General features: G+C 34.7%; 3 protein-coding genes, 2 long non-coding RNA genes and 1 pseudogene across 12 annotated transcripts; 4 read left to right on the top strand and 2 right to left on the bottom strand.

Moving 5' to 3' along the window:
- Nucleotides 1-21,971: 21,971 nt before the first annotated feature.
- On the bottom strand, nucleotides 21,972-26,373 carry LOC117164962 (uncharacterized). 5 transcript variants are annotated; one of them, XR_013061142.1, is made up of 6 exons: nucleotides 25,432-26,373; nucleotides 24,208-24,389; nucleotides 23,554-23,658; nucleotides 22,782-23,077; nucleotides 22,495-22,699; nucleotides 21,972-22,399 (listed from the first exon to the last, which is right to left on the bottom strand). It is a non-coding gene; the product is annotated as an uncharacterized LOC117164962 (long non-coding RNA). The 5 variants fall into 5 exon arrangements; XR_013061143.1 differs by having other exon boundaries at nucleotides 21,972-22,377; XR_013061144.1 differs by having other exon boundaries at nucleotides 25,900-26,372.
- Nucleotides 23,014-24,678, top strand: LOC143304481 (glutathione S-transferase-like). The gene is made up of 2 exons (XM_076626969.1): nucleotides 23,014-23,190; nucleotides 24,218-24,678. Exons 1-2 carry the CDS (start codon nucleotides 23,014-23,016, stop codon nucleotides 24,383-24,385), a joined length of 345 nt encoding a protein of 114 aa, XP_076483084.1. The 3' UTR covers nucleotides 24,386-24,678.
- Nucleotides 26,374-26,544: 171 nt separating the features above from the next.
- On the top strand, nucleotides 26,545-29,653 carry LOC143304493 (glutathione S-transferase-like). Its single transcript, XM_076626973.1, has 4 exons — nucleotides 26,545-26,699; nucleotides 27,667-27,802; nucleotides 28,114-28,281; nucleotides 28,539-29,653. Exons 3-4 carry the CDS (start codon nucleotides 28,137-28,139, stop codon nucleotides 28,844-28,846), a joined length of 453 nt encoding a protein of 150 aa, XP_076483088.1. The 5' UTR covers nucleotides 26,545-26,699; nucleotides 27,667-27,802; nucleotides 28,114-28,136; the 3' UTR covers nucleotides 28,847-29,653.
- Nucleotides 29,654-45,858: 16,205 nt separating this feature from the next.
- Nucleotides 45,859-54,086, bottom strand: LOC117162959 (omega-amidase NIT2-A-like). The gene is made up of 5 exons (XM_076626976.1): nucleotides 53,949-54,086; nucleotides 49,092-49,276; nucleotides 48,522-48,690; nucleotides 48,036-48,269; nucleotides 45,859-46,282 (listed from the first exon to the last, which is right to left on the bottom strand). The coding sequence occupies exons 2-4, from the start codon at nucleotides 49,173-49,175 to the stop codon at nucleotides 48,136-48,138; spliced, it is 387 nt and encodes a 128-aa protein (XP_076483091.1). The 5' UTR covers nucleotides 49,176-49,276; nucleotides 53,949-54,086; the 3' UTR covers nucleotides 45,859-46,282; nucleotides 48,036-48,135.
- On the top strand, nucleotides 52,467-53,280 carry LOC143304486 (venom protease pseudogene; annotated as a pseudogene). The gene is made up of 3 exons (XR_013061152.1): nucleotides 52,467-52,644; nucleotides 52,716-52,870; nucleotides 53,199-53,280. The product of XR_013061152.1 is annotated as a venom protease pseudogene (transcript).
- Nucleotides 54,087-54,123: 37 nt separating the features above from the next.
- LOC143304500 (uncharacterized) lies at nucleotides 54,124-55,899 on the top strand. 3 transcript variants are annotated; one of them, XR_013061166.1, is made up of 3 exons: nucleotides 54,124-54,695; nucleotides 54,908-55,003; nucleotides 55,080-55,767. It is a non-coding gene; the product is annotated as an uncharacterized LOC143304500 (long non-coding RNA). The 3 variants fall into 3 exon arrangements; XR_013061167.1 differs by lacking the exon at nucleotides 54,124-54,695 and adding an exon at nucleotides 55,786-55,899 and having other exon boundaries at nucleotides 54,706-55,003; nucleotides 55,080-55,702; XR_013061165.1 differs by lacking the exon at nucleotides 54,124-54,695 and having other exon boundaries at nucleotides 54,702-55,003.
- Nucleotides 55,900-62,234: the final 6,335 nt, after the last annotated feature.

Raw genomic sequence — 62,234 nt, 5'->3', positions numbered from 1 at the left:
GTACCGATGAAGCAATGTACTCACGACAGGAATTCGAACGAAATCCTTTCTGATCCTAGCCGCTACCGAAGAATAATGGCCGTGCAGAGGATTGCCACTTCACTCATCGCCGACTAACCTTGCATTAAAGCTCTGTCACCTCGCTCTGGCAACGATAACAAAACTTGCGGACGTAGTTCAGCATTTTAGAGGCCCTGCATTCGATCAGGGTACGTGGAGAGCGTGCCAGCGTGTAATTCTTCGCCACTTAGAGTGGGTCATTAACGCTGCCCTCCACGATCTTTCGAAGCTCGCGTAATTCTCGTGCACGCGCTTCTTATCCTCTTTATTCTTTTTCGTTACGTTCACCTTCTTTGCTTCTTTTCTTTTTTCGATCGAAAAATGCAAGATAAAGTTATGATCTTCGTTATTCGCTGACTCGAGTCGATTATTAGATTGTGTGGATTTTTAAACGTTCGCGGGCAGTTGAAAAGGCTTTCGATGAGAACATTCAACGAATGTCGAAAGCATTGTGATTTTTAAAACGCACGATCCTCTACGAGGAGATCTAATTTTCTATAGTAAACTTGTTCCATATTGTCGTTGCTACTATCTACCATATACTTATTACGCGTGGTTGATAGATGGTTATGCAACGTACATTCTATGCATTTTTGAGAAACTAGAGAAGCTTTGAATAAAAATCACTACTGCATCATAAAAATATTCTATTTTTCGATGGATTCGGTGCTACATAAAAAGATGTCGTTCTTCATAGCGATCTTTTGCATAATTTATTCTTGTTAATCTCAACATTTCTTTAATTAATACTCTCCTAATACCTACCCAATGTAAAAATATTAATTTTCATTGAGACATTAATGTGCATAGATAGAACATTAGTGTGGAGTTTTATCCATCTATAGGAAATTTAGAAACGAGAAAATCCGTAAGACGCTCCTAATATACAAAAATGTATTCTTTATAATGTTCCAGAATATTTGGTAAATAAACAAATTTCTGCGTACAATCTATTTCGTTGATCATTCATTAAAGTATAAACTTTGCCTTTTGACATATTTTTTCTTTTTTTCTCTCATCTAAATAATGTCTTTGATACACGAAAGTGTAAATTTACATAAATATCCTTGATCAAATTTGATTCTCACGCGAATAGTATAACGATGTGTTGTCACGATAAGCATTTTTGTATTCGAGTAAAGTCTGATCGAAAAAGAGGACTGAAGAGGGTTATACGATGGAAGAGAGGCTTGCAGAGAAGCTGGGAAACAGTTTACAAGTCGGGCTAGGAAATGGAAGATTGAGTAGTTTAGTTGTATGTTGGAAAAGAGGTTATATGAGAGGGACTGGGAAATAGAATCGAAAAATTATGCGTTCAAGCTTATTGAAAAGAACTTTTTTTAAGAGTGTTCGTAATATATTCATCGTACATGTTTTAAGGAATTTATTTGATACATCTGAGATATATGTAGCTTTTGCTTGTGTAATTCTGCTCATTTCTTATAGATGCCTTTTCTTTGTCGCAATATAATGTTATTCTTAACATGCAATGACATTTCCAATGGTGTTCCCTATCCTCGCATAATACGTATCGGTAATTCTGTCATAATACTTCATCTATGCACATATGCAGTCGACTACGTCCGCGATATGTGTAATACGTTTGTATCAGCTTTAAGATTAAACAATACTGCTATTGAGTTGGAAATTCATCCGATTGTTCGCATCGTACAGTGTGTAGTGTAATAGTGGATATTAAACAATAAATATTTGCTACGATATGTATAACTAATTGCTTCAGTTCGCAGTCAGAATTAGCTCAAACTCGCGCTATATCTAAAAAAATGTTCTTAAGTTACACAGACGGTTGTCTGTCATCTCGGAAGATGCAGTCATTGAAATCAGCGTTTGAATGTCATATTTTCTGGATGATATAATTTTCATCGGTAAAATTAGAACATATGAATTATCACAAACCAGGAATTAAGCCAAGTTTACGCAACGTGTTTATGCACCAGTTATAGTTTACATAAGAAATTCCAAATTATTTACATAATACGTCATACTAATACGTCAAAAAAATCATTTACTAAAATCCATGTCTCATCGAAATATGAAAAATACGAAAAAGAAAGCAGGAAACTATGGAGAACGATAGAATTCGATCGAGGAATCGGTCTCGTTCGGATAAAGAGGCTCTAGAACGCACGCAGGCCTAATGGCCCCGATACTGGAAGAGGCCTCCATTGTGCGAAACCCACGAAGATGGAGATAACGTAATGAAACTAACTGGCTTGCTCTGACCAATTAACCAACCCAACTACGGCATAATATTTAACGTACACTCGCCGCCTTCCCCTATTCACGTGGCCACGTTTACGCGATGGATATAGCGTTACATGAAAACGCGTTGCGAGGGAATCTCGCGTGATGATGAATTCGCTCACGCGGATCATCCCAGCGTGAGTTACAAGTACCTTCACGCGATTGACGGATCAAATATTCATGGCAATTCGATTGGAATTATATTTGTGGGCCATAAAAATATTCACCTTCGCGATTTTATCGATCTATTCAAGACAGATTGGAAATCGATGTGTCGGAGATGAAAGAACACCGGAGCCTTTGGAACTTTGGATAACCCCGCAACATTGTAACCTAGAGTCTACTAAAACAGTAATTAAACAATTGTAGTTATTTAATCCGATTGTAATTGTTCGAGATAGGTGATAGTGAGCTCTGGCTCGAGGCGACAGTCTGTCGCCCAACGTAGCCGCGGCCAACGGGATGACAAAAGGACGTACTCACAAAGTCTAAGTCTGGTTAAAACGTGAAATAACCACTGATCGCGAAGATGTTACTCTTTAGTCGATGAGATCGCGAGCGAGAATGACTTTCCCGTCCCGATGATACCACGGAGGAAAACTATATTGGGGCGTGTCTAAGGACACGAGATCGGATTCGTCGAGAAAAGCCTCCGTTCAGAAAGTAGGGGAAATTGTCGTTGCCGCTAATTGGTCAATCTCTATACCGGTGGTTAGAAAAAGATGCTGGCTGTTTTCGAGGGGAAGTTGCTAGTGGGAGACGCCGCTCCTTGAAAAATTGGTCTCCCCTATTTTCCCGTAGTGGGGACAAAGCTTGTTTGTCTGTTTGATGGACTTTAGTTGACTAAATCTTAAGATTTATAACGAGCCCTCGAGCCAGCTGAACATGTACTGTGGAGACGCATCGACATCTGGCAATTATCTTACTCCAGGAATAGGGTCTGCGCGTGGCGAGCCACGGGACAAAAACCGTTGGAATATTTACTGTCACGTGTCGCCACGAATATTTCTTTTAAGCTATAGGATTTTAAGCTTTTGAGCTATAGGATTACTCCATACCTTTGTTAAACAAAGCGTTCATCCCTTGGCCGCGGCTACGTTGGGCGACAGACTGTCGCCTCGAGCCAGAGCTCACTATCACCAATCTCGAACAATTACAATCGGATTAAATAACTACAATTGTTTAATTACTGCTATTTTAATTACTCTAGGTTACAATGTTGCGGGGTTATCCAAAGTTCCAAAGGCTCCGGTGTTCTTTCATCTCCGACAGATGAAATATTTTTATTCTCTGATTTATAATTTTGGAAGTGTAAGGATTTCGTCGAGTGAACGAAGAATATTCGTAACGGAGTACCACGTCTTTAAATCAGGAATTTTTGATAAATAAGTAACGTAAGGTTTTCTGAAGCAGATTACTGCAAAAAAATGAAATTCATCATAAATATTTATAATATTAGATAAATATTAAAAATGCCTTTTTATGCAAATGCGAGAGGTATATTACCATGAGACTGCGTTCGCATGATAACGATGATAATGGTCGCAGAAACTGTTTTTTGCCTAACGGTATTTTAACATAGACATCGTGTTTTTTGATGGTTACAAAAAAAAATTAAATTTTATAGATTATGTATAATCAATTAATTCAGTGATCAGAATTTTAAAGAAACTTTTTAATAGAATAAATGAGAACTCGAAAGGGCAAATACGTGGAATTGTAACGATGTGTTAAGGTGTAGGAAGATTTAAGATTAAGCTGTTACCGTTAATTTGTGTTTCCGCCTGTTTGCACGCGTCTGACCATAGACAGGCACGCTCTACTGCGGCTGCCAGGCATCCGCTGCACGTGAGCAATCGTATTTGAATATAACATCTGTTTGATTTGTTTTTACCAACTTTGTGTACCACTAATTACCAGTGGCGAAATTCAGAAATTATTCCTATTTCCTCGAAACAAAAAACATAGAATCTCGTCTTTTTAGATATATGATTTTACTTAGATATGTCTTACAGTTCGAACACCTAACCGATTTTCTGTACATTTAGTATTTATAATAATAGACTTTAGACTAGCTTCACGTACGAATATACAGGGTGGTTGGTAACTGGTGGTACAAGCGGAAAGGGGGTGATTCTACGCGAAAAAAGAAAATATAGAATAGAAATCTTTCGTTCGAGGCTTTGTTTTCGAGAAAATCAACTTTGAATCTTATCTCGTTATAACGGATCTCACTGTAGATCGTTGTCTCGATGGAAAAATTAAGAAAAAAATTTTTATTCTATATTTTCGACTTCTTTCACCCCCTTTCCGCTTGTACCATCAGTTACCATCCACATCCATTCCATATACATCCTGTCCATAAAATTATGAAATACCTACATTTTTCAATTATGTTCAAAATTCTACAGACCTCCCCCTTCCCCGAAATCTCATTTTGCGCTTTCGTCAATCATAAAAGTTTATTTGCGAAAACAAGCAGCCCAAGAAGAACAATTTGCGTCAGTCTAAAATTACCATCACGCATCAAGGAACGTACCTGACGTCAACAAACCTGAAGTCCCTCCCATATTTAACTCTACTAATCCAACCACGGGAGTTCCGCGTTCAAAATACCAATCGTTCGTTTATTTGCATGAGAAAGGATTTGTCGGTGGCTGGGGAGGAAACGAGCCGAAGCGCGGATAGGTGAATGTCGGAAGAGAAGGGGAAAACCTTCCGAGTCCTGAAACAATTTTCGTTTCGAACAGCTCGTCCTGCTGGTGGGGAGGGTTGCATAAATATTCGAGGCTGCGCATCGTGCTCGACATAGCTGGAAACTGCTGGCAAGCGAACAAGTGGTGGAGAAGGAGCACCAGGACCTTAGTTTCGCCACAGCTCAGTACCAGTTGCGTTCAATACGAGTGTTCATTCAACCTGCTCGAAAGGGTGGAATTCCAACGTGAAGACATTGAGTTCGGTGACATCGGTGAGTTTAAATCCACTATATCTTCTATGAAATCATCGTGACGCTAAATGTAGTTACAAGAAATCATTCTAATTTATTTCTGTGTGTAATTTCTTTTCTTCATTTCGCGTGGTTTCTTACTTGGTCAAAAAGGCGAGGAACTTTTATGCGAGGATACTGTTGATAAATTTGCATCGTCCATCCTTTATTGAATTTATACTCAAGACCATCGACGTTGAGTTTCGCTCGATCATTGTCTATCGAATAATTATAAAATTTATTCTGATTTTTGTGCGTCTTCGGTCCTTTCCTTAGCTTTGTCCGATTCTTTTTTATTTGATCTGATTGATTGTAGCAATTTAAATACGAGGAGACTGCTGGTCAGTTCGAATCGATTATTTTCTGTGCAGTAATCGTAGCAAAATGAATATATTCTAATTTATACGTGTCCTTTGTCCCACTTTGTGCCCGCTCTTTTTCCCCTACTTTCTACTGTTTCGAGGCATGAATGAATCCTCTGAACTTGTTGCTCTGGCAGTGAATGAAAAGTGAAGTTTAGGATTGGAAAGTGAAATGAAAGTTTCAATTCCTCGCTTGTGTTTCACTTGTGGAAAGAATCTTCATCAGAAGTTTGACATTTTTGATAGACGCAAGTGTTTGTGCTTACATTTTGATTTTAGAAAGAATTTTGAATTGTATATGTCGATTACGTATATTGGTCATTTAAAAAAATCATAAACACTGTTCAAACTTCTAAGGTACAATAAGAAAAATACAATGTTCATCATTTTATCTTTCCCATGCATTACTGTACTATTACTTAGTGCTGGAAGTTATAAATACCTCTTGTCGTAACTTATCAAAATGTTCTGCTCAATGATATAGTCCCATTCATCCCCTGTCATTCCCACCCACCATTTACATCTCATAACATAATAATAAAACAGTACTTGACATGATTAATAACATATTAAAAGCATCACCTAGAAGAGATGAATTATTTCATAATATAAACTTTCATGTTTATTAATCCCTTAATGTTTTTGTATTCTAATACTTTTGTATATCGCTTATGCTGTAGGTTGAATATGCAAATTAATATTTTTATAGATATAATTTAAATAATACTCGATAATAGCACTGGATAATATTACATCGAGTACTATTCCTCAAATATTTTACACGTTTTTCCATATTACATAATGGAACATAATTTTTGTCTAAATTACGATGCTTCTAATTAAATTTAAATATAAACGAAAGATTGCTTTCCTTCAAAGTTATTGAAATTCGTAAGAAAAGCGAAAGACAAAACAGAATCGATGTATCGATTAATTCCTTAAAAATTTCTACTCGATAACTGGCCCTTAACATTTCACGAACTATACGCGTTTTAATATTCATGGTTACAAGAAAGTAAGAAGAAAGAAGCCGAAATAGATCGACGCGTGTTAGCGGCATATTTTTTATTCATGTACCCACTTCAAAGTCGTCTATACGTACCTCACCGACCTAATACGAACAGCTCTCTTTTCGGTCTCCTCCCTTTTATTTCTCTCGCATTTTTCTTCTTCCATTTCCTCCTCCCCCCCCTCACTCTCTCTCTCTCTCTCTCTCTCTCTCTCGTTCGTTCCTTTGGCCTGGATATTTTTCACGTGGTTCGAGCAACGATGAATTTCCGTGCCGCGAAATTGATGACACGAGGGATAATGAAAATTTATCGAGTATAATAGCCGACGTTCTGATCAAAGACCAAGCCAATCCGTGCCTAAAAAAAAAAATTTTTGGATACCGTCAATGAAGCTGTATTATATTTACATATAAACTATATTATATATGGGACGCGGGTGTTCTATATTAAACATAGCTAAATATAGGTAAATGCAATTAAATAGAGTTAAATATACCGTAATGAAATATATTTAGTTTATGAAACTTTTCCTAAATTAAATGGGAAAATTATTCGCATAGTTGGAAATTCGTATAGTATCTATAATAAAAATTCTTAAAAAAATTGGCTGACAGAATATCCTACCAAGTATTATTTTCAGCGAAGCAACAGGTTTTGTCAAACGTATAACCTTTATAAATTTCTGACGTAAAGTATGTCAAATCTATCTTCTCCAAAAAGAAGAACGTCGTAGGATAAAATTGTACATTTTAAAATGTACATTGTAAAATTATACATTTTCGATTTATTTCTTCACGTAGAAAATTTTACCTTATCCTTTATAGTACGATTAATGAGACACACTAAATATTTGAATGCTACGAAACTCGTAAGAACCAGTTGTACTATACTTTAACCAGTTACACATACTAAACGGTATCAAGTAACTTATCGATCAGTATCGCTTTCCTTTAATATGAAAGAACGAAATAAACGTAGAACAGAATTTTTACGAACAGAGAAAGTATTAGGTTGTCCGGAAAGTGTCTTTCTTTCGCAAGCGTGTCTTTTACAACGATGCACCTTCGTACAAACGTAAAACCAAGTCTGTGAAATTTATCTCAACAGAACAAATTGGATCGTACGTAATTCGACAAAATAATATAAAACAAAAAAACGTTGTGCGTCTATTATTTCCTCATAAAACGAAAGAAACTTTTTGGACAAGCTAATAGTTTTCGAAAGATTTACGACTTGTCTATGGAAGACGAGGGATTGAAAGAACGCCGAAGAATGAGGTTCAATGGATGAACCAGCAGGAAGTTCTCGAAGCAGCCGCGAATCGCGAGTACCCCCTCGAAAAGAGATGAAAGTGAATCGAAACTGTAAGACTGTTACGACTTTTCCTCTCCGATATTCGTCAATTGAATCACGGTCAACTCAGCTTGAAAGAGAAGTTCGATTAAAAATCTTCTATTGTTAAATTCCTTAGTCACTCAGGCAGATCCATGCGATTAACTCTTAATTAGTATTCTTGGTACAGCAATAGTTACTCAATTTTAGAGTTTCAATAATATACGTTGATTTGTACTTCGTACTTTACGTAGTAAGTATCATTGATATTATTTACGGCGTAACACTAAATAATAATTTAAATTTCAATATTGAAATTCTGTAATCATATATTAAAATATTGAAATTGTATACTGAAAGTATTTCATTCTGTTAGTTTAATTTGCTCAGGAGCCACGCTGATCACCTTCATAAATTCAAGCACAGAGAAAAATAACAGAAAATAATTACAAACGCTTTTGAAAATTTACCTTGGAGCCTGTGACTTTTTACAATTCCTTGCGATAGATAATTGCAAATTTGGAAAAATAGATCGTTCGTTTTTTAGCATGCTGAATATTAATTATATACTTAAATAATTAAATCGAGGAATTTTATATTAATTTTATATTTTTCACAAGGCTGATCAGTTTCTCGTGTGAAAATCTCAATGAAAAGAATTCATATGCTATTATTAAATTAATCCTCGTCTTAAATCCTCGTTACTGATCTAATTTATACAAAATAAGGTTACACACTTGCAACAATAAAGAAGCTATAGAGCGGCGAAGATATCCTCAAAGAAGGAGAGAAGAATCAATTATACGAGCCATTATTCGCCACTTACCTAATCTTAAATCTAACTGCAATTGTCCTTTGTTAATTTTATGATTTCCATTACGCGAATCGAGTTGAGTGTAAAAATTCTGTTTTACGACTAAACCATATTTACGACTAAACGAATCCTTACAAAACATATATATAAACATAAACATATATATAAACATTATAATGCAGAGATTGGAACACAATTCAATTTCGTGGACAGCATGTGTTCGTGATCAATCGACGCGTCAGATAATTTATTATTGAATAAACTGGCCGGTGGCGTCTGCGTTTCATGATTGGCAAGTCGATAACGATACAACCGATAGGTAACCGAAATAAATGTTCTACATCTGCGAAGTAAACGTTCTTCTACTAAGCTTTCGACGAGTGAATATTTCTCTTCTTTCTTTCCATCGATAAATCGCGTATCTCTTAGTAACATTCAACTAAATTTTACAAATTTCACCATAGGCAGAGTAATTCTATAGCCGAAAGATAGAAAAAAAGAAAAAAATGGAACAGCGAAAGAACCAAGTCAATTTCCCTCTTTCATCCAGTTTCAGAGCGAAATACGACATATATGCTATTTTCATGCTTCAATTTACGATCAAAGGATATTCAGAGTCGCAACTTTTTATCGAATCGAAACTCCCAAGCTGCATGTTTCACGCAGAGGAAATGGGAGAAAGAGTTACATAAACACTGATAAGTGAGCCAGTGAGAAGTTAAATTGATCGATTCCATTTTTAAACAAGTTTTTTCGTTCTAAGATCCGATCGACTAAATCGCTACACTCACTGCTGATATTTATTTAAATTTATGTTTTTATAGAGCGCGACGAAGGAGAAGAACCTAGACAGAAATTTATTTTACTTACTGAACTATTAATAGCTGCTAGACTTTGCATATTTGTACACTTTCGCGCGTATTTTTACATCTTTCAATTTACCGTAAAACCTTATTCACATTGAACTCTTCAGAAACCAAACGATTAATCTCAATAGAGTTAACCTTCTTTACAAACAAGGTATTTCTATATTGCAACTATTTTGAAACATATACACGTATGAAATATAAACATATTTTTCGTCCTAATTCCGGACACTCTTTTCACATGGATTTCGTCAAAATTATGCGGCCTTGCGATTAAAAGAAATTTTCTCGAGAAGTGTCGCGATTAGGCAACTTATTGGTATTAACAGATTATTAACAGAAAGACAAAATAAACTCCGTTACACAAATCGGATGATCAAGTTTTCGGAGGAGAAAGAGAAAGAGACAGAGAGGAGGAGAGAGAGAGAGAAACAAGATTTATTGAAGGGAGGATGAGGGAACGGAAACACTTTGAGGAAACACTTTGAGCTCTATGCTTCGACCTGTCCAGCCGCCAATCGAATTAGCATTGATTTTGCGTCCATATCGTGGAACCATGCCGTATTTATTGTTTACCAGGTTTCCTGTGTCCTATGAATTTCAGTTTTTCCGCAAGATGCCGCAAGATGCAGCTCGTTTTCCTTAGACTCCGATGTGAAATCGCGCGAAAAAGTAAGAATAAAGGCGTTTCCATTGGATCGCGATTGCACTTTATCGTATTAATTAACTCGACATTACAGCGTAGTCCTAGAAAATCGTATTAATCGAGGTAATCCGATGCAATTGATTCACGGCCAGCGTACTGCTGCGCATCACGCGAGTCGTTGTCTCAATTATTGAATTGCTCGTTGCGAAGTATTGTAGCGGAACCTCGGAAACGAAATTAACGATGTAATTGGGGACAGGATGCATTGTAACGATGGAAAATATTTTAGTTATAACAGCTAATTCGAAGGTTGAAGAATATCGATCGAACTGTTTGCTGGTGTTCGCCCAAGGATTCGAACATGTAGGGGTATAGTGGTTGAACAATTAGATCTGGTCATATCTGTTAATTTTTCTGTCGTTATTGCATAATTCATTGTATTCTTTGGTTTACTATATACACGTATCCCGTTTGATAAATTATATTTCTAATTTTCGTTAATGATATTAATACTTTGCATTCGAAGGTTTCATTTATTCATATTACCAGATACTCCAAGTAATTTCAGTAGAAAGAACGTGTTTTCGTATAATTGGTTAAATATATGCGTAGAATGAAGAGTCATAGCCGCATCACTCATCACCTACTCACTCACTCACTATCATCGCGCAGTGCGATACGATTTTGCTTGGTAGTGTAATATATCTTCGGCCAATACGTCGGTTTATTTTTCTGATTGTATCTTACCTGTTCGTTGCAAGAATACGTGAGATAATTATGATTTGACAGGTTAAGGACAAATTTTTAATTTATTGATTTATTAAATTTTTAATTTATTTGATATTATTAGCGGAGCCCTCGATTGCGAAGGGTTATAGTAGCGTCGAATAAAATTGAAATTGTTAATAGATCATTTTCTGATATTATATTTCAATGGATCTTCGTGGAAATTGGAATAATGTCTGATTCTATTATTTATCTTAGAAAACTTGAAAAACTAATTAATTATTCGTATCGAATTAGTAATATTCGTTTGTTTGTAAAATGTACTTGTCAAGATAGTATTATATAAAAATGCTGAATCTCGACAGGTTAATTTCTCATGTGAGTTTTCACGAAGCTTGAAAAAATAGAATTTGTAATTAGTGTTATTTGCAACAGACATTTATTTTCCCTGAAACCTATGTAGGTCACAAATATTCCTAGTAGCAATGCGTGTGAACTACATTCGCTTCTCTATGTACGTACATATGTACTCTCAAAATTTCATTAAAATCGTTCTTACGTTATTTTAAAATCCATTCTAAAATCGATTCTATGGTGACAACCAACGGTGTAACTTTATAATTCGACGAAATTTTCCAATGCATTTCAAACAGACAAATTTTTACAATCCCAATATAGAGAAGGTATAAAAATAAAATAGTTATTTTTCTTGCTCGGTTCTAGATGAGAACAATAAAAGTTGCGTGGACAGTGATTAAATTGCTTTAAGGAAAAACCTCCTATTTTTTGTTTTATATATTGACTTTTTGTTGCAATATTTTCCAAGAGCTTCGACTGGCATCGAGTCGTGTAAAATCGTAGAAAAAGGCGCTAGTATTCTTTATAGTTGCATAGCTTCCATCATCGCCTGGGTAATAGGCCTCGCTTCGTCTTTGACGCGACAATCTCGTTACCAAGACTTCGATCCTCGAGTTGCTTAATGCGATATCGACGTCAGAACGATGCCTCGACGAGCAATTCATCAAAAAAGTTTTTTAAATTTTATTCGTGTAATCTCGAAAGTGACTCGATATTGACCGAGAATAATACGATGTTTCATTTATTTGTCGAAGCTTGGGTGAAAATTTTCCGCCGACAGATTTTTGATTGCAACCAACGACATTTGAAATTACTGACACGAGAAATAGAAATTTATTGTCATAACTAGCAACGTTGTAAATTGTTCGTATTTGCTTTGATACGAAGATGAATTGGAAATTATTAAAATTTAACAATTTAATAGCATTTACAATTATTCTTATTATCTCATTTAATTATATCATAATTGACAATACAGAAATGTCACTGTTTCTGTATACCTAAATATATTATGTAGTATCGTTTGTTTTTTTACAATAACTGTGCGATTCCATCGTATTGATGCCTTTTCTACTGTAATTCTACTCCTAACTAATTACATTGAATCAACGTCAGTCATTCGCATAATAACAATTCTATTCCCCGATATTCCCAACCCGAAAGCAAATATCCTCTTCCAAATTGTTGCGTATGTATAACCATCCGATTTCTATAGTGATATATTAGCCGTACTGTATTATGTGGATTCTTCGTTGTACGAACGTAAGTAGTCAAGTGAAATTTGTGATGTTCCTTGATCTATGTACGTTACGATCAGTTTGCAACAGGCAACGGCAGTTTTCCCGAGTCGTTGCACGTTCAGCAAGAAATTAATCAGCAGTGAAGAAAAATATAAAGTTCCCCTGTATTTCTAACTTTGTACTCTGTAATGTCACGGTTTCTAATCTTTCATCCATAGTTTACACTTTAAGAAAAATTAATCAATTACATTAATTACGTTGCTTAAAATCATCGAATTTATCTAGTCGGTTAAGCGTGTAAAATCGACGAACGGAAGATTATTCAATGAGAAAACTCGACATTACCAAAATGAACGTTTGCCCATGTTGAAGTAGCATTTAAAGGATGAACGCGATACTCAGCGTCGAGTCGAAAACCTTTCGAGTTCGAGTTTCTATTCGCCTCCATATGAACCCATTGAATAATCGATACGAGTTGCTCGTTACACGGTAATTCCTTGCTTGCAAATTTGAAAGCCACCCACATAGGCCCTGTTAATCGGTCAGACTAGCGCAGAGACGCGTTTCATTTGCTATAATTCGATCTTCGGACGGTTTAGTTATCGTCGCATTTTGACGCTGCTTACCAGCAGATTAATCTCTAGCAAACAATTGATAGGCGTCACAAACAGACCAGTTGCTTCGTAGTTAGCGAGTCTCTGGACGTTCAAAATATGAGAATCCAGCTGATCCACCATTACAATTAATCGGATTAATTCTCACTCCCTCTCGCCAAGGGATATGTGTAATTGATTTTCTGAATCAGGGATGGCTATTCCGATAATATACAGTAAATATAAAATATAGCGAAAATACATAGTAAATCGAATTTTTCCTTTTCATTTCTTAACTTTATCTGTTCTCAAGATACATAGCTTTTGCAGTTTTCCGTAATGGGACAGAAAGCGGAACGTCTTTAGGCTACCATCTTTTTCTTTTTACAATTTAAATTCGTTTCTTCAATGTCCGTTAGAACATTTTCCAACCAATATTTTCTAAAATTTCACACGTATCCTTCCTTCGCTATAAGACGCGAGATACACGTGTACTTCAGCATCGACGTGTCTTCAACTCATCGACGCCTCTTTCTCGGCGTTTTCCATAGTCCGTTTTCCATTCTGTCCGCGTTTCAACCCCCGACCACATTTTCTGTGCAACGTGTACACACATCCAAATATGGGTTGACTGCGACACGGGAAAACTCAGCGTTAGAAACGAACGAAGAAACGCCTAACCATCGTGAAAGCGATGTGAACGCGGAAATCGGACGAGGCGAAGTTAATTTCGACTATCAGCCAGTTTTGGGCAATGAATCTCGACGATTTCCGCGAGCATATTGGACTTATCTGCTCCAGCACGCCTTACAATCACGATAACACCTTCTGTTGCACGCACGTGAACACGCAACCCCCTCGTTACCCTCGAAACGAGCGGTCAGAGATCCGTGAACAAGATTGAAATTCGTTACGGTTACGGAAGCCGTTTACGAGCCTATGGATTACGAGGGTCGTTTCGAAGAATGCAGTGAGCGACCCCATGGAGCGTAATTCTTAGCCCATTAACGGGCAACGTTGCGTTAGCGAATTTCATCTGTCACCTTTTCCCCAATGAATTTGCGTTATCGAATTCTATTTGTTAACATTATCACCACGACAAGCAATTCCAAGGATGAGCTTCGCGTTTACCTCGCCTCTACTTTTTCTATTTGGATTCTACAATTTCATGAGTTTCAAAGGATGTGGATAAAACGGCATTATGAGAAACTGTTGGTTGATTCTTCATGGGTTAACGTAGTTTTGAAGAAATTCTTCCAGGAACCGGGAAGAATATTAAACATTGAAATCGGATACAGTAACAATTCTGAGAACTTTGAAAATGACACGGTACCACAATGTCGCTATAGAGACCAATATAATGTTACTCTAGAGGCTTTCACTGCTCGAATTGTCACAATTATTTTTTATACTTCCGATCCTTGATCATGCCAAAGCGTTATTTTTAAAAAATAAAATATATAATAGAAGTGTGTATAGAACTGTTGAAAGGGTCCGTGTAACAGACTTTCGTCGATGATCTATACAACTAAAATTCTTAATATTAAATTCAATTCGTAGAATATTCAAATCTATCTATAGTTTGATCGAATCTTCGATTATAAATCGACGTAAAATTTTTGGATACTACAAGCGTAGCCATCGTTCAGTATCTCGTAAACGTCTGATGAAGAAGTACATGTTACAAGGCTTATACGTCAAATCTATAGAACACCTGAATATAACTGACTTCCCAATATTTCAATATTCCAGGTCCCATAGCTATATCGGATGTCGATTAATACGAAACATGAGAAGTCAATCAATCGATATGTTCAATGGCACGTAATCTTGATAAAAGCTGTACAAACTTGCAGTCCCTTCCTTGTTTATAACGGGAAATTGAATACTTTGTAATTAAATTGTAGAAACAGAAGCAATAAAATGTTGCGTGGCCTGTCGCAATAACGTAACGAATCGATATAATGGTTGCCACAGATTAACTAATTAATATCAATCCCGCGATCCTCCATCGCAGCTGTCTTTATTTCCGCGTAGTTTGTGTCGAATTCGTCGCGTTTCATCGTGAGAAATCTTCAGCCGTTCCAAAAGTTTCGTAAAGATTAATCCTTCATAATTGAAGAGCGGAAGTAGATAAAGTTGCCAGTATCGAAACTAAAGTTTTCTGGGAAACGACTGTTTATGAGAAATTGTTTGTTTATGGGAATGTTATTTATTAGAAAAATATAACGATACTTATTTATTACGCATATTATAATACTTTATATAATTTTACGATATCTCTATTCTATCGTTTCAAAGATCTGTTAATTAACGATAAAAAAAATATCTTCTTTATATCTTAAGAGAAGATATGTAAGTCCATTATGTAGTTTGCTTAAGAAGGTCAGTAGAGATTTTCTTATCTGATGGGATAATTGAGGCAGATTTATCTACGCACATGTTCAAGCACGATGGAGGGAGTTTGCTGGCACATGGTGCACACAGTCTAATTTAGGGAACTAATCGTATAACATACATCATACACAACCTATATCACGTATGAAACGTTAAAAACTGTACGAATTATTATGATTACACTTCCCTTCATATTTAGTGATATTAACCTTCATACAAACAACCTCTTCAAGGAAAAACAAAATTCTTTTTCGAAAATGGCACTTCCAATTCTTCTTATTCTCACTATTTAATTGCTAGCCGTATCAAGTAACAACGAAAAAAATAATAATATCTAAACGTTGAGCAGGTCCGTATTTTGGGGGATACAATTAAAAAAGTAAATCGTCGGTGGAATATTGTTTCACCTATCAAGAATTTTGGAAGATATAATTAGAAAGGTACAACCTGGGTAGAAAATTGTACTCCTTATCGAGCATTTTTGAAAATATAATTGAGAAAGTGGAATCTGGATAGAAAATTGTTTTACCTACGAAGCATCATAAAAAGTAAGTTTAATAAAACTATACCTTGGATATTTCATATATTTCTTCATATTATACGCATTCGTTAAAATTTTACACTCCCAAACATCCTGCTATACTTGCACAAAAAAGCGCAGTCTAGTAATATCCCCCTCACTGCTCCTCGCATTTTCTTTCTAATCATCTCTCGTTCGCTTTTCCTGATATTATTCTCAGCGTAAGTTCAGAGTGGCGGTTTTTAAACTCAGGAACGCGCGGCTGTTCGTTAAATGAAATATCAAACGTAAGAATTGCCGCAGTCTTAACGCGAGATAATTCATTTCGTAGCACAGAGCGCACGTCGTTGAATATTAATTCATATCTCATATAAGTTGCGAATAAAAAAAGCAGATAAAAGAGGACAAAAATCCGATAATTACCGCGAATCTTTACGCAATTTCAAGAAATACAAAAGAAATTTGTTTGTAAGCATGCTACTAAGTATTATTAGAAGTACTGTACTTTCGATATTTTACATATTCTTGCATATCTTCTACATTTTTCTGTATTTTTGTATCCTTAAACTTTCCGTAAACGCGTAAACGTCTGCGCTCTGACAATGACAAGGAAGATTCTACCGATAAAAATAAAGCATCGAATTTCACCGAACTCTCAGAAATGTAATTCTCAGATCACATAAATTAAAAAGAAAGAACGAAAGAAAATACAAATATATATATATACATACGTAGCCACAAATCAATTTGGATCACGACAGATAAAATAGGTAGCAATAATGTCTCCACGAACATTATCATAATTTATTGGAATTTACATAAAGGCCAAAGAATGCTACTGTTTCAATGACACGGCGTTTTGTAGAGTTAGATAAATATGAATTGTGTGTTTGAACAAGTGTTCGGTCGTGTTTCACGCGACGAAAAAGGAAATCACAAGACAAGGTGTCGCCTCGTTGGAAGCAACAAATCGCAATACGAGGGTGGAAATTGGGTGACACCGGGAGGATTACGAGGGATGAGAAATCTGTCGAGAGCGTGAAAGGCTCGCGGTCACCGGGTTTCTCCAGTTCTGTCGCTTTTAACGCCGAGTTCTACCGCTTCGAGGATAGAAGCTGCGAAATATCGAGGCCATTGTCCAAAGATTTTCAAGAATATCCGATGCAACGTCTTGAAATTTACGAGAGCAAGTCTGATAAATTCTTATCTCTGGTACATTCGTGGCCAATTTTTTAATACCCTCGTAACTTGTAACGACAAATAAAAATATTGGTACAGGCCAATTTTTTTTGGATAAAATCTTGTGTGAATTTACAAAAAATACGATTCTTCGTTTAATTTTTTCCCCTTATTGTCTTTACATATTTGGAGTTTAAACGCGTTATAAGTACGTTTTTTTTTTTAACATGATTACGTAGAATTCTTATTCTGAATAAATTATTTGTTTCCGCTTCATAACTGTTTCTAAATTACAGTGCATTTAATCTTGAAATGCACAGTAACATTTTATACTTTTTACGTTCTAAGGAATTTTCAGGATCGGTTAAAAATTAAATTACAGTAATGGTAATACTCAATATTAATGTCAGACGTGGATACTTCACTGTTTCGTATAATAATTTGTGATCTTGGCATCGATCAAGGTATTTAATATACAAAGCGTACAGATTAATAAGAATTTTAATTAATCCTTCTTCTATAGTATTCACCGTTCTTTTCGAGCTCGTACCATTTCAAATAGACTTTCGAATAGATTTCAAAGATTTGTCTGTTCAAATAAAACGCGATCTTTTTTATTTCCCTATCAGTCGTCCCGTTACTGTTCCGTTGTTTCCAACAGATTGCAGATTCGTTTAAAAAACATTTGTAACGAAAAACAAAACCACTCGCAGAAATGTTATTCAATATCGCATTTATAACTTTCATAGACATCCTCCTCTCATTGCTATCATTGTAAACAGATTGAAACTTCGTTTGCAAACACTCGCGATTAAAAAAAAAAAAAGAAGAATTAATCTTAAACAATTTTATCTTGTGTTCCATTTATAATTTTCATAATTGTCCTCCCGACGTTGTATCATTTTAAATGGCTTTTTTCTATCCATCTATGTTGCAGCGAGATCAACGGTCCTAATTACTAAATTGCACGATGTGTTCATACAAATTCACTTTTTATGAACGCGATGAAACGAAATGAAACCTAAGTAGAGATTTGTTTTCTCATCAAGTATAACGAGTTTTATACTTTGGATAGATTGCCTCGTTGTGAGAAGGTCTTAATCGTTTATAATTGCGATTAAGTAATTGCAATAAGTCATATTTTTAAGAAACGTTCTCACATGCTGTCACACACTCTAATTAGAAAAGGATCATGAAACATTCGGTTTATGATATTATTTGTTTGTAAATCTTCCTGCTTCCGGAAACTTTTTTAAATATGAAAATATTTATATACAAAATTAAATATTTTTTTCAATATCAACACTTCTTGCGTTTATGTTGTCCTAGTCAGAATTATATTATTTCGTGCATCCTGTTGCTTTTTATATGATAGTCCTCCCGTTGGCCGCGGCTTCGTTATCAAGCCTGAGGCCCTCGTCACTAGTGTAACTATCGACAATAAAGGTACCCCACGCGCGACCGGACGATGGAGAACTTCAACGCAGAACCGCTACCTCCCGCGAGCCCTCCCCGGGAGGGCGCCTCGAGCTCGGACTCGGATATTCAGACTCGACATATATATTATTATATATATTATATATACTATTATATCTATATAATATATGTATTTATATCTATAAATATATGTATAAATATATCTATTTAAAAAAATAAAGTTGACCTTCATATATCGCCAATAATATCGCGTGCGTAAAAAGAAACTAATTACATTTAATTCTTTTTTTACATTTATTTATTTTTTATTATTATTTTTTTCACAACTAATTACATTTAATTATTACATTTACATACATTTAACTATTATTACATACATTTACATACATTTAATTATTATTTTTTTCATAATTATATCTCGTTTGAAATATTTTTCGACATAATTAATTGTTTCAAAAACACATATTCCAGCCTTCTAAATGATTTATTTTGCGTATTATACGAATTATTCCATCTATAAATAAATTGTTCTCTATACACACAAACACGCACACAGTCTGTTAATTACACGAGTTAATTGTAACATTTTTCTCGATAAGTTGACAGAGCAAGGAAAATGAGCGACGGACATACCTACAAACTAATCTACTTCAATGCCCGTGGTCGTGCCGAACATATACGGTACATATTTGCATATACCGGCATCGAGTATACCGACGAGAGGATCCCCGAAGAACTCTGGCCTGAATACAAGGATTGTAAGCGTGAAGAATCGATTTTTACTTTCATCGTTCAACTCTCAGATATCTACCATTTACTCAAACTTTTCTGTATATAAAACTTTCGTTTCACGTGCAGGCTAAACTTACTTAAAGTAAAATTTCATACGGAATAAAGTCGAACTTTTCATTAAGTTTTGCTTCCGTAATATCGTGTTTATCGAATACCAACTTAATTCACTTACGATTCTCGAATTTTTGTGTTGCAATCTTTATTGTTTTCAATGAATCGAAGCATTTCGAATATTTTGAGAAAACCGTAAATAGGTGACTTAAAATAGGAATACAAAAATACTTCTACGTTTCTCGTTAATTTAAAAACTTTTTAGGACTTGTCGGAAAAAAAGGATAAAAAATTGAAATCAGTTCGGAAATGAACAAGAACACAGCTAAAAAGTCGAAAGAACAAAGCAGACATAAAATTCGATCTTCCGTTGCGACATTTCTATCGTAAATAGTATAATAAAAGTTTTACGCAGCATAGTCTTCGATATAATCTTATATGTCGCTTGCAGATAGAGAAACCAAAAATCAACGTAAATCTGTAAATCAATCCTGTCGGTGTAAAACACAAAATTACGTTCGCAAGAGACATTCGATTTATATTCCTTGCATTTCAATTTTCATTACAAGAACCGTGTACATTTTCTAATATTTTTTCCGTGTCTGGTATTATCTTTTATCCTTGATTTTAAAAACTTTAGGTTCTTCCCAACAGTCAAAAACACGCGATACCATGTCCATCGTAATCGTAAGAAAAGAAAAAAAGGAGAAAGAAGACATTTCTGTATTTCTTTACTAGGCCATGTTGATTAAAACCGAAATGATTTCGATTCATCTATTCACAAGAACGCAACGGCCTCGGAAGCTGTGTTGTGATTTCCTATCGATCGTTTCCCTCTACACAGTGTTCATATGAGCCATGTTTGTTCTTAGCAATGCCTTATAAAAAGCTGCCTGTGCTGGAGATAGACGGGAAACCGGTAGCGCAGAGTAACGCTGTGGCGCGATACTTGGCGAGGAAGTACGATCTAATGGGAAAGGACGAATGGGATGCGATGATATGCGACGAGCTCGTCGATACTCTTGGAGATTTGAAGCAAGGTGAGTAACTGATGAGATGACTTTGCATTTGTCTCACCACAGAGACAGACGTTCAAGAATTCATTGTGAAAAGACGAGTACAAACAAGATACGTATGTAGTATCGTGGACGAAAGGCCTGGGAAATATCGGGCGAACTATGAACAGTGTCGCGAGAGCCGAGGCGCCGTCGGGCCCATCAATGTGTCATCGGTCTTTTCAAGTGCATAGTTTCGTGGAAAAGACCTACGTGACCCTGGCTACGAGCGTCTGCAGAACACGTGTGCGGTGGGCCTAGGAAAAGGACAACAGAATGCGACAACGGCCAGAAAGGGGCAGTCGAGAAACAGAGTGCGAGTCGAGGAGCAGAGTGTGCGAGTCGAGGAGCAGAGTGCGAGCGGAGGAGCCGAGTGCGAGTTGAGCGGAGACGGAGGTTGCGAGTGGCGTTGCCGATAGAGTGTGAGATGACTTTGCATTTGTCTCACCACAGAGACAGACGTTCAAGAATTCATTGTGAAAAGACGAGTACAAACAAGATACGTATGTCTTTCCGTTAAGCGAATGTTACAGTTTGTTTGCAAAAGTCAGTTTTTAGATTATAGAATCGTAGATAGAATTTAGAGGATAGAAACTTTTAGTAGTCACTTTTAGTTTAGTAAAGTCTTATCGACAATAAGCAGACTACGTTATGATACAACGATTCCAACTGAAGATTTCTATCGACATCACGAATTCGATGGCTTCCAAATTTTCTTCTCTGCAATCTCAGACGCTCAACTCGAAAGAATCTTTTAGATCCGCCGACAAACACTCGACTCAGGTTATCTATTATCGTAATCTTCCTACGGGATTTTTTTTAACTGCGTTGCGTTAACGAATAACGGGATAACATCACGTTTCTCTCAACGCCTTTCAACGTTCTACAACTTTTATTCTTTGCAAATCCCTGTCTCTATATGATAAACGCTGGTTATCCGCGGAAGGAGCGAGGACAACAAAGTGTTACTCAATGATCAAAGACAGGAAGATCCTGGTACGCGATAACGTTACTAATTTCCAATTACGATATGTGTGATTACGTAACATCTGCTGTCTGCATAATGCGTTAACGATCCGCGCGTTGATCGCATAAATATAAATCGAAGGGAATGGAATCGCTCGAAACTCATGCAACTATCCGCAGGTGTTTAAAATCGTGTTTTTACACCGCCAACGTAACGTCACGCCAGTCGAATCGAAAAATTATTACTAGACAGAGAAGGTGAACAAAAAACGAGGTAAATAGGCTACCGATTGAATAATATCATAACGATCGTATCTCTGGTTTTTGCTCGTCTTTTATATTTGTTTCAAATGTATAAAATATAATCGTATCGATATCGTCCACGATTAAAGCCATCCATCCGCCATCGACGAGGAACGAACGATTATATTTTATCATTTATGCGAATCCTTCTCTTCTCTTCTTTCTCTATTTACGCCCCTCGCCTTGCTTCGTACCGCCGATGATTCACAATTCGATGCACCTGAACAGGTGGAACGTCGCAGATTTTTCCGTACGATAACAAACGTGTTTTTGATGGCCTGCTTTAAACCGTGACGATCGCCATGACGTGCATCAATTGTCGAATGATGTAGTGCGACGATACTCCTACGCAACTTTTTTTTACGCTGTTTTTTCCTCTATTTCTTCTTCCTGTGTGTTATCACATGATCATGAGATACCTGTATAGAAGATGCAAAGAGTCTGTGAAGAATTTACAGATATTTAAGATTATCGTAATGATTAAGCAAAAGCTAAGACGCAAAATATTGCTCAAGATGTAATTATGTAATATTTACTCAATTTCTAGAAGACTGTTTATATCTTGTTGTTATTCTTGATATGGAGATAAATATAGTATACTTTATTAAGACCTAGATAAAAGACTTTTTTCTCGTTTCTCTTCTCTTACTTAATCACTAAGAGTTATACAACGTTTATTCGATAATTCTGCTTCTCCTGACCTTTCCACAAATGGTTGTTTATATCTCGACATTCTTGGTACTTTTAATCAAATTTTAATAACAGTACTTTACTCGTCAGAAGTAAATAAAAAAGCTCTAAGTAGAAGCAAGGATTTACTTACCTTTCCTTTCTCGAATCTCAGTTAGCAATGTTGTTCCTCTTGAAAGATTCTCCAAGTTTCCAAGACAATTTCCACGCTGGTAACATTGTATATATTTCAAGTATCGTGAACCACAGGAACTTGTTGAGGCAATATTGAAGAAAGCAAAGAGAATGAAGAAATTGTAGGATCTATGAGAGGCTACTCCTTCTTTCACAACTTATTTTCTCTTCGTTTGGGGGGAAAAACACAAATGAACGTAACGGTTGGTTTCATATACGTTTCAGAAATCTGCTACTATCGCATGGAGGAGAATCCTGAAAAGAAGGAAGCGAGGAAGAATCAACTTTTGAACGAAACAATACCATTTTACTTGACTAAATTCAACCAGATTATTGGCAAAAATAAAGGATATATCATTCCTTCTACCGTAAGATTTTTTATCCAAATTTAATGTTAAAATTTTTAGTCTTTGTGCAAATTGAGCCATGTTGTCCATAAAAAATTATTGAAACTTTGTTGCGACAAGACAGCTTTAATTGTTGAGAGCAGAGTGTATCTTTAAAATTCACTCCTGTTAGTTTATGTACAAATGAATTTGCCAAGATTTTCAGCTTTTAGATAATTATTCATGTATCTTCCTCATCAAGTTTGATAGAAATTATTACTATCGTAATCAAAGCAAAGATTAAGATATGTAAAATCATTTCTCTGGATATGACACTCTTGTTTAATGAGTGATAAATGATACCATTCGAAATATCATATTTATATAATATATAATGATACTTACAAGTGTAATCACTTAAGTACAGATATCTGAATTTTTCTCACTGTCACTGACATAGATACGTATTATCGTTCCTTAGATTACTTGACCAGTTTATTTCTTTCATCACTGTGTTATTATATAATAATAATAAATAGTCACATTAAATTAATTTAGTATGATTATGTTGTTTAATAATACGTGTTTCATTGCAAAATATTTAGCGATTGAAGGGCTCATAGGAAACATGAAAGTGAAAGAATACTAGAATCTAGAGTTTACGATTTCAATTTCTTTAACGAGATATTTATCATATTACACAATTCCTGTAAATGTATTTGTAATTATATCGCCGAAGAATTGTATTTAATTAAGCTATGAAGTTGTGGAATCGTGAGAAGGATTATTTTTATAGAACTGTCTAATTTCCATTCGACATTGATTCAGGATACACATTACTCTTTTTTACATAATACCAGTTTTGTCATTTTTAATTAACAAATACCTCCAAAGGTTGAAGTTTCTAAAATTATCCATTAAATTCTGACAATAAAATAAAAATCCAAATTCTTCCTAAAAAGCTAGTGATCTTTAGTTAAGAGTTCGATTTTTCACATTTTTCAAGGTAAATTAAAAAAATTGTTTAATAGAGGAGGTACAAAATAAATGTATACAAACCTTTTTTCAGACGACATGGGCGGACTTCGTATTTACAGCGGCCCTTGAAAATTACGAGTATATGTTTGGGGCATCAGCTTTAGATAAATATCCAGCTCTTCGAGCATTGAAGAGAAGGATTCATAGTATACCGGCCATTTCTGATTGGCTGATTAGGCGCCCATTCACCAACAGTTAAAAAGCTAAAAACGTGTGGAAAAAAGATGATCAGTACACCAGTATATATATATATGTACGCTGGCATCGCTATGTTGGTAAATGTTCGATGTTATACGTGTCGTAAAATGTAACAGTTCTATTTAAAAAAAAAAATTTCGTTTCTATGAGTACGTTAAAAGTTTAACTATAAAAAGTCTCATCTGAGCTGTGCTCCTTTATGGAAGGTATTATTGTGTTTGAAAGAACACAATATATAATAAATGTATGTATGTTGTATAATAAATGTATGTTCTTTCGAAAAAAGTTCGAAAATTTTCTTTCTTTTATTCGTACTTAACTTTTTAATAAAATGCACGATTAATTCTTGTGTCTCGTTTAAACAGCTTTTGGTCTATCGTTATTTCGAATTATTTGAACATCGTGTGAATTTACTATTTAATTTTACAATATCATTTACTATATAATTTTACAATTATAATTTTACAATATCAATAATTTACAATAAGTGAGGGAAAAATCATTGAATGTTATATCTAGATGTCTATATACTATTTTAAACAATACTTAACTCGAGATACTCGTTTCGTCTCTTCATGATACTTACTGGCAATACCGAGTACAAATATGATGTTCTTTGAAAATAAAAAATGGATTTGAAAACGTTAATGCACGTAAATTAAATTTGGTTTGGACATATATGACACAATTTGTATGGACAATGAAGAGTACGAATCTACGAATTTCGAGGTAAAAGTATTGATATATGTATCGATATTTCTGGTCGTTACAATATCTCTAATCAATACAAAGTTCTAACTGAATGTTAGAATGTTAAACGTTAAAACGTTTAAAACGTTAAAATGTAATAATAAAGTATAAAGTATAATAAAGTATAAAGTATAATAAAGTATAAAGTATAATAAAGTATAAAGTATAATAAAGTATAAAGTATAATTTCGTCTGTGGTATAATCTTTCTATTCCATTTTGTTACGTCGCACCGCGATCAATATGGCAACCAGATGTCACCGAATACTCGCAGCGTATCCTCTATAGTTTCAAGTACCTTCCATAAATCTCATAGATTTCCTAGAAAAGGTCCTTCAAACCAAACAAACGTCTGTTTCCGAAGAATTTCTAAAGACTATTGTCTACCCCGACTGGACAAGGGAAAGTTAGTTTTTCTCACGTATGCTGCAACTTTCCTCCCACTAACCACTTTCTCTCGAGGGCGGTTAAGACCCTTCGTTAACCAATTAACAACGAAGCCACTTCCTTCACTCTCCTAACTAAAATCGTCACCTACAAATCCGATGGTCCCGTGCGCTAGACACACCCATCCTTAGCTTTCCTCCGAGACAGCATCGTCTCCCAAGACAGTTCTGATTTCACATCCTTCGAACGGTCAATATCCTTCCACCGGGTAGGACACACCCGCAGATCAGTCACTCATTCATCTCGTACATATTCTCAACGCGAGAATTGATTGTAATTTCAACAAATAAATAAAAAAAAAAATCTCGTACATACGCACCAGCGTAACTGCCTTCGTTATAAGTTGTTGGAATAAACGGTGAAATATAACTTACTATACTGTGTCATATTCATTTAACCACCTCTTATCTTAACCGAAACAGGGGAACGACTACTTCGCGGCGTCGATTCACCGAATCGTAGCGAGAATTTACGCCTCTCGCTACTGCGACTGCGTCTCTCCGCGAACGGTCGTAACACATTGATCGACAGAAGTACTAAACTCTAATAACATAAATTTATATATTTTCTATTTCCCAGCCACCAGTTTTATAGATTTTTCTATCTTCTGTACTACTTTTATCCCTTTTATTTTTTCTTACATGAGATTATTGTAAATTTAATATCATTTGTTCGCAATATTTGTTATTTATCTTTCCTTGAATTTGAAATTTCGCGCTTCAATGTTGTGTGTTGTTCGACGTTTTATCGAACGATGTTTATCGAACTAGTTTATGAATACATACATAATCATTAAAGAATCTATAAACCTTACTAGTTTGTTTTTACTAAGTTTTGTTACAGAAAACATGTTCTCATAAGTTTTCAACTTTAATTTATGGAAATTTATTAACCTTAAACTATAAAAACATTCAATGAGTCTTTCCGGATGTTTTTATGTAGTCATAATTTCACAATCAGCACAGCTCCACCAATAGGATAAGAGTTACATGGAAGCAACAGAGGGGAAGAAGAACATATAGAGATCTAAAGGTTATTTTTGTCTCATTCAAGTTTCTGTTAACCGGCTTGGAAATTTCCTGTGCTTGTTTCGACTTTGAAATCTTAAAAAAAAAAATTGTAAGTAAATAGTATATATATAGTATATATATCCTAAATCAAAGTTTCTCTTTATAAATAATAAACCGTTTAAAAACTATATTTTGTATGTTTTTTCCTTATTCATAATTAAATAATAAATATGAAATACTTCTACAGAAAGCCGACATCCTTCAATTAACCGAACAGCAGATGATTTAAAAATTAGTAGTTGAAAGAAATAAATGTTATTACATGTTCATAATTTATCGATAAATTTAAGTATACAATTAGAAAATGTTTCTTCTTTATTGATAACTAAATAATACAGATAAGATACAAGATACTTGTACGAAAAGTCGGCGCGTCGTTCAATTAACGGAACAGCAGAGGATTTGAAAATTAGTAGTTGAAAGAAATAAATGTTATCATATGTTCATAATTGATCGATAAATTTAAGTATGCAATTAGAAAATGTTTCTTAAGTTTGGAAGAATATATAATCATGCTGAATGTTTTGTAGTTACGAAAGTTGTATACAAACATACATTGTACATACGACTAGTAATGGTACTAAATTACTGTTAGAGGGTCTTGGGTGTATAGAACCATATGGTTAAATTAATACTAGAGATAACGAATCGTGCGAATGTAATTAATATTTTGAAATGCGTTGTTTGCATTAATTGATGGTTTTCTTATAAACTTTTTTATAAACAATTTCATTGCTATAGAAAAAAGATAAATGCCGGTAATATGTCTATCCTACTTAAATAGAAAGTGCAATATTTTGTTATAATATTTGGCGCAAGTTTATACATTATTACATCCAAAAATAATATTCTTTTTATATCTAAGCTATATTAAAATATAAAGATACAAATAGCTATGCGAGTAGTTAGTAGTTGATGCTTTTTACTTAAATTGTCTTGTACTTCATAATTTGTAATAATATAATTCTTGTCATCAATGATTCTTTGTTTTTACTTTGTATATATTATACTTCCAGGAAGATGCCGCTCTATAAATTGACTTACTTCCCAGTTACGGCATTGGCAGAACCAATCCGTTCTTCTTCAGCTATGCTAGTATTCCATTTGAAGATGAACGTATCAAAAAGGACGTCTGGCCAGAAATAAAGCCCTGTAAGCTTAAAATTTAAAGAAATTCTGTTTCTTAAATCTCATCTTTCCTAATTTAACTAAAGTAGCTAAATAAAGTAGAACACAATTATGCAGAGTATAACAGAGATTATTGTTTACTCTCCATTGCTCTATAAGATATGTGGGAGAACAATAGGTATTGTTAAGGAGACAATGCCCTTTGTTTGCTGATAAATTATCAATAAATTAAATTATATCTTTCCAAAACAGATAACAGGAAGCTAGATATTTAAGAAGCATCATAATCTGTTTGTTCGATAGAATCTTTGATTCTATTAGTTGTATGTTTTTAGTGACTCCTTATGGCCAGCTTCCTATGCTCGTAGCTGATAGAAGGAAGGTTGCTCGGTCTACAGCTATTTGCCGTTACTTAGCCAAACAATATGACTTAGCTGGAAAGACTGACTGGGCAAATCTTCATATTGATGCCACTGTTGATACTATTCATGATATTCGTCATAGTGAGTATCCAGTGCTGTTTTGCATAAATCTTATGAGAATCTTGATAACAGATAGCACATATCTGTTCAGGTATTTATTAGTTGAAATCCGATTTAATATTTGATTTAATCGAACGATACACGTATGTCAACAATACAAGACAAAGGATTAAAAAGGATTGTAATTCTATCTTCAGTATCATTTAAATTTCGCACAACACTGTATTCAAATTAGTATAACATTAGCGAATAGTATTTAACTGAAAACAAATTTTCAGAAATTGCCGCCTTCCACTATGAGGAGGACGAGAAGGTCAAAGCTGCAAAACGCAAGGCTGCTGAAGAGACGCTGCTGTTCATTTTAGAACGTTTGGACCAGCAAGTGAAGGAAAATGACGGCTACTTCTACGATGGTACTCTCTCTTGGGCTGATTTAACATTCGTTGCTCTGCTCGATTATTTGAACTTTATGTACAAGTCTGATCTGATCGAGAATTACGAGAATCTGAAGCTGCTGGAGAAAAAGGTCCTCCTCCTTCCCAAGATCAAAAACTGGATTGAGAGACGCCCAGTTAGCGAATTTTAAACTTCACGATTGCTTATGGTTTTATAAGCGTTTAAAGATTGCGGTCTTAGTGTGTTGAGAGAATGAAGAACGAATCGTGTTGATGGAAGTTTGTATGGAATATACTGATTGCTTTTAACATTCATTAGTTCCAGTTATTACCGATATTTTTGTCATTTAGTTAGGGTTTTCCCTTTAGATTACGTTGTGATAGAGAACTATTATTTGTGTATTCCTGTTAGAATTTAATCTTGGAATTAGGATTAATATTCTGTGGAAGACACAATGTTTATGTTGAAATAATATAATGTGATATTTATTAAACAATTATTTCGAGAGTTATAAATGTGCGTTCTGGAATGTAGACAGTTGGCTAGTTATTCACAGACTGACTGCCTTAGTGACCTGTGGCGCTTGTAAAGATTTTGAACTCCCACTCTCTATAATGAGTGTGACCTGAGTAGATGTCTGTGTAACGTCACGTGCCACGGAACCTTCTAGCAGCTTCTCGATACAAAGCGCTACGCTGTCAAGGCGCGACACCGACGTGCCCAATGTTCCATCCATATCCTTATGTTTCTTCCGCCGAGTTCTCGGAAGAGCATGCACGCGCCAGCCGCCGCGGTACATCTAACGAACGTACGCTAGTGGGGATGGCGCTGGGCAACGAATGGAAGAATCTGTACGATCAAACACTCTATCCGCATGCGACTGATATCGTTGTATTCCAACAATTCCTACAGAAACATACGAACTATATAAACTGTTGACACGATGTTGTGCTTTTGTATTATAGAGATAATAATAAAACCATCAAACAATCATTAATTATGTTTTTTATTATATTCATTAAGAATTGAAGATTACCTCCTTGGTGATCTTGATAATATCGTATTTTACAAATGTTGAACAAAAAAAAATGTATGATTATTTTATTCAATACGTTATGAGGGTTGCTTTAAAAAAAATACGAGTTACATATTTCTTTGAAAAAAGTATGATTTTTGTCGATACAATAATGTTCTTCTGTTATCGCTTTAAAGTTGAGTACATCGTTGATTACACGAGAGAACTCGCCTACAGCAAATAAGATACGACCGTGTGTAAAGTAATTAATCTGTTTGCTCGTTGCTAGCTACACATAAGGCTTGCGTAAAAAAAGATATGCATTTCAGTTCAGGCGGAGAATTATGTAGGAAGTCATTTTGTCGATCAATAACTTAGTTAATAAAAGATCAAATTTTCATGTACATAAATGTAAGTAACGTTCAAGTATTAATCATTACATACAATTTTTGTATAATTCGATATCTTGGTCACTTACATCTTACAAATGATATATAGATAATATTTATGAGATACATTGGAGCTATCTTTTAGTTAACGCCATTTTTTCTTGTTTTCTCTGTACTTTTACTATTCTTCCAAAAATATCAAAGGATCGATGACTTCAAATTAAACTAGAATTGCTTCGGTATATTGTCAATCAATGGCTATTTGTATTCACATCTATATCGAAGGAAAACCGATTGCAAAATTAATTACCCTTGCAACTCCGCAATCTGAAACTATGTGTGATCGACCTTGAAGATGACAAATCTCAATGTTTGAAGTAGTACAAAAAGATGATAATTTAATTTCGCTTTATCAAACTGTATAAAATTTGTATACACATACAGAAAAAAAACGGAGTTCAAACATTAATCAACATGAATTATCGGTTATTATTGCTGAGTAATTATTAGGATTAGAGTTTTGGAGTATCGATCGTATCGAGTTTTAACTATCGGTTTCCGCAATTTATTGTTTTTCTAAATTATGTCTAAATGGTATCAGTTTTTGAATATTTTATAGTTTACACTCCAACATACTGACGTAAGCTATCGAAAATAATTGTAAATTATGCAATATCATTTTTTTTATATTTCATAATCTAAATTTCAATCTATTTTTTGTATTTAACATCCCTTTTTTATTGTTCGTGTTCCGTCTTGTACGTTCTTCAAAAGATCTTAATTCTTTTTTGGATAAAATCTTGTGTGAATTTACAAAAAATACGATTCTTCGTTTAATTTTTTCCCCTTACTGTCTTTACATATTTGGAGTTTAAACGCGTTATAAGTACGTTTTTTTTTTAACATGATTACGTAGAATTCTTATTCTGAATAAATTATTTGTTTCCGCTTCATAACTGTTTCTAAATTACAGTGCATTTAATCTTGAAATGCACAGTAACATTTTATACTTTTTACGTTCTAAGGAATTTTCAGGATCGGTTAAAAATTAAATTACAGTAATGGTAATACTCAATATTAATGTCAGACGTGGATACTTCACTGTTTCGTATAATAATTTGTTATCTTGGCATCGATCAAGGTATTTAATATACAAAGCGTACAGATTAATAAGAATTTTAATTAATCCTTCTTCTATAGTACCGTTCTTTTCGAGCTCGTACCATTTCAAATAGACTTTCGAATAGATTTCAAAGATTTGTCTGTTCAAATAAAACGCGATCTTTTTTATTTCCCTATCAGTCGTCCCGTTACTGTTCCGTTGTTTCCAACAGATTGCAGATTCGTTTAAAAAACATTTGTAACGAAAAACAAACCCACTCGCAGAAATGTTATTCAATATCGCATTTATAACTTTCATAGACATCCTCCTCTCATTGCTATCATTGTAAACAGATTGAAACTTCGTTTGCAAACACTCGCGATTAAAAAAAAAAAAAAAGAAGAATTAATCTTAAACAATTTTATCTTGTGTTCCATTTATAATTTTCATAATTGTCTTCCCGACGTTGTATCATTTTAAATGGCTTTTTTCTATCCATCTATGTTGCAGCGAGATCAACGGTCCTAATTACTAAATTGCACGATGTGTTCATACAAATTCACTTTTTATGAACGCGATGAAACGAAATGAAACCTAAGTAGAGATTTGTTTTCTCATCAAGTATAACGAGTTTTATACTTTGGATAGATTGCCTCGTTGCGAGAAGGTCTTAATCGTTTATAATTGCGATTAAGTAATTGCAATAAGTCATATTTTTAAGAAACGTTCTCACATGCTGTCACACACTCTAATTAGAAAAGGATCATGAAACATTCGGTTTATGATATTATTTGTTTGTAAATCTTCCTGCTTCCGGAAACTTTTCTAAATATGAAAATATTTATATACAAAATTAAATATTTTTTTCAATATCAACACTTCTTGCGTTTATGTTGTCCTAGTCAGAATTATATTATTTCGTGTATCCTGTTGCTTTTTATATGATAGTCCTCCCGTTGGCCGCGGCTTCGTTATCAAGCCTGAGGCCCTCGTCACTAGTGTAACTATCGACAATAAAGGTACCCCACGCGCGACCGGACGATGGAGAACTTCAACGCAGAACCGCTACCTCCCGCGAGCCCTCCCCGGGAGGGCGCCTCGAGCTCGGACTCGGATATTCAGACTCGACATATATATTATTATATATATTATATATACTATTATATCTATATAATATATGTATTTATATCTATAAATATATGTATAAATATATCTATTTAAAAAAATAAAGTTGACCTTCATATATCACCAACAATATCGCGTGCGTAAAAAGAAACTAATTACATTTAATTCTTTTTTTACATTTATTTATTTTTTATTATTATTTTTTTCACAACTAATTACATTTAATTATTACATTTACATACATTTAACTATTATTACATACATTTACATACATTTAATTATTATTTTTTTCATAATTATATCTCGTTTGAAATATTTTTCGACATAATTAATTGTTTCAAAAACACATATTCCAGCCTTCTAAATGATTTATTTTGCGTATTATACGAATTATTCCATCTATAAATAAATTGTTCTCTATACACACAAACACGCACACAGTCTGTTAATTACACGAGTTAATTGTAACATTTTTCTCGATAAGTTGACAGAGCAAGGAAAATGAGCGACGGACATACCTACAAACTAATCTACTTCAATGCCCGTGGTCGTGCCGAACATATACGGTACATATTTGCATATACTGGCATCGAGTATACCGACGAGAGGATCCCCGAAGAACTCTGGCCTGAATACAAGGATTGTAAGCGTGAAGAATCGATTTTTACTTTCATCGTTCAACTCTCAGATATCTACCATTTACTCAAACTTTTCTGTATATAAAACTTTCGTTTCACGTGCAGGCTAAACTTACTTAAAGTAAAATTTCATACGGAATAAAGTCGAACTTTTCATTAAGTTTTGCTTCCGTAATATCGTGTTTATCGAATACCAACTTAATTCACTTACGATTCTCGAATTTTTGTGTTGCAATCTTTATTGTTTTCAATGAATCGAAGCATTTCGAATATTTTGAGAAAACCGTAAATAGGTGACTTAAAATAGGAATACAAAAATACTTCTACGTTTCTCGTTAATTTAAAAACTTTTTAGGACTTGTCGGAAAAAAAGGATAAAAAATTGAAATCAGTTCGGAAATGAACAAGAACACAGCTAAAAAGTCGAAAGAACAAAGCAGACATAAAATTCGATCTTCCGTTGCGACATTTCTATCGTAAATAGTATAATAAAAGTTTTACGCAGCATAGTCTTCGATATAATCTTATATGTCGCTTGCAGATAGAGAAACCAAAAATCAACGTAAATCTGTAAATCAATCCTGTCGGTGTAAAACACAAAATTACGTTCGCAAGAGACATTCGATTTATATTCCTTGCATTTCAATTTTCATTACAAGAACCGTGTACATTTTCTAATATTTTTTCCGTGTCTGGTATTATCTTTTATCCTTGATTTTAAAAACTTTAGGTTCTTCCCAAGAATCAAAAACACGCGATACCATGTCCATCGTAATCGTAAGAAAAGAAAAAAAGGAGAAAGAAGACATTTCTGTATTTCTTTACTAGGCCATGTTGATTAAAACCGAAATGATTTCGATTCATCTATTCACAAGAACGCAACGGCCTCGGAAGCTCTGTTGTGATTTCCTATCGATCGTTTCCCTCTACACAGTGTTCATATGAGCCATGTTTGTTCTTAGCAATGCCTTATAAAAAGCTGCCTGTGCTGGTGTCACGGTGGTCGTGAGAACGCAACGAAAGGATGGTTATGTCTCACATACCTTGGCCAGCAAAATGATGGCTAAGCAGTAATAGAAACCCTATGTGACCGGCATCCAGCGATAGCCCCTCCACAGGAGCCGGGTCCTTGATATAAAAAAGTACCACTCGAGTCGTTGTAAGAACATTCTTTTCTGTGCTGTTTGACCATTCTGTACTCTGTCAGCGTTCAATAAATTTTCTAATAACAATCAAAATTTAAGTACGAATTTCTCACCTTGCGTGCGGAACGTGAAATTACCCCGAATCGACGTGACAAAATTGGCGATCCTGCCAGGATCCACTCATCGCATCAAGAGGAAACTTCAACGGGAACTCTACGGATTCTACAGCGAAGGACCACGGTCACCTCCTTGATCAAAAGAAGGATCTGCAAAGAATCTCGGTAAGCTGGCTTTCGTACATTATCGAAACCGTAAGCCTGAAATACGTTCTGAAGATAGTGACTCTTCTTCCGCCGAAAGTGTCATATTTCTCAGCATGAACCCAACTGACAAGAGTACCGCTAAACAAAACGAACTAATCGCTACCCTGATTGAACAATTTGAAAGCCTAACTCACGAGTTTAGAAGCTTTAGAAACAGCACCGATCAAAACATTAAAAACATAAAAGAATTTGCGGAAACTAGCGATAGAAATCGCTCTAAAGAAATACGCGACCTTGCAAAAACCATGGAAATAAAATACGACACCGAGACTGACCAGTCGCAAATAAACGCCCATTTAGAAACCGCTGCTGATAACGTAACGGATGACGAAACTGACGGACCGAACACGTCACAAAGACCACGAGCCGCATCTAGCCGCGCCGCGAATAAACCAATAAACAACTACAACGAAGATCGAGGGCTCGAGGCAGATAAGGCCATACGAACTGTCGAGACACTACGAGGTCGAGATGACGTAGGCGTTGAAAATTTCATCTTATCGGTCCGCAAAGCAAGAGCTAGGCAAGGCAAGTGACAGAGAGCTATTATTAGATCTCATACTGATCGAAAAGATTACCGACAACGCGAAACGAAACATACGATATCTAAAAATCAACTCGTTCGAAGACTTATATTCATGCTTAAGACAACGCGTATTAACACCAACAACTATTAGCAACTGTAGGGACAAATTAAAGAATTTAAAACAAGGGGCAACAGAAAGTGTACAATCTTTTAACTCCAGATTCCGACAACAGCTAAACGAATTAAATTATGCAGTCCAAAACGAAAACCGCACACCAACAGAACGACGCGTAGCTATAGATATTGAAGAACGCGAAGCACTTAAAACATATTTGCTCAACTTACGATAGGAGATAGGACAGATGGTGGTATCTAGCGATCCAAAGAACCTGAACCTTGCCCAACAACTAGCAGCTGATAGAGAACAATGGTTACGAGAAGCAAATCGTGTTGCCAACCGCCCAAAGAATCAATCTCACAACATTACATTAGTATCCAAGCGAACTACTACCGATTCACAGCCACAAACTTCTGCTCAGCTACCTAGCAGACCATTAGACGACCGCATGAAACCGAAGTGTCCAAAGTGTTTACGAATTGGACACACAGCCGAAAAATGCTACTCTCGAAATTTTCCATTCGCTAGCCAAGGAAAGATTCCACCTCGAGTAAACCAAACAACGGAGAACCCAGAGGAAGCTTACCTCGAGTTAACTGCACCACCACCGGAAGATTACTATCAATCGTACTGCAACGAAGAGACGGAGGAAGAGCCAGATTCCTCATCGATACCGGAGCAGGAATCAACCTTATAAAAGAAAAAGCCTCACTAAACGTCCAAACTTCTAACCCAAAAACCTTCCTAATGGGAAGTGACAAACATACCACTAACAAAATTTGCAATTTAACCATGCTCAAGAAAAATCATCAATTCTACGTAGTCCCTAACAACTTTCCCCTAATCGAAGATGGAATAATCGGACTCCCATTCCTTACAAAGTATCAATACAGCGTCACTAACAATAAACTAACCTTAGACGAAATTATATTACCATTCCAGGAAACCGATAGCAAAATAAAACCAGGCGAAACTCTAATCTCAGCCCAATACATCGAAGGAAAGCCCACAACAGTATGTTTCATCAACACTGGTAAGCAAATCTGTCACATTACAAACGAAATAGAGAAACCCGATAAACTAAGCCAAATTAATAAATTCGCACAAATAATACGTACCAAACATATTGATCCAGAACTTCGAGAACCCCTTGAGAAAATCCTCATCAATTACTTAGACGTGTTTAATATGGAAACAGACTCATTACCATGTACCAACTTGACAGAACATACAATCACAGTCAAGACAGACAAACCTATAAACATCAAATCTTATAGACCGCCTGAATGTCATAAAAAGGAAATCGAGACTCAAATCAACGACATGTTAGACAAACAAATCATAGAACCATGGGACAGTCCATATAACGCACCAATTTGGGTAGTTCCAAAAAAATTAGATGCATCAGGCAAACAAAAATGGAGAATCGTTATAGATTTTAGAAAATTAAACGAGCAAACAGACCAAGACGCGTATCCTTTACCAAATTCGGACGAAATACTCGAGCACTTAGGCAAAGCTAAATTTTTCTCGGCCCTAGACCTCTCGTCAGGATTTCACCAGATACCTATGGAGCAAAATTCCAAGAAATATACTGCATTCTCAACCCCACAAGGTCACTTCCACTATAATCGCATGCCCTTCGGCCTTAAAAACGCACCGGCGACGTTTCAACGTATGATGGATACCGCGCTACGGGGGTTAATAGGAAATAACTGTTTCGTATACCTGGATGACATTATAATATTCGGGAGCACCATCCAAGAACATAACCGAAATCTAGCCATTATACTAGACAGACTGCAAAATTTAGGATTAAAAATACAACCGGACAAATGCGAATTTTTGAAACCGAAATTAGAATACTTAGGACACGTAGTAACAAAGGAAGGAGTAAAACCTAATCCCAAAAAGATTCAAGCCGTGAAAGACTTTAAAACACCAAAGACCGCGACCCACATAAAATCATTCTTAGGACTCGTTGGATACTATAGAAAATTTATACGTAATTTTTCTAAAATCGCAATACCATTGACAGATCTCACAAAAAAGGACACTCCATTCTATTGGACCGATAGACAACAACTTGCATTTGACACACTAAAACAAAAACTCTGCGAAGCCCCTGTACTACAATATCCAGACTTTGACAAAACATTCACATTAACAACAGACGCAAGTAACGAAGGGTTAGGAGCAATACTCTCAAAAGACGGACATCCATGCTGTTATATATCCCGAACTTTGAACCCTCCTGAAAAGAATTATTCCACAACCGAGAAAGAGTTATTAGCAATAGTATGGTCAATCAAAAGACTAAGACAATACCTACTTGGTAGAAAATTTAAAATTCAAAGCGATCATCAAGCCTTGAAATGGTTAAAGAATGTTAAAGACCCCTCATCGAGACTCATGCGATGGCGTTTGAGACTCGAGGAGTACGATTATGAAATCGAATACAAAAAAGGAAAAGAAAATACAGCTGCAGATGCTCTATCCCGATTGTATCCTATCACTAATGAAGAAATCCAACCCAATGTAGAAAACCCGGACTATTATGACGAGTATATAGACTGGAAAATCAATATCACCCCAGCTCCGATAACTCAAAAACCTAACCGACCACACTTTAAACAAATTACAAAGACCGAACTGGGAGACTTTAACGAACAGCATTGGTTGCGTCAATTAACCAAACACTTTATTAAACACCGAACCGGACGCTTACAAATAGGAATAAACGACAATAGCTTCAGCACGTTAGAAAAGGTAAATATTCAACTCATGCTAAGGTTTCTAACAACTAGATTCCCTCAAATTAAATTAATATTTGGACAAGATCCGCCAGTAGACTACGATAACGAACAAAAACAAACGATACTACGCGAAAATCATAACGAATTAGTAGGACACTTAGGTATACACCGCACCGTGAAACGAATACAAGAGCACCATCACTGGACAAACCTAGAACAAGACGTTACAGAATTCATACAAAACTGCGACACCTGCCAACGAGAAAAGCTAAATCGTATCAGGGCCAAGGAACAACCTATGATAACTGACACACCCCTTAATCCTAATGACAAAATCGCAATGGACATATTCGGACCTCTCACCAAAACCAAACGGGGCAATCAGTTTATCCTGTCTATCCAAGATCAATTAACCAAATATCTCATCCTCATACCCTTAAAAGACCAAACAGCCAACTCAATCATTAACGAACTTTTGGATCACTATGTGTACATATTTTCCGCACCAAAAAGTATTCTGACGGACATGGGACGAAATTTCGTATGTAAATTGATGGACACATTTGAAAGGGCTTTCAAAATCCGACACATAAAAACCACTTCTTTCCATCCACAATCTAACGGATCCCTTGAACGAACGCATGCCGTAGTAAAGGACCTTATTCGAACTTGTACGACCGACCGACAGAACGACTGGGATGAAAACTTAAAATTAATATGCATGGGATATAATACTTCAGTACACGAGACGACCGGACATAGCCCATTCGAACTAACATTTGGACGACAAGCTAACATGCCATCCTCAATATCAACCACTCCTAGCCTAACCAGAGAACAATTGTTTAACCTCTGGAAAAATCGACACAACGCCTATATAGCTAAAGCAAGACGAGTTACCGAATCTAACAAAAAGCGATACCAGAGGGATCAAATGCGAAAAATTATTAAAACACAGACGATATTCCGAGTAAAAGATAAAGTATGGGTACATAACGATCACAAAACTAACAAGCTAGACCACGAATGGCTAGAACCTGCAGAAATCCTCTCATCCAATCCACCCACCTATCTTATCGAATATTCCAACGGTCACACGCAAAGAATCCACGGTAACAGGCTAAAACCCTACCTTTCAGGAAGAAGACCATAATATGGATCATCATAACACTCGAGTACATTAGAAGCGATCTAGAAGTAAAACCATTGAATTACGCCAACATATTCCTGGAACACATTGACAATTGCTATCTGTACAACGAACAAATAGATATCACCCTTATAGTAGGCCTTAACGATCCAATTGACCAAGTTAATAGATTACAACGCGTAATAGATTTAATAGACCGTCAATGTAAACCACCTTGCGCTTACACACCAGAAATAAGCAGCCTAAAATTTAAGTACAGAAATCTTCAAAACCTGACTCGGCAACTCAAATTATTATTGCGTTATAAAAGCAAACGCGGATTGCTCAATGTCATAGGCTCAGTATCCAAAACTTTATTCGGAACTCTCGACGAAAACGATTTAGAACTCATTAACAAGAACATCGATACATTATTTGATTCCAACAATAAAATAAAAACAATTCTTAGTAACCAAACCGCACTCATCAAACGCGTGCTAGACAATACCAAAACAAATCAACTTGAAAACTTAGCCAACGATATACACAAGATTGAAAACCACAATGAAAAAAACGAAATATTAGTCTCCCTATTAATTCAAACCGAATCTACCATATCAGAACTCCATATAAACATCGACGAAATTTTTAACACTGTTATGTTAGGGAAACAAGGAATCATAAACCCACAAGTTATAGAACCTGAACAATTCTTAAAAACATTTGACCAAATAACGAGACAAAACTTTATGACTAACCATATCGAACCTTCAGTTCAAAACTTTCAACTAATTCTAGATCTAAGCAAACTAAAGGTATGGATAAGAGATAACAAACTTATATATACAATAACTGTGCCGCTTTTGGAAAACAATGAATGGAAAATAACTAAAATTTACCCGATACCTTCCAAACAAAACTCTGTATTCATTGCGCCTGTAATAGAAACTGATTTGATACTAACCGACTCAGAACAATACACCTTTGTCGATAGTCACTACTTAAACAAATATTGTAAACGAACGGCAATCATCCACATTTGTAAAAGAACTCAACCGAGTCACAATAGAATCAATTCACCTGAATGTAGATCAGAATTAATTACTAATCGACAGACGGTCAAAACTTGCCCGACTGCTGTCTTCAAGCTGGAAGAATTGACGTTCGTACCTTTGCAGACGGAAACCCGTTATATTATTATTCCTGCGAAAAATGTACAAATCGACGTGTTATGTAAGACACATAAAATCCTAGAAATTAGACAACCAAGCTTAATTAGCAGTAAAACCGGGTGCATAATCACATACGATCATAATATTATGAAAATAGGAGGATCACATAAAAATATCTCTTACGAAACCAAATTTAAGAATAGCATATACAGCTTCGAAGAAACAGATGTTCCAATATTAGAGAAAATATTAGAAACAGCTCCAAAAGTAACTCACAATTTTAACCAATATAAAGCCAACCTCGACACATTACAAACACAAATCAGTACCCTGCAATTTGAGCGACGCATAAATTCATTGAAGGAATATGGCATATCCACACTACAAATATTAGGAATCATAGCCCTAGGACTAGGAACAATATATGTAATGTACAAATGTAAACTTTTCGAATGTCTACGCCGATCATTTCCTAAAAATGTACGTATCAAAATACTCTGCCCTACCGCTCGCGTAAACAGGATCGATCAAACATCAACAGTACCAAGGACGGTCACCTTCCAAAATATCACCGAAGACGAAGATGAGGGGATCATTCAACTTAGAAGCCCCACCAGAGCCTTACGCTTTAGCGGAGCAAAGCGAAGCTAAGGAGGGGGGAATGTCACGGTGGTCGTGAGAGCGCAACGAAAGGATGGTTATGTCTCACATACCTTGGCCAGCAAAATGATGGCTAAGCAGTAATAGAAACCCTATGTGACCGGCATCCAGCGATAGCCCCTCCACAGGAGCCGGATCCTTGATATAAAAAAGTACCTCTCGAGTCGTTGTAAGAACATTCTTTTCTGTGCTGTTTGACCATTCTGTATCGTTACTCTGTCAGTGTTCAATAAATTTTCTAATAACAATCAAAATTTAAGTACGAATTTCTCACCTTGCGTGCGGAACGTGAAATTACCCCGAATCGACGTGACATCCTCTATGTGCTTCTCGAGCTCTTGTGTCGTCCTGTCTTTGACGGAACATTCTACTTGAAGATCAGCGAGTTGATGCTCGGGATCGTAATTCAATTTTTGGTCGTTAGCAGTAATAAGCTCACGTAACTTCACTTTTGAACTTGATCTTGTTTGGTCTTGATTGTGTTTTCGTGGTGCTTGTGGTGTTCTAAAAGTAATCGTCACGTTGCTTGCATTTTTAGTGCACATTGATACACTGCACTCTGCACAGGCAATGCTTTTGTTGTCATGAAATCTCTCTAACTTTTCAGTAACAAAACCTTTTATTTTATTATTTAATTTTGGATCACGCGCCCCTGGTGAAGATACATTATGTGTTCTCTTTATCTTTATTATGCACACGTTTTCCTTTTGCTCTCAATTTTTCGATCATCTTGTGCTGTTCTATATATTGTGTTCTTATGTTCTTCGCATATAAATCCTGTCGATTGATTTTATCTTTCAGTTGAGGTACATGTTTAATTCTTTACCTTTTTTTTCTTTTTTTTTTTATGGATTTCTTGATAATCTTTTAGAAGTTGCTCGTTATATTTGGAAAGTTTTCTCACTTCGTCTTCAGCTGTTTCCTAACGGGATTTTTCTTCTTCAAGTTTTTCTGTAATCATTTTTTCTAAACTTCTCCATTTATTCTGTTCTTCTTCGAGTAATTCATTACGTTTCGGTATCTGGCTATCTTTTCCTTTAAAACATTTTATTTTATCAGAGAGTTCTCCTATTTTCAAACTTGCTTCATTTAAGGTAACTTTATGAATTTCCGATTGATGCTTTAACATTTGATGTAAGTCTTCTATTGCTGTTTCACGTTCTTTCAACTGTTCATTAAATTCGTTCTTTAGCATATCCACTCGAGAAATTTCGAGTTCTTGAGCATCGTTTCTTCTTTTAGAAATTTGGCTTATTTTCTCTCGCCTGCTGCTACATGTTGCTGTCATTTTATCAACTTCTTTCTTCTTTTTTTTTCTTTTTTTTTTGAACTTAAAATCTTGATTTGAGATTTGTGTTTCACTATATGATTTATTATTATTAACTAGTTCAACATTATTCTCAGTAGATTTTTTTTCGCGTGATTTTTATACTTATTTAAATAGTTTAACATGAGCAAATGCATCGTACGTCAGATATACCATTTTTAATAAATTGTCGCCTTTACAACTCGAGTTACCTCTGAACGAGTCGCATGATTGATCAATAAGCCATGAGTAATTATGCAAATTCAGTTTTTTTTCATCTATTTATTTGAATATTATAATATTATAGTCTTATAATATTATAAGACTTTACATTGAATATTTTATTAAAATTGTAAGTTTTCCATAAACGCTTCAAAATCCACAGTCTATTGATCAACTCCTCTATCCTTTCTCTTTCTCCTCACTAAAATAGATAAATTCCTAATGTAGTTTGTGGATAAAATTTTTTTTTTTTCTAAAGCAAATCACATTTATCATCTGATATATTTTTTGAAATAATTTCTGTCTGTACATTTTCTTCTTTTTCCTTACTCCTCTTTCTCTTTCTAATGAATTCTTTTTATTCCGTAAAATAGTTTTTGTATATTCAATTTTGTTAAGTGCAATCCTTATTTCTGATAACTTACTTTTATTAGATAATTCTTGTGAATCTTCTACTACATCTTCCATATCATTTTGAGTGCGGCTTCTACCTTCAGTAAATTTAATATCTTGAACCGTATCATTAATTTCAATAGCTCTTTCGGTATCAAGTAAATCGCACTTATTATTTAATATACCTTTTGAATTGACTTCTGTCTCTGCAGTTTCTTCTTTTGTATCTTCTTCGAGTTTTCTTTGTTCTTCTAATCCACCCTTCTCATTTTCTAGGATCTTCCTTGTATCTTCATCTTTTTTAACTTCGACTTTATCCGATCTCCTAGGTCTGCCTCTATGTTTCGCTTCATCAGTTGCTATTACACCCGTTACTGCATTATCATTTTCTACAGTTTTATACCTATCGCTATCACTAGCTGTGTTCGTTAAAAGAACTTCCCTTCGTTGACGAGTATCAGTTGTTTCGTTTTCATTATCTGAAATTGATTTTTGTTTAACACCTCTTTTTTCTTCTTTGGCAAATTTATTTTCTACATTTTCCGATGCCTTTTGTTTATTAATTATTTCAGACTTGTCTTCGATTAATTTCGTCTTTAAAGCGCTTCGCAAAATTTTATTTGTGTTTGATTGTCTGGTTTGATTATAAACAATTTCTTCAAATTTTGGCGAAGTAGCAGGCTTTGCAGCAACATTATAACGACTGCTCCGTTTACTACTATCTAACATAGATGGAGATGGATTCTTGTCATCTTTATTCTCTAAAGACTTCTCTTGTGTATTAGCATCTAAATTTCTCGACATAAGATCTGCTGAAGTTTTTGATTCTGTAGTGTCACACGCATTTTTCGCTGTCATCATTTGGTCTTCTTCTATAAGCAAATGTTCATTATTGTAAGCATTATCTCTTGCTTTTTGTATGGATTCTAACGATATATTTTGTTCAACGTTGTCTATTGATTTTGTATCATTTTCAGCAGTTGATTTACTAACTGCTTCTAATTCCTTCGTTTCAATTTGGTTTTCTTTATTTGTATCGCCGTCCAAAATATTTCTCATTGAAATATTATCCTTCTTGTTATGATCTTTTTCTGCTTCTCCTAAACTTTTACTTTTTTTGTCAAACCATTCTTGTAAATTTTGAGTATCTTGTGACGAAGATGATGATAAATCATTATACAATACTGCAATATCTTCTTTCCTTCGTTTCACAGACTCTTTCTGGTATTCTGTTGAGCTATTGACATCAAACATTAAATCTGTTTTAATGAAAATATAATCCTGTGAAGCGGTGTCAATTGATACTTTCTTTTCATAAGAATTTTCTACATTAGACTGCAATTCTTTTGAAAATTCTTTCAAAACCATTTCTTCATTTCCTACAGTAACGTCTGTTTTCTCCAAGCTTTTGTTCAAATTATTAGAAACTAAACTACCCTGATAACTCCGACTAGTCGCTGCTTTAATAGTCTCCTTTAACAGTTTTCTTAACTTGATTTCGTTCTGCTTCTGCATAGCGTCTAGTATGGCCCGAATACTTGGATCCACACCAGTAGCCATAGCCAAGCCGGTGAAAATTATCCTTTGTTCCGTGGTATATATAGGGTAAAACGAATGGTAGACCGCAGCATAGTGGTTTCCAACGATCCACACTTGTTCTAATTCCTCACTCAACGTCTTTCGTGTCCATTGACGTAGAAAAAGGTAAGTTATTGTAATATCGGTATATATTAAAGGTGTAATTTTGTCCGATTAATTATAATTTATTAATAATGGATTGAAAATACAGATATTAGTTAGACAGAGAAACGATGTTTGATTAACAGGAAAACTAAATGCAACGCTCGTATTTACATCAAATAACTTGACAACTATTTGGTAACTCTCTCTCTCTCACTAGCAACTCTAACACTCGACAACAGTCGCAACTCAATTCTAACGACTCTCTGCTTCGACGTCTCGATCAACTCTGAACCTCGCCAATGCATTCCTGCTCGGTCCTGCACACACACACACACACACACACACACACACACACACACACACTTTTCGGCTCACATACTCTGGCCTCTCGATTGCCACTCCTTGAAATATGAAACCGTACTTCTGTTTTGACGCTGCTTATCTTTTCTCGCGTCACTGTTACTAGGCGCTCTTGGATGTAAACAAACCACAAAAAGACGGCATACACGGTGTTTTCTAATTTCAGCTGATCTCCAATCAAAGTTATTCTACGATATTACATTATCGTATAATAATAAGCTTTTAATCGTTTAATAATAACTCGTCAAGTAGAAATTCCACACGAAGCATTGTGAAGAATAATACTTGAAGAAGATCTATGTTCTTACGAGATTGGCTGTGAACAAGAACTTTGTTGGATAGATTGTATCGTTTGACGAAAATTTTATTGTTGAAAGTTAAGAAAGTTGGAAAGAAAACCCACGCTGTCTCGAAGATGTCTTGTTTTTCAGATGCTGTAAATTGACAAATAACTAGATATTAGTATTGACATTATTTGATGTCATATCTGACCTTAAAGTATAAATAAAATCAATCTAGGAATTAATGAAATCTCAAACATTTTTTCTAAGAAAACAGAAGTTTTGTTCCTCCTAATGAGTATCACATGATGCAATAGAAAAATAATTTGACATTGAAAATCGTGTCAAGATGAATTTCGAAGCTATAAAATCGTCTTAAAAAAACGCTGTGATAAAAAATTTTTTGACACCTTGTACAAAGGTGTATATCAACGTAACTGTACCTGTATGTCTATATTCGAGATTATTTATCTATTCAAGATAGCAAAGTAAAAATACTATATAGAGGATTTAATTAATGTGTGGATCAACGTATGTATCACTATATGTAACAATAATATTGACTGTATATGTACGTGTGTAATAAAAGATTTCCGGTTTACAATGTTTACGATACTGATATAAAAATACCATATAGAGGATTTAATTAACGTGTATATCTACGTATATATCATTATATGTAACAGTAACATTATGTGCATATGCGTATAATACTGGTTAAATGTTAAATGTTAATATTGGTTAAATGCGTTAAAATGAAATGTTATTTACCTATTCAAGATAGCAAAGTAGACATACCATATAGAGGATTTACTACTGTTAACACTCGGTATTCTCGTATTCAAAGTATTTAACCAAATAATTTGGGAATCCAGCGGACGAGCTTGTATTTAATATGATTATATTTAATATAACAACTTTACTCAATATACGCGTAGGATTTTAAATGTCATGAGGGTTGCAGCGGACTCAATTTTAATGTACCTCGATATCTTAGCTTCTTATAATATCCTAATAAAATGTCATTTATCGATTACAATTGTCCTGTCGTATTTTATAGTGTTTGCATTACAGGTTGTTAATAAACCTGAATTATGCACAAAGGAATTGCCGTTAATAACTTAAGATTCTCTGCCCGTCGTACAGGGTACACATAGTAATTATTCTCGACGATCGTAACGTTTAAGTCCAATTCGAGCTTATAGTCCCATGCGAGTTAAACAACGACAATAGTTTGAATTTCTATTTGTTCGTTTGTCGTCTGTTTATACCCGGAGCACCTGCTGTAAACCAATACAAAATTTATTAGATCTATAAATAACACATATAAAACTTATTAATTTATAATTAATATAAAATAGGAGAGCACGAAACTTCCTATTTTATGGATATGTTAAATCTTTGTAAAAAATACCATATCATTAGTATCATTTTAATCGTTCTAAAGGATTTAGCCGCATAAAGCTGTGACCCTTGGAAGAATCGATGTTCACGCGTGACAAATTGAAATTGTGCGAAGGTTCCGGTACGAACATCACAAGCCGAACATCGATACCAGGGGCACAGGCACATGTTCTGGGTTCATTATATATTTATAAAAGGCTGACGATTCAGTAGATGGTCCGGGTAAATTTAAATTGTAAATGAACGCATTGCTGGTTTCAAGTAAAAGCCTGGATAAGAGCGGATATGGTATGAGAGTCTGTCGTGGAAAGGGGAACAGGCCGCTTTTATTTGTAAAGTTTGAATCTCCTCGATATTGAAGATGTTGAAGCTGCAAGTATGTATTTCATTTTAATCCATTCGAGACCGAGATTTAATTGTAAAACGATACCTAGGTGTCGGTACGATCTGAATGTTTAGTTGGAATGATTCTGTGTTTTACTCTCTCCAGGGTATCCTTTTCATACTTTGATTTTAAATCGATGACAATCTTAAATAGTATGCCTCATATTTTTAAAATATAAAATTATATACTATGTTATTCTATAATGTATTATGTACAGTTATATATATATATATATATATAATATCAATAATTCTATATTGAAAAAAATATGAAATTAACATGATATATACATTACTACATAAGTTATATATAAAATATGTATATTATACCCTTGCCTACTGACTGATATGAATTTCTTTCGGTCTCGAATGCGTTAAAAGAGAGCGCAAAGAAGTCGAAATTACTTATTGTAATTAGTAAAACGACCTGAGAGGCAGACAGATACAAGAAAGAAGGAATATTATATTAGCGGCATTATCATGTTTTTGCTCTCTTTAATTCTTTCATCGAGACAGACAATCTACAGGTATTAATCGACCAATTTCTCCAAGCTGATAACTTCGAATTGATGTTTATATATAAGAAGTGTTATGTGTTAATCTGTCTAAATGTTTAAAAGGTGTTATAAATTAAATGTTGTTAAACGATACGTAATTGCCTTTTGATCGTAAATTTTACTATCAAGGGGTCTTTTATGTATGCGTAATCATTGTGAATTATAACAATTTATGTGATCGATATTAAAGGTGTTTAAAAGCATGTATTTTTTTCTATATTATTATTCTCCTATATTATTATCCTATATTATTATAGCATTCCTATATTATTATAATATCCAATTACATGTTGATACACAAGATATACAGATTATTATTTATAACGTTTTAGTTTTTTTAATTGAGTCATTCATTTAGTACAAATGATAAGAAATTGGTAATAATTCACAAAAAAAGGATATCGTAGTAGAAATATTATAAAAAACCATTTTCTGTTTTAGTGTAGAGTTACTCCTTCTTACAGACAGTGTCGTACAAATCTGTACGTCTCTGAGAAAATGTAGGTATCCGAGCCCTTACTTCCTCAACAACTTTTAGATCTGATAGAAAAAAGAAACATACGAAGTAATAAGTAATGCTTACGAATAAATTCAATAAATACAAAGGAAGATGGCTAAATCGATAAATTAACGAGACTAAAAATTAATTACATCATGGATCTCTCGCTTTTAATTTTAAGCTGTAAATTACCGATATCGGTGACTGCCATATTCTCTTGAGTTTCCAAATCGTAAAGAATCTTTCCCCAGGGATTGGTCAACTGTGTATGTCCCCATGCGACGTAACTTGCTTAAGGAACACGAGCCGGTGATATGCAGGCAACGTATAATTGATTATCATTCGCTCTGAAACGCTGAAGTAATGACCAGTGCAGTGGTCCAGTGGTCATATTGAATGCCGCTGGATATATCAGCATTTGGCAACCTAACCCAGAGAAGCAGGAAATAACTTCGTAGTTGCACGGTTCACATTCCATCATTTCTGAATATGCGAGGACAGTCCTCTTATTGTGCTTTTAATTCTTTTATTTGTTTCATTTTCAGCAAATATACTGGTTTTTTAAATTAAGCTTCTTTTTATACAGAGTTACAGATTATATTAATTTTATATAGAATATATTTAAGAAAGATATTTAATTTTTTGCTAGTTAAGTATTGATCGATTAAGTTACTGTACCTTTGTTCCGATAAATGCGTGCCATTTCCTCGAATCTAATATCATAGCAAATGCCAATACCTATTTTGCAGCCCTTCACATCGAACGTCGTTAGGGAGTTACCAGGACTGAGTGAATCACTCTCTCGAAAAGTAATCTTATTAGGAATGTCGATGTCGAATAGATGTACCTAATAACATAAAAATGTGGTCGCTAATTATATTGCTGCAACTTTTGTAATTTAATATCAAAGTTACCAACTCCTAAACTTTAATTATTTTTTATTTAATAACTGACAGCGTTTTTATCACTTTCTTTTATTAAAAAATCTTATCATTTAATAATGTTTAAAAAGGAGAAAAAATAAGTATAATAATATTTTAAGTATGTGAAAAATTTATACAACAACAAACACATTACAACAAAAATGGGCGTTTCCCGTATCATAACGTATTTTATAAACCGTAAATTATAGAATTGGTTATAGTATACGTATGTACATATGTATATTCCTAAATTATTCCTAGATAGAGTCACTTTCTTCACCCCGATATTTTCAAATTCAAAGCCATAAAGGAATATATTACTTACCTTTCGGTGTCTTGCTATCAAAGTTCCATCGGGACCCCAAATAGTACAGGTATTGTACAATTTATCGCCCTCTATTTCAGGCATCGTACCACCAACTACATAGATGTTGTTTTCTTTAGCTGCGTTCGATGAAGCAACGCTCGTTTCACCATCAGGAATACTCTCGCCGTATTTAGGAAAGTACTCTGCATTGCAATATTTCAATTAATGAAAAATAACTGTCTTTTGTTCCAACCATAAATTAAATTGAAACGTTTGTCAGTTTTTTATTTTCTAAATTATCAAAATAACTAAGTTTTATATTTCGACTTAATTAAATATGCAATTTCTTAGCTAATAGTATATATAATAAATTGTTTCTACAGGTTCAAAATGAAAAATGAATATTTAGAAATATTTAATTACGACAATGCTATTTGTGTTAGCATCAGTGGCTTGTTACTCAACGACTTTGCTAGTACTTTTTGAAACATAAAGTTAGTTTTCAATTAACACTTATACTAGAGGCGGAATTATAAATGCAAAATAATTGATAATACTAATTTATAAGTACCCAATTATTAGTATCTTAAAAAATATATTTATACAAAAATCACGATAATCATGAAAATGGGGAAATCCTATATTCTCGAATCAATTCACAATTTATTTTGTATATTAATTAGATTCCGCGCTCATCAGTACGTACTCACTGGCGACATCGAGAAAATGTATCGGCAATTCCTCGTACGACCAGAGGATCGGAAATATCAAAGGATATTATGGCGCAGCGCGAGTGGAGAAACAGAAACATATGAGCTTAACACCGTAATACTCTTATCATAGAAATAGAAGCAGTCCTCAATTCCCGCCCGCTAACTCCTATCTCCACCGATCCAAATGATCTCCTAGCCCTCACTCCCGGACATTTCCTCATTGGCGATTCATTAATGTGCTTACGTGATCGAGATTTCAGAGACATTCCATCGAACCGACTCTCCAAATGGCAGCATATCCAACAGCTTAAACAACATTTTTGGAACCGCTGGCATAAGGAGTATTTGAACGAGCTAACCAACCGCAATAAATGGAGCAAGGGTGGACACAGCATCCAAAAGGGCACAATCGTCATCCTCAGAGAGGACAACGTTCCCTCCATGCATTGGCCTCTGGGCCGAGTTATCAAGGTTCATCCAGGCGCCGATGGTGTCATCCGGACAGCTACAGTTCAGACGGCAAAGAGCATTTTGGATCGGGGCGTCAAAAGGCTTGTCCCACTGCCAATTCAACCCGATCTCGAGAAACCCGAACAACTAGCCACCGAGACGAAATAAGATGGGAACTTCAACCACACCTCGCTAGTTTGATCGGTACCCTCTCAACGGGGGGAGAATGTTACGCCATGCGGCTTACCATAGGTCATATTCTTAACTATCGATCGCGGCACTATAATGTCGCAGACGGATCGTCGCGTCTGCCCGGCAAACAAACATTGTAGTGGCAAGCGCGTGGTTCATTAAGCAGGGCGACTTCCAGAAACGTCGACTCGTGGCCCGTATTTTACCTCGCAGTAAAAGAATGTGGCGTGATCCGAACGTAGTGGGGGTCGCCTTCCAGAAAAAACGAAAAAAATCGAAAGGCGTTCAGAACTTTTCGAGAAGTCGAACCGTCAACACATGTGGTATGTCGCGCATTACTTATCAACCAAAACGCAGTTACATTTTTTTTGTTCCTTTTATATCTTTCTAGTTAATAAGTTGTTGAAATAAACATTAATTTATTTGTGTTAATTCTGTGGAATTTCATTGAACTACCCTTATTATCATAATCGAAATAAGGGGATCGATCAGTTCGTGGCGTCGATTATTTAATCATAACGGGAACTTACAACTCTCGTTGACGTGCTATCTCGCGATCGCGTCTCTCCGCGAACGGTCGAAACAAAATGATTCACTAAAAACTGTCCTGAATTCCTAAGAATTTATTTACCGCAAAACTGACAAAGTGTTTATTTAAAAAATGAGGTTGAAGGTAGTCCTTTTCTTTCATTTCATTCATTTTCATTTTCTTTCTTAAGTATGGCTAACACAATATCTAATCAATTAAAATTTTATATTTTCACGTGAAAAGTTTCTTTAGATAATTATTATCAACATGATGACTAACTCTTACGGATTAATACGTGTCTGTAGGGCAATCCGGTGGACTTGATCGGCTTTTTACTTCGAAAGTTGAGTAATCGGTGTCGCTTTCTTACGCATCTTTGAACTGTATAAATGTTTTAAAATTGTTTGATCCAGAATGTACCACACCGGACAATCAAGAAGGCAGGTGCCTTGACTACAGAAAATGTAAACCTCTGCAAGAAATATGGCAGATACAGTACCGTACAGCCACCGATTTTTATAGACGATCAGTGTGCAGATACCAGGGCAATGTTACGATCGTTTGCTGTCCGGACGATCCAAACAAAGAGAAGAGAGAAATTTTAATAAAAACTGTGTATAAGTATAAGGCTTGGCGACCACCATACTGTGGTTTTAGCAACGTCTCTCATACCAGGGTGGTCGATGGTAAACCAGCTGAACTTGGTACGTTTTATGTCTTTCTTTCCGATTAATAATAAGCCATTTACTGCAAAGAATGAACTTTAAAGGCATTAAACAGCACATCAATGTACATTTCAATTAGACTAAATAATAATGCTATGATTTTATCGGTAGTAACTTTACTTATTAACTTGAATTATTTCTTTCTTCTACTCCATGTTAGGAAGAGTATCTTTTTGCTTGAAATAAAAAATTGATATAGGAGTAATAATATAGATAGAGATCAAAAACTGTTAGGGCAGAAATTACACGTTTGAACTTTATAGTTCAGTATAGTTCAAATAGAAATTATATAGAATTATTTAATAATTTGTATTCCACTGGAATAAAAATTTAATTTCTGTCTTTATCAAATCTCTATTTCAGAGTATTTGTACGTATGTACTTATCGTCTGCTGTATGATCGAATATCAAATAGATAATAATCGTTGTTACTCATTATGTGAGAAAAAATTATGTATATTCACAACTATGACTATTGCATTTTAGGCGCTTGGCCATGGATCGCTGCATTAAGTTTTCGTAATCCCCGAAACCCAGACAAACCACTATGGAAGTACGGAGGTTCCCTGATAACGGCTAGGCATGTTTTGACCGCAGCACATTGTGTACATATGGATGGAATAGAAAACATACACAATCATAATATTGCCATTCTTAGATTGGCGGAGGAGGTGCCATTTTCGAGTAAGTCCTCAAATATATATATATGTATATATATATATATATATGCTATTGAGTATTACTGAAGTATCATATCCTGAAATTTCTTACTGTACACATATATTGTGTCATAAAGCGTGTACAATTCTTTCTCATACTTTTGGTCATTCGTTTCCTGCATTTTCATTTATTTTTTTATTTTTCAGGGTACGTATATCCCATTTGTACGAAAGAGCCCCTACGAAAGAGCAACTTCGTCGGCTATAACCCCCTTGTTGCTGGATGGGGAACGTTAAGACATAGTAAGTGATATCAATTTTATAATAAAATTAAACAGTTCCAGTCTTAAATATCTTTCTTATTTTCTTCGTAGGACGACCACGACGTAATGCATTAATGGAAGTACAAATGCCAGTGATTAAGAACGCCGAATGCAAAATAGCTTATTCCAAATTTCCTAATGCACCTGATATCACTGATGGTATAATATGCGCCGAACATGCTCAGGGTGGAGAGGATTCTTGTACGGTAATTAAGTTATAGAGTTACTACAAACTATACGGTATCTGAAGACACGTCAATTCGAATTAACATCAAATCGACGTCTTAAACATTAGAAATAATAGATAAACACAATTTAATAGTCTTGCCCACTTCTCACACCTCATTATGGTATTTAATCTAATTTCCTTCTAATCTTAGTTTTGCTCAAAATACATATAACATGTACATTATAAATTGGAGTATTTCAATACACAAATCAATAGAAGATTATTACTGTATATAAGTATAATTTCAATACAATTCGATCGATATATTTCAGTATCTTTGATTAAAAATTTAACGATCCTTTCAGGCTGACCGCGGCGGACCACTGCTGATACAACATGAATGAACCTCGTATTTAATAGGTATTGTGTCTTATGCTTATAAGTGCGGCACAGCTGGGTATCCCAGCGTTTACACTAGGGTCACATCGTACCTTGACTTCATTCTCCAAGCGATGCAATAATATGATATTACTGTTCCATAAATATCATTGTGTAAAAAACGTAAAGTTGGATTTTCTTATTGTGGAGATAAGAAACAGCTCAAATTTACATTGTTTTGTACGTTACAAATTATAGGCTTAAAATGTACGAAATGTAACTTTGAAACGACACTAATTTTTTACGCACGATAAACCTCCAGGACTTAGGTATGTAAAGATGATAAACGTATATTAATTCTATTAATTTGGTAATAATAAACCAACTTTCTGAGAAGTTCTGTAAATTTCGTTTCTGTTGTATCAAGAGAATAATGGAATATTCCACTTAGATCGTATACTTCTTGTATGTACATACAAAATTTTCCGGCTAATCTAAAACACTTCATAAGATAGAGAGCTTCTGGAAATTCGGACACAGAGAGTACATAAAATACAAGATAAGTCTCGTGTCTTTCAAAATTATTTTTTATTCGCTAAAAACGTCCTGTGTACTCATGCAATCACATGCAACCTCGATACTTCACTTATTTTTTATCACTTTCCAATTCAATACACTGTTTCTGCATTTTGGACTATATGTAAGAGAAATTTCCATTCAGCCAAAGGTGTACTTACAGATTATAGATTCCTATACGACTCTCGGTAAAAATTTATCCGCACTCCAGATAGTTAAAACTTCTGTCGACCGTATTGATCCATCTGCACTCTTCGTATGACGTCAATATCTGTTCAGTGCTGCTGCGTAGGTTTCATTATGTTACGTCAATTCGTTTGTGACCGTTGCGCGAGTAATGGCGCTTTGCAATGGTGATTTGCAGGAAAACAGTGCAGGATGCTGTGATTCGTTTCTTGTGGTCGGAGGTTATGTTTGATGCCTATATTTATCAAAGATTTAATGCACATTATGGAGAAAGTGTTTTGTCACGAAGTGTGTTTGAATGGGCACAAAAGTTCAAAGAAGATCGCACAAGTGTTATGAAAAAACAGCTGGATGCCCGTCCACATCCACGATGACAACATTGAACGTGCTCATGAACTTATGCTCTATGGAATAGACGAGTGAAGCTGGATAATGTGGCAAATCATTTGCAAATGAGCCACGGCTCTGCTTATGCAATAGTGCACGACAGATTTGGGTTTTAAAAAGTTTGTGCGAGATGGATGCCGAGAAAGCTGATGAAAAGGTGAAGACGACGATGCATTCGTGGTTCGCAGCTCAGCCCAAAACATTTTTTAATGAGAAAATACGAAGGTCCTTCAGCAAATGGACAAAGTGTATACAGAAATTGAGTGATTATGTCAAAAAATGATGTATGTCTTTTTTGACAATTGCTTAAAATAAATTCTACACCGACAGAGCGGGTAACTTTTTACTCACCCTCGTAAGACACTTAAATTTCCAATCTATTATGATGAATAAAAGAGCTTATACTATTAAATCTAATTGTATTTTGTTGCATGAGAGTACACGTGTATGTGATGTACATTACCTTTATATCCCCTTGAACGCTTCAATATTGCGCGTATATACTATATTTTGTACAGCTTCTATAAAATTTTGTATGTTTGTTTAGGCTGTTAATCTAGAGGCTGGAGTACAAAGAAGTGGCACAATGATGTGGGCTGATGACATTTATAATTATCAAGGAATCACCCCTACATTCGCTCAGGTATATATCGTTGACTATAATGTATTTAACATATATGATTGTTAGAATATTAATAATTAATTTTTAATTCTATCAGAATTTTAATGAAACTGTCCCTTGGGAAGGAAGAACTGATACCTTGATATCACGGTTTATACATCCTATATGTACGACAAATTTTAGAACATTATATAACGAAGAACCAGATCGTCGTGGCCATGTGATGTGAATAAAAGGACTTGAATTTGATGATATTTTTATAATGTTAGATAACATAACTAAGTATCTTCACAGTAAGATAGGATGACATGGTTTACATGATCTTAATGTTGTTCACTTGAGTGATGATATTATAAGGAAAAGTGTAATATCACAGGTAGGATGATTCATAATTTAGAACTACTAACTCATGTATGTATTAAAAATTAAAGAAATATATTAAATTTTATAGGATATTTATGTTTAGTAACCAGTAATTCAGAGATTGGTATTCATGGTTACTATAACGAGGCTGTAGAAACGCACCCTTTCTTCTTTGCAAATGGTCCTGTATTTATGTCTAAGCCGAAACTGGAACCTCTGAATAATTTAGATTTATTCTTGTTATTTTCTAAAATACTTATCTACAGTATACCATAAGGAATGATACCGTATCGCACCTAATCAAGTGCCTTAAGAAACATCAACAGGATATCACAGTAATCCCTTATCGACTGATATGTAAGTAAAAGTTATGTGTCATTGTTATACACAGTTATGTGTTAGTGTTATACACAGTTATTTATCATTTTCTATTAATTCAGTTGTAGCCACTACAATATCTATGACACTGGTAGTAATTATAAGAACAATAATGATGTTCTATAAGAGGAAATGATGATTAGGAGCAAAAAGTTACAGGTAAGTCAAAGTATATGTTATTTGCCATTTGAAAAGAAAGTTACTAACTTAGAATTTTTTGATAAATAATAATTGTGCAAAATATATTGGATTTCACATTCGTCAAAAATTGAAATTTAAGAAGCATTGTAATAATATAACATTAATATTTTGATTTTTCAGGAGATATCATGCGGTGGATGGATAATATGTAAAAAATATTAAGCAGTATATGAATTTTCATATTGCGTAGAGATAACAAAATGAATTTTAAAAAATGTCGACATGGTAATAAGAAATAGCATCATGACAAAGAATATATAAACACAGTTTCATTTTTTATAAATAAAAATTTGTTGTTCCAGATTTTGAAATATAGTGAAACGTTTAATTAGTATCTTAATATCTTTAAATAATTATTATTTTAGAATCAATTGTAATTGTATCATACGTACTTTTGAATTCGTGCAAGAACATATGTAATTTTGAAGTAGTTATTATTAGGAAATTGTTAGACGCGAACAGTATGCGAAAAGTTAGTATGCAGTGTAATAATTATCAATCAAAACACAAGAATTAAATTCTTGAGGAAAAAATTTCCGGAATTTCTTATTTACATGATTATAAAGAAATCCATAATAAAAAGGAGCTGCTTTCTAATACTTCTCTTCCTTGTAATGCCTACGTTAATAATAACGAGGTTCGACTTTTTGTTTTTAGAGGGATACTGGAAAATTTGAAAGTACAGTACCATTGGGAAGAAAATCACGATATTGAAAACGATATTTGCAAGTAAATTTCCAAAAAATCTGTTTTCAAATTTTCGCTTTCTATTTCACATTAAAAGAAAGGGCTGCCTTCTTTCTCTGCAAGACAAAACAAACATTCTGAATCTCGTATCAATGATGATGAATGATAAGTTATTTTTCTTTTCAGATTGAACAATATTCCAGATTTATTCATAATTTCATACTACGCGCAGAATAGACTTTCATAGGTATATAAAGGAAATATTAAGTATAGGAAAACTCTTTTTCGTTGTAGGTGACATATGCTTCACGGTTGAACACATGTATTTTTGAACACACATAAATGAAAAAGTACTCTTATGGAGAGAAAGAATTGATACCTTCGATTGACATTAGATAATGTATATAAACTTATGAACAATCACTATCAGTTTGTATTTTAGGTGCACACGCAGATTTGTTGGAGTTCTTATAAAATGTACTTCCTGTACGAACGTTTTATTCTTTCAAATTTTACGATACTATGTCTCATATAATAACTATATGGATTAAACGTAATATAAATGATCCGAAAATAGACTCGAACGACATTAATTGTCTTTCTATTTATACCAATATCGAAAATACAAGTAAAGCTGGAGCAATAGTATGCAAGAATGGACTATTTATTATTTTAAACCAAATCATAGCATATTCAGAATGCACAGTATTATCATGAAATGTAAATGAATCAGTTGTAAACGAACGATTTTACTGTAAAATCATTGCCTCCTTTTTTTCATCTGAAATATAGCAGCAATGAGTACATTCTTTTAATATATAATAAAACGAGATATCTTTATAAAGTTACATATGTCATCACTGGTAACTGTTATCTCGTATGACACCAAATATACCGTTAGTATGGAATGATATTTTTATGAAGATATACTTTAATGATAGATTTTATGAATGAAACGTTATATAAGAAAAATTATCTCTTGTTATTCTATGAAGTGTAGTAGCTAATGAAGATTAATTTTACGAAATATTAGTGCAAAAGAGAATTAAAAAATTAAAAAGATCTAAATAAGATTGTTCGTGTGGCTTAATTATCTCAATTCTGGTACACCACTTGTTACATTCTAACTAATTAGCGCTAAACAATAACTTGCAAATATTAAAGATATTCACACCTTAATATTAACACCTAAAGGTTTTCAGGAAATTTTATAATATTTGATTATTGTATATCTAGTCATTGATTGATAAAATTTCTTGTATAAGCATAGATCGAGGTTGACGTCATACGCAGATTGCATTACAGGTATCGTTTTAATTTATTTTATGGCTAGAATCATTTGAATATTATACGAATAATTATTTCCATTCGAACGATTAATAAATCACGTACCTATAAAAGATATATTATGAAAAAGACGTGACGAAACAAAAAAATATTGGAAATTCCGTTGTCATTAGATCAATTATTTTTGCAATGATTTTTATTTCCATGTAATTACATATGAAATGGGTAATTCATTAACATCTCCTCGAATCGAATATAATTCGTTACACTTCACAACGATTCAAATAATGGACGGGAAATATATAATAAGTTTCCTGTCCTTGCGTTAAAATAGTACTGTACAAATCAGATGATACAGGAAATACCCAAAAAACCCAATTACATCCACATTGCATGACAGCACACTTGCAATGGATTTTTGTGATTTCAATATCACAGACAATGACACAACTAATCAGAACACGTTCGAGGCTATAGACATTGAAATTACCGCGTGTTTAATACGTTTAAAGCATAAATCTAAATTTCACGCGATTATTTCTTTGTACATTGTGAAACTCTTAAATTATCTTAATCGAATAAATAATCCTAATGTAATAAAACATCTTGAAATAGACCTAGATATCTGAAACAGAAACTCGAAGGATAAGAAATCCTAAAAGGTACTAATCCTAAAATAACAAACTCCTAAATAATAAACAAGTGATAAAACCTGTTATAAATAATAAAGCTTACCTGGAATAATCAAATCCTAACTAATCGAAAATAAAATAAGGCAAGCAATTCTTAATCTTTCAAGTAATTTTTCCGAAAACACAGAAAGATAGAGAAATTAAAAAGACGCAGCACAAATTGCAGCACAATGAAAGTTTCAGAGCGATGAATACGATCGTATTAAACTAAATAATTTTCAAAAGTGAAATTACACTGAAACGTATATCGATGATATTTGTCATTTCTACGATCTGTTTCGCTTGATCGTGCTTCTTTTCTGATGTAAATTCAATTTATAATACGAACTAAGTTTCCTTTATTATTATTAGTCCTGCGTCTTTTTAATTCGTCACTTCTTTTATTTCAGAACAATGACGGGCTCCAAGATGCTGTTCGGATGTTTGGCGTTAATTGCTTTTCTGCATCCATTAGTTCACGTTTGTACTTCGAGTAGTACAGCTCAAGGTTTGTACTTCGAGTTGTCTTTTTCCATGCACTTCAAATTCCAATACGATCTGGTCACGTGGCCTTCGTACAATTTCGAAATTTTACCTGTTTGGTAATCGTCAATGAAAAAAGAAGTTATGCGTGACCTCAACACATTGAAACAATTTTTATGATTTTTTATTTGCCGGTTGGTCAGCAAGTTAATGGAAAAATTTCACTTAACTATTCGCGTTAATTTCTTCGGTTTAACTTTTGGGAAATGCTTCGTTAGCTTCGGGAATATTCCAACGATTCGTTTTACGTACAAAATAAGCATGATAAATATTACATCACGGTAATGAAAACTATTGGCGTGATACCTAAGAGAAAGATGCAGAGACATTCTTAGAATTTCTAATGACACCTTTATAGATTTCTCGTTTAATATCGCTACTACATTTGAATCACTTTTACCTAACGGTGTCACATAGTCTCGTTGGAAATTTGTCAAATTCCTTAAAATGATCACTGAAAATTTTCCTAAATTTCCAAGTATTTATTTATCACAAGGTAAAGAAAATGTGTATTAGAAAGATGAGATCGAAGGTTTACCATTTTTTCAATTATGGCGAACGCAATATGTAATCAATGAAAATTTTATATTTTCACGTTGAAAGTTTCTTCAGATAATTATTATCCAGATGATGACTAACTCTTACGAATTAATGCGTGTCTGTAGGATGATCCGGTAGACTTGATCCGCTTTTTATATCGAAAGTTGAGCAATCGGTGACGCGTTCTTATACACCGAACCGCGAAAAGCAAAATTTCATATGATCTCACCAATTTCGGATGTCAGTCAAATCAGTTAAATCAGTCAAATAATAAGTTCGCGTTAATATACACGTTCGATTTTTGAAAAGCTTGTTCAATTTAATAAGAGTCTTGGTAACAGGCTTATGTTTTTAGACCTAATTGGTTGTTTTCATTCACAAGTACCTCGTGTTAAAGTATTCATAAAATGACATTAAAATCAGAAAACTAATAACTGAAAGATTATCATTTTTCCTCTGTGGTAGTTTACATATAACATAATGCAACTAACATGTCACGATTAATGCAAAATAAATAAATTACTAATATAGACATTTTTTTAGTAATTTGTATATTCGTGAAACGAATTGGACTTTCTAAAGGCAAATATTAAAGGAAACATGGAATTGATGCCAAATCTATCACAAATATTATTTATACTACTTATTTGCGCAGTTTGAAGCGAATCAAATTGATGAAGGTTTCTTTGTTACATGTTCATTTACATTTTAAAAGACATAACAGGCACGCTAATTAGTTTGCTTAAGATACTTTCGAGATACCAAGTTAGACGCGTTTCCATGAAATCATATCAATTTTACGATGATATTTTTCTATCAAGCATGCAATTATAACCGTATCGTTGATTAGTGCATACAATTATCCATGTACATTCGTCTTTCCGAGTACCGCGCTTCAATATTGCTAATTTCAAATTCGTACATTAATGTTCGTAAATGCTTGAAAATGCTATATAACTGTATCAGCTTCTGTTAAAAACATGTTATAGTAAAATCTCTATAAATTTGTAATATTTTTTAGACAATTTGAATTCATTATATTATACATCATATATTCTAGTCATTTCTAATTAAGTTACTTTTGCGATGTTTAATTACATTTTATGTATATTCTTATAACTCTCTCTGTTACGGCGCGTACGATGGTCCGTGCGCCGTCTGAAACTTTATACTATATACTGATCTACTACATACTATATCCTATAAACTGAATCCTTTGACGTAATCTTAATAGCTTGAAGGAATCTCTAACCTTGTAAGTGTTTTCGGTTTATGGATGGTCCTTAGAACAATGCTTAGGTTTATTGCGCACTCTTACAAATAACGGAGAAAGCGGGTAGTTATTTTTCCAATAAACAATGTCACCCACGAGCCATGTTGGTAGGAGGCTTCCTCCTCCTATCTTCATTCATTAACGTTGGCTATAATCAATGGGCACCCTCACTTTCCTAACGAAAAGTGTGGACAACGAATCCGCGTTCTTCGTTCAGAAAGCACACCCACACTGAGATTTCCTCTCGTGGCGGCACACGAGAACGCAAATCTCACCACTCGAAACCAACTAGTGTCGGACGACGGCAGCGCAGTGATTAGGGCCATAGAGTACAAACGTTCGGATCCCGGGTTCAAATCCTGGCGCCTCGTACTTTTCCAAAGTCCGATTTTTCTTCCACGACATCTAAATAAGAAGGAAATACAGCAGTACTACACCCCGGCAAGCGACATCTACAGCCAGCAGGCTACAATAATCACGGATATATGAAGGAAGACGGAGAAAAAGAAGAAAAAAAGTGTGTTTCGTCCAGAGCCTGCTAGTGGACTCATCAGTAAGGCTTACCTAGCAGGCTCATGCCTTAGACACAATGGAAGGAGGGGGAAACAAAGCTATGTACATGGCAGAGACATTGAAGACGGATTCCTCCCTCCCACGGCCGGACACTGTATCCAAGGCCGGTCGGATCTCCTACCCTCTCTTGCGACGTATCCCAGTGGAGCGGCCCCACTCTTAATCTAGTTTGGTGGGAAAGGTTCGCGTACACACCGTGTGTAAGAACTATTAAAAACCACACAGTGTGTCGCGACTACCTTTCTACTACTTAACCCAAGTCCTATATTATCAGTCTTAGGTCCGAGGCGGCTCCTGTCACGTAAAGTTGGTACTTGGGTGGTAGTAAGAAGGCTGAGTCGTAACCCAACTACTTATTTTCCTTTATAAAACTTTATTATAAACACTTACAAAATAACACCGAACCGGAGAATAGGGGTTGTATGAGTACAGCAACTAGAAGAGGAACAAGAACTGCCCGAGCTGGGTGAAGTCTCGGTTTATATACGTTTTGGTTTTAGGATGTTGAGGGGATAGGTATAGGTTATGATGTAGAAAAGTGTCCGAAGGTCGGGGGTCCATATCCTATCTCTGATGTGGACTTTGGTGCATCACAGCCTTGGTGTATGCTATGATGATAAGGTGGTGATGTATCCAAAAGTGTCCAAAGGTCGGGGGTCCATATCCTATCTCTGATGTGGACTAAGGTGCGTCACAGTCTTGGTGTATGCTATGATGATAAGGTGGTGATGTGTCC

The sequence above is a fragment of the Bombus vancouverensis genome, unplaced genomic scaffold (assembly GCF_051014615.1).
Source record: "Bombus vancouverensis nearcticus unplaced genomic scaffold, iyBomVanc1_principal scaffold0037, whole genome shotgun sequence".
In the NCBI taxonomy this organism is placed as follows: Eukaryota; Metazoa; Arthropoda; class Insecta; order Hymenoptera; family Apidae; genus Bombus; species Bombus vancouverensis.
This window is presented reverse-complemented; position numbering and strand designations above follow the sequence as displayed.

Excerpts from the sequence above, each read along its gene's own strand:
- LOC143304481 (XM_076626969.1), top strand. The coding sequence starts at position 23,014 with ATGAACGTAACGGTTGGTTTCATATACGTTTCAGAAATCTGCTACTAT. Across the intron at positions 23,191-24,217 it reads GATATATCATTCCTTCTACC|ACGACATGGGCGGACTTCGT; the intron begins GTAAGATTTTTT and ends ACCTTTTTTCAG.
- LOC143304493 (XM_076626973.1), top strand. The coding sequence starts at position 28,137 with ATGCTCGTAGCTGATAGAAGGAAGGTTGCTCGGTCTACAGCTATTTGC. Across the intron at positions 28,282-28,538 it reads TATTCATGATATTCGTCATA|AAATTGCCGCCTTCCACTAT; the intron begins GTGAGTATCCAG and ends ACAAATTTTCAG.
- LOC117162959 (XM_076626976.1), bottom strand. The coding sequence starts at position 49,175 with ATGCCTGAAATAGAGGGCGATAAATTGTACAATACCTGTACTATTTGG. Across the intron at positions 48,691-49,091 it reads TGATAGCAAGACACCGAAAG|GTACATCTATTCGACATCGA; the intron begins GTAAGTAATATA and ends TTATGTTATTAG. Across the intron at positions 48,270-48,521 it reads ACGCATTTATCGGAACAAAG|GTTGCCAAATGCTGATATAT; the intron begins GTACAGTAACTT and ends TCTCTGGGTTAG.